The 72089-nt window shown below is 38.1% G+C and overlaps 1 protein-coding gene across 3 annotated transcripts; it reads left to right on the top strand.

Moving 5' to 3' along the window:
* Positions 1-16122: 16122 nt before the first annotated feature.
* On the top strand, positions 16123-59995 carry LOC115217937 (interferon regulatory factor 1). 3 transcript variants are annotated; one of them, XM_036501010.1, is made up of 12 exons: positions 16123-16411; positions 32615-32764; positions 34978-35160; positions 38200-38368; positions 38943-38998; positions 40475-40514; positions 43808-43888; positions 44944-45041; positions 50210-50352; positions 54217-54478; positions 56705-56786; positions 59886-59995. In XM_036501010.1, the coding sequence occupies exons 3-12, from the start codon at positions 34996-34998 to the stop codon at positions 59903-59905; spliced, it is 1116 nt and encodes a 371-aa protein (XP_036356903.1). In that variant the 5' UTR covers positions 16123-16411; positions 32615-32764; positions 34978-34995; the 3' UTR covers positions 59906-59995. The 3 variants fall into 3 exon arrangements, with proteins under 3 accessions (XP_036356903.1, XP_029643525.1, XP_029643519.1); XM_029787665.2 differs by lacking the exon at positions 32615-32764 and having other exon boundaries at positions 16123-16372; XM_029787659.2 differs by lacking the exon at positions 32615-32764 and having other exon boundaries at positions 16123-16376.
* The last annotated feature ends 12094 nt before the right edge of the window (positions 59996-72089 follow it).

Genomic DNA, 72089 nt, shown 5'->3' with positions numbered 1-72089 from the left:
TGGAGAATGTTTTAGATGTCTCTGTTTTTGGTTTGGTATAAGGTGCCTTTGTTGCATATGGATGATGTTAGAGCATTTATCTAATGGGCAATTTAAAGAAGAATGAAGAGGACATCATTGAGGAAGGGTGAGCATTGTTAGAGTTGACAATAAATAGGTCATGGTATCTACTTACACTTAACTGGATTTGCCATTGAGAGTTAAGTGTCTTGGTTAAAGTTAAAATACAATGCTAGGTTATTTAAATTATACTTGTTTAGTATTACTAATGAATTGATCTCTTTTAATAATTATATGAAATAACTGTCTATGATATACACTAGGACTGTGAGTCAAGTCAGCTACTTGATATAGTGAGGTCAGTAATACTTAACGATAGATAATCTGTCCTTTTTATACAAAACCTTGTGAATAATTTTTGAAAGCTAAGTAAATTGAGGCCATTTGAAAATAGAAAGTCTAGCCAAGCCAAAAAGGAGAACGTGGAGAAACAAGACAAACCATATTGTTTTGAGTTTAATCCCACTTCATGGAAACTAGGGTAAGAGTCTTCGGCAGTAGCACTGGACCAACCAAAGCCTTATGAATGGATTTAGTGGATGGGAAATAAAAGAAGCCTGTCTTTTTTATATGCATGTGTGTAGGAGTGTGTGGGTAGATGTGAATATGAGTTTGAGTCTCATTGTCTTGACATCAGGCAATAATTGGAAACAAGTGTCACAATCATACCGGTGTGTCAGTCATTTCCAATCTTTCATGAAAACATGTCAATCTATGAAGAATTATTACCTTGCTTGGAAACAGGTGAGAGTTGATAACAGAGAAATAGGACATTCAGCTGTAGAAAATCAACTACAATGAACTCTGCCTGACTCATGCAAGCATGAGAAAGTGGACTTCAGAGCAACTATTAGTATTCATGCTAAATATTGGAAATTCCATATGTGCCTATAAATATCTATTACATACATGGACATTGTACACTCTATATTGTCTTCAACAATGACAAACATTTTGGGATTAAGTATATAGAAATACAGGTTGCCGACAAGTCATATCCAGTGGTTTGTATTAGAAGTTTTGTTGAATTGTGTCAGGTGACTCCTTTGACTAAGTTGGTAATACTTATTGTCAGAAATTAATAATTCATGGCATGCATTTATGTAAATAGGGGTGCAACAGGTTACTTTATCATAGGAGTATAAGTCACAGAGAATGGCCAACATCAGTGTGTAGTGATGCTACTGTGTAGGGTTCAGCGCGCATGCGCAGAATGGGACTACTTCCGGGTGGCCACCGGAAGTCTTCCCCATGCGCATGTGCGGGAAACGTTCCCTCAGGTCCGCCAAACTCAAATCTTTCTCTCCGGCAAGTCAGCCCAGAGCGAACGGACGTACATTCAACAGGCTCTAACAACCTCACTGACATAGCCGCCAACGACCATCAACAAACTTCAACAAACTAACAAGAAGCTGTACATCAGAGGCTGTCCTTCTCCCATCAGACACGTACGCCATCGCAATAAATAAACGAACTGCTGTCTTTTACCTACAACCTGACTTCGTCTGTATTGTCTTATAAAATTGTATGTGACTAGATCGGATATCGACACCCTTTCAGTGAATCGATAACAGATCTTCGTTACAATTGGTGACCCCAAGTTGAAAAAAAGAACGGAACAGAAGACGCAGCGAACAGGTTTTTGCCAGATAGAGCGCTGAACATTCATTTTTTCATATTTTTTTTCTTTCAGTACGGTGAGGTGGGTACAAACAAGCTTATTCATCGCACTCAGTACACAAAAAAAGAAAAAAAAGAAAACACACACACATTCATTTTTTTTTCCTTTTCTGTATTTTGTTTTCCTTTGTACTCACACACACTTATTTTTTGCTACCCACGAGGTGCACTCACACACACAACAGTACACAAAACACAATTTTGATTTGCTTTGTCGGTTCCACATGTTCTCTCTCCATTTCTCGATCATACCTTCTGCCCCTTTCTCACAGATTCCTTCCGACAAAAGCATGGCTTCAGGTTTGCCTTCATTCACGGGGGATGCGGGGCTGTGGTTTGCCCAGGTGGAATCTCACTTTGCCGCGCATACCATTCCTCCACAACAGCAGTTACATCTGCTGTACTCAAGTTTGCCCTCCCGGCTCGCCACATCGGTCAGGGATCTCATTGTAAGTCCCCACCCTGACGCCACATATGCGTCAGTAAAGGCAGAAATCCTCCGCCGCAATACGCACTCGGAGGAAAGTCAGTTCAATGAGCTGATGGCCGACGAGCAGTTGGGGGACAGAACTCCATCCCAGTTCCTGCGCCATCTAAGGGAGCTAAGTGGCAACGCAGCGGACGCGCCGCTCTTACGAAAAATTTTTTTTTCCAGGCTGCCTGCCCATGTGCAGACAATGTTGGCCACAGCACTGGATTCTGTGTCTGTGGACCAGATTGCCACGATGGCCGACAAAGTGTTGGAGTTTTGGCGCCCATCTCCCTCGCAGGGCCTGTACGCCTGTACAGAGCCCCCTCCGACACCTCCGACGAACGATAAACTAGCCGAGAACATCGATGCGCTTACGCGGAGAATCGATGATCTGTGCCGTGCGATCGGGCGCCAATCTCGCAGTCGTAGTAGCTCTATTTCCCGTAGTCAGAGTGAGTCTGTTTCTCGTTCCGGCTGGTGCTGGTACCATTCGAAGTATGCCGAAAAGGCAGATCGGTGTACCCAGCCGTGCACTTTCAAGCCCTCGGAAAACTAAATCCGGAGGAGGTGAGCACATCACCTTCTTCCATCTCGTTTCCCAAACATCGTGCATTCTTTGTAAAAGATCTGGTGTCGAAGAAATTCTTCATGGTGGACACCGGCTCCTGTTGCAGCATCTGGCCCCTTCGTCTGGCTGCAGACAAGTCCAAGCGCTCTTCAATTGTCTTGCATGCTATTGACTCGTCTCCCATAACCACTTACGGTCAGATTTCGCTGCGCCTCGACCTCAACCTTCGTCAAGACTTTCAATGGGTTTTCGTCATCGCTGACATCCCGCATCCTATTCTCGGCGCTGATTTCCTGGATAGGTTTAATCTATTGGTGGATGTCAGGCATCAGAGGCTTCTTGATAGCACAACGTCGCTCTCTACACCGACTGGGAGTTCCACCACTGCGGTCCTTAGCCCGACATTCTTTGTTGCCACCTCTGGAGACCCTTTTCACTCTCTTTTGGTTTCATTTCCGGAGCTAGTGGACATTGCCTTTAAACCGGAAAAGCCTACCCACTCGACCCTCCATTTCATCACCACCACTGGGCCGCCTGTATTTTCACGCCCATGGCGCCTTGCGCCAGAGCGACTAAAAACGGCCAGGGCCGAGTTTGAGCACATGCTTCAACTTGGCCTTATACGCCCCTCCACCAGCCCATGGGCATCTCCCCTTCATTTGGCGCAGAAGGGCGAGTCTGATTTTCGCCCGGTTGGAGACTATCGACGCCTCAATGCCGTCACAATAGCCGACCGCTATCCGATTAGAAATCTCCAGGACTTTACGGCAAATCTCCATGGTTGTACCATTTTTTCGAAGGTCGACCTTATACGCGCGTACCACCAAATACCGGTCAACCCAGCCGATGTTCCGAAAACTGCGATCACTACCCCCTTTGGGTGTTTTGAGTTTTTATATATGAGTTTCGGTTTGCGGAATGCTACTAGCACTTTCCAGCGTTTCATTGATGAGGTTGTCCGCGGTCTTGATTTTGTGTTTGCCTATGTCGATGATATACTCATTGCGAGCGACACACGTGAAAATCATCTCCAGCACCTTTCTCAGCTTTTTCAGCGTCTTCGCGCTTATAGTATACGTATAAATCCCGACAAGTGTGTTTTCGGACGCTCTTCCCTAGGTTTTCTAGGCCATCATATTGATTCGAGTGGAATCAGCCCTCTCTCGTCAAAAGTCGATGCCATTCAACGCATCGCACCCCCCACTTCCTTGCGCCAGCTCAGGCATTATCTAGGGATGATCAATTTCTACAGACGTTTTATTCCCGGTTGTGCAGAGAAGCTACTACCTCTCACCAGGCTATTAAAGGACACTCCTAGAAAGGACAGTCAAGTCACCCTCTCTGTTGAGGCAGTGACAGCCTTTGAGTCCATTAAGAAGGAGCTGGCTTCTGTTTCTTTGCTTGCACATCCAGTTCCTGGTGCTTCTCTCTCTTTGACTGTAGACGCATCGGACACTGCGATTGGCGCTGTGTTACAACACACAGTGGATGATCATATTCGACCTCTAGCTTTCTTTTCCCATCAACTGCAACCAGCTGAACGACGATACAGCACCTTTGATCGTGAGCTCCTAGCGATCTATCTATCGGTTCGTCATTTCCAGCATCAACTAGAAGGGCGAGATTTTGTGATCTATACGGATCACAAGCCCCTTACGTTTGCCCTGTGTTAAAAAACGGACAAACTCTCACCCCGTGCTTTTTGGCACCTGAATTTTATCTCTCAATTCACTAGCAACATTCAACACATACCTGGAAAAGAGAACGCCCCTGCTGACGCTCTCTCTCGCCTTCCAGTTTGCGCCCTTTCATCTCCTGCTGCTATTGACTTAGCTGCCATCTCGCAGGAGCAGCCACCTTTGGCATCGTTAGACTTAACTTCTCCCAAGTTCTCCTGTTGCCAGTTTTCCTACCTTCCGCTTCCGTCAGCCGAAGGCACCATTCTTTGTGATACTTCCACTGGTTCTCCCAGGCCACTGGTGCCTGAGAACCATCAACGCTCAGTGTTTGAAGCACTGCACTCCTTATCACATCCTGGCATCACTGCCACCCTTAAACTAATCACTGCTCGGTTTTTCTGGCCGAATATGCGTCGCACTATTACTTCTTGGACACGCACCTGCTCCAAGTGTCAACGGTCCAAGATTCAACGGCACGTTCGTGCCCCGCTTGGACAATTTCCCCCCACGGAGGCCCGTTTTCGCCATGTCCACATCGATCTGGTTGGACCATGGCCTGTGAGTCGCGGGTTCTCTTATCTGTTAACTTGTGTCGATCGCTTCTCCCGCTGGCCAGAAGCCATTCCGATAGCAGACATTTCTGCTGAGACTGTTGCGCGAGCTTTCGTTTCAAACTGGATTTCTCGCTTCGGAGTCCGTCCCGATTGACAACTGATCGTGGACGTCAATTTGAGGCCTCACTATTTCGCGAAATGTCGCGAATTTTGGGTATGCACCATATCCACACTACAAGCTACCATCCAGCATCTAATGGATTAGTTGAGCGGTTCCATAGACAGCTCAAGGCCGCTCTTCGTGCCTCTTCAGATCCACAGTCCTGGATTGAATTTTTGCCCATTGTACTTCTCGGCTGTCGGACTGCTGTCAAGGCAGACCTGGGGTTTTCTGCTGCAGAGCTGGTGTATGGTACCACACTGGCATTGCCTGGTACGATGTTGGTGCCAGACACTTCCCAGCCCCATGATCCGGCGACCTATGTCACCAGACTGCGTGCATATTTTTCGAACCTTCCACCCATGGTTCCCAGAAAGCAATCTCCACCATCCCATCTTCCACCGGATATGAACACCTGGTCGCATGTTTTTGTTCAGGACGACTCTGTGAAGGGCCCACTTGTTTCTCCCTATAAATGACCTTTCCGTGTGCTTTCTCGCACACCAAAGGTTTTCACAATTGAGATAAATGGTCGTTCGGAGACCGTTTCCGTGGACCGTTTAAAAAAAGCACATTTTGAGACGTCTTCATCTTTTGATGACAACCTTGACACACCCACCTATGCACCTTTAACAACACCTTCACCTGCACAAACACCTTCACCTGCACAAACACCTTCACCTGCACAGACGCCTTTGCCTTCACCGGCTCCTACAACACCACTCTCGCCATCAACGGGTGCCCCGAGCACACTGTATGTTACAAAATCGGGCAGAACAGTGCATTGGCCCAAGAAACTTTCAAAGACAATCTACATTTAACCTTCTTTCAAATTTTTCTTGTTGTATGATATTATGTATCAAGTCTTCTGGGGGATCGGCAAGCCTTCTGTTTTCTGCAGCACCACCACAAATTTTCTTGTTGTCGTACTTTCGCACTCGAAGGGGAGCCTTGTAGTGATGCTACTGTGTAGGGTTCAGCGTGCATGCGCAGAATGGGACTACTTCCGGGTGGCCACCGGAAGTCTTCCCCATGCGCATGTGCGGGAAACGTTCCCTCAGGCCCGCCAAACTCAAATCTTTCTCTCCGGCAAGTCAGCCCACAGCGAACGGACGTACATTCAACAGGCTCTGACAACCTCACCGACATAGCCGCCAACGACCATCAACAAACTTCAACAAACTAACAAGAAGCTGTACATCAGAGGCTGTCCTTCTCCCATCAGACATGTACGCCATCGCAATAAATAAACGAACTGCTGTCTTTTACCTACAACCTGACTTCGTCTGTATTGTCTTATAAAATTGTATGTGACTAGATCGGATATCGACACCCTTTCAGTGAATCGATAACAGATCTTCGTTACAAGTGGCTTATTTTATAGGATTGCTTTTAATCATGTCTTCAACTGAGTTTAAATTTTGTTTTTTTAAGTGCACTAAACTTGCCTACCCATATCACTGGTCTTCCTACCACTCTTGTAACTACTATAGTGTTCTGTTGGTGTAATTAAGTGAGCGCTTAACTATGTATTTCAACATCCTTTTCTGTCCTACCAATTATCTCTTTACCTACGCATAACCACTTCCTTTAACATCCTTCCTTCACCTTCACTTTTAACACTATCCCACTCCACCCACATACTTCTCTCCATCACCTTTTCTATGCTACTAGTTACCTCATCCACTCCCTTGAGCCACTTCCTGTTGACTGACCCCTATGTACCACTGACTACTTCCACCCTTATCAGCTTGTTTCTAACTACACACATTTGCACTCTAACTATCCATCCACCCATCATCTTTCCTCTCATTCTTCTCCTATCTACTGTATTATTTTTATTCTGTTGTTCTTCATGCTTTCTGTACTTCCACTCATCACATCCTCCCAACCTTCCTTCTACCTAGTATTTATCACTCACCAGCCATCTACCCTTATTTACTATTCACTACATTCACTCCAACTTTACTCTATCTCTAACCCTCCTTCACACATCCCATATCATTGTTGTCATCGTCATCGTGACCCCGAGCTGACAAGCTGGGGAGCCGCACCTGACTCCAATTTGCTTAGGCATGGTTTCTATGGTTGGATGCCCTTCCTAATGCCAACCGCTTTACAGAGTAAGCTGGGTTCTTATATGTGACACTGCATAGGCACTTTTATGTGGTTTCACATGGGCAGTTTTACGTGATGCCACATGAACACTTTTACATGTTGTTACACAGGTACTTTTATGTGGCACTACCATGAGTGCTTTACACCACCAGAAGGATCGGTCTTAACATTTCTGTTGCAAAGTATGGGGTCTTCTTCCCATACTCTCTTGTAAATTCTACCTAACCTCTCTTCTCAATCTTTTCTCCTTACTCTCTCTTCTATACATCTATGTGTGCCTCAGTGGTACACTCTGACATCTTGTTGCCACAATCTTTATCTTTCTTTCTAGCTCCACCAAATTACTCCTACACACTCTTATACAATATAAGGTTGCTATGTATCTCCTCTTTAACAAGAAACCTCTCTTATAATTTAACCTCTCGACACTTAGCACCTACTGTCTACTATACTCTCACCTAGTCGATAGGGTTCTTTAGTCTTGTGAGTTACTTGGTAACTAGTACTGGTGCTGTGAATAAAGCACCCAGTACACACTGTAATGTGTGTGACGTTAGGAAGGATATTCAACTGTAAAAACCATGCAAAAATAGATGTTGGAGCATGATACTAGACTCTTTTGCTGATCTGCTATGTTAGGGGGACATAAACAAACCATCATTGGTCATCAATCAGTTGCAGGAAAAACACAGACACAAATGTACACACACACACACGCACACACACACACATACACACACACACACACAGATAGAAACACATATACAACAGATTTCTACAGTTTCCATCTACAAAATTCACTCACAAGGCATTGATTAGCCCAAAGCAATAGTATAAGACACTTGCCCAAGTTGAACTGAATGCGAAAGCACATGGTTGCAAAGCAAGCTTCTTACCACACAGCCACACCTGCACATAAATGTTGCAGAGGACTTCAATGGTCCTGATGGAAAACACATCACTAGATTTCATGGTGTGCATGGAGATTATGGCGTCAGTTCTAGAAACAAGGAGAGAACAAGGCAGCTGGAGTTTTGTGACACAATTCCTTATTTGCAGCACTAACTTGAGGTAATCTGCCAGCCATCTGATTACTTATCAATCTAGTGGTCATGCCATTATCCACTATTGACTACATTTTCACCTGAAACAAGGACAGGTGGATATTCAAGAATGTAAAATCCTTCTTAAGTGAAGAATGAACAACACAACATAGATTAGTGGTGACGGCAGACTTAGAGTTAGAAAGCTCCAGAGACACAAACTAATATGGAAAAGGAAGAGATGGAAGCTCAGGGATCCTTCAAACAAGATGATTAGAGATGTTCTGAATGAAGCCTTTAATGCAAAGGAGGAAGAGACAGAGACATATGACATATGACAACTGGAAGTTCTAATGAGACAATCTACTGAGGGCAACAGACCAAAACTGTGGTTGGAGTAAAGCTTCTGCCAAATCAAGGGTGACATCATGGTGGAATAGTGAGGTCAACAGGGCCATAAAAAGAAGAGATGGGTTTGGAAAGAGTGGAAAAGTTGGGGTAGCAAAGAACCATATCAGATAGCTAAAAGAGAAGCTAGGTGTTAGGTTTATCTAGCTAGGGCAGAAACAGAAAGGAAGAGGTTTGCCAATGTTTTACAGCATGAAGATCAGAGACTTGAGGTGCTAGACAGTGTGTCAGAGAGAATTGAGATGCTGTGGGAGAGAAGTCAATACAGGTGGATAATGGTATGCTTGCACTTAGTGACTCTGAAAAGGCGGGCATGGAATAGCTACTATGAAAGGCTATTAAATATGGAGAATGATTAGGAGTGACCCCAACAGAGGGACCAGCTGTCCCAGTTGATAGCAGTATGATAGATAATGCAATTAAAGATATGAAGACAGGAAAAGCTCCTAGTCCATCAGTAGTCATTGTTGAGATGCTTAAAATATTTGGTAGAGTAGGATATGGTCCAGTCACCTGTATAGTTAATCAGGTTATTCAGAAATATGTAATTCTCAGTGACTGGTGTAGCAGCATTATAGTTAGCTGCTACAAGGGTAAGGGAGATGCCTTAGGTAGAAGTAATTATAGAGGCATCAAATTGCTGAATCAGAATTAGACACTTGTTTGTCTTTGTATATGTGTTTGTCCTCCACCATTGCTTGACAACTGGTGTTGGTGTCTTTATGTCCTTGTAACCTAGTGTTTTAGCAAAAGAGGTCAATAGAATAAGTACCAGACTTAAAGAATAAAGAGGTCGATGCATTTGATTAAAATTCCTCAGGGCAGTGCCTCAGCATAACTGCAGTCTAATGACTGGAACAAGTGAAGGATAAAAGATATGTACAAAAAATATTGAAATTTACACAAACATACATGTATATAAACACAAAGGCATTCATCCACATACATAGACACACACACACACACACACATATTGTGTCAGCCAGATTTAATACTTTATTGCCAACATAATGATTAGTGTCAAGAAGTTAGGATTGGCTTGAGAAACAAAGGTCTAACTAGACAGGATAGAAAGACAACTTTCCTTCCTTGTTGTTTTGTCCCCCACTCCATGCTAGGATCTATGAACAATTATATTCTAGTCATGGTTGTTTTATTTTATCGTAAGTGCAAGGTATAAAGGACTACATTATCAGAATGAGTTCTTTTTAAAGACATTAAGATGTGATTTAAGAGTTATTTAGAGACTCCTGCTTAGACTAGATTTATTCTTTCTTGTTAATTTAAGCTTACACCATACATACATATGTATGTAAGCACAGGCATGTCTGTGTGGTAAGAAGTTTGCTTCCCATGGTTCCATGTTCAGTCCCACTGCGTGGCACCCTGGGCAAGTGTTTTCTACTTTTGCCACTGGGCAATCAAAATCTTGTGAATAGATTTGGTAGATGTAGACTAAAAGAAGCTGTTGTATATATATATATATATTCCCAGACCCCAGTTGAACCGTCCAACCCATGCTAGCATGGAAAGCAGATGCTAAATGATGATGATGATGATGATGATATATATATATATACATTGACTTCGTTCGCATGTTTTAAATACATATATACACATATATATATATATATATATATATATTGACTAGATTCTCATGTTTTAAATAGATATGACTCCTAGAACAACTACATATTAAAAATTAGTAACAATACAATACCTGTATAATTCTGAAGTCCACCTTTATCTTTATTAAGGTCTTATTTTTTTCTTATTGTGCTCTTTGACAACTGTGATTCTTAAAATGAATTTATTGTCTTTCTGTATGAAACAATCATCTAATGAATTGAAGAAATATTTTATTCCATGTCAACATCTAATCTCCTCCATTTATGAAAAATATGATTGAATTTGTCAAACTTCATTCTATTACTTAAATCATATACTTAATATACATACATACATACATATATACATACTTTCGATGAGGAGGTTTTTCCCTCTTTTTCAAAAGCTGTCATTACTTTCAAGACAGTACTTCTTGATACACCAAACATTTCAGCTGTTTACGTTACACTAGCTCCTGTAATACAAGGACCAACAATTTGGCCTCTTTGAAAGTCCTACATACATATGTACGTACATACCCCAGAAGAAAACCAAAACTTTCAGATAGGGACCGTCGGACTCTTACACGAATTTTTAGAAAGGATCACAAAAGTACAGCTCCCAAAATTACTTCAAAACTTAATGACCACCTCAAGAACCCAGTTTCCACAAAAACTGTTATCTGGGAGCTGCACAAAGCCGGATTTCATGGTGGGGCTGCAATCAGAAAACCACTATTTTCAAAAACAAAAATTGCAAAGCGTTTAGAGTGGAGTAAAAACCTACAAAATTGGTCCTTAGAGCAGTGGAAGAATGTTATTTTCTTGGACGAGTCATCCTTTACCTCATTTCTGACCACTGACCAAGTATACATGTAGAGACAGCCAAAAGAAGCATTTGACCTAAACGGCCTTCTTCCAACTGTTAAACATGGAGGAGGATCTGTGATGATCTAGGCGACTATATCTTGGAAAACTGCTGGCCCAATGGTTTCCCTTCATGGCAGAATTAATAGTCAAGACTATTTAAGCATTTTATCAGATCAAATTCATCCTATGGTTGCGGAACTGTTTCCAGAGGGAAACACACTCTTTCAGGTTGATAATGCATCAATTCACGCAGCTAAAGTTGTTACTGAATTGCACAAGGAACATTCTAGTGAAGTTGAACATCTTATCTGACTACCATAGTCCCCGGATCTCAACATTATTGAGCATTTATGGTGTATTTTAGAAAAACAAGTAAGGAGTCGATACCTTCCACATTCATCACTACAAGAACTGGAGACTGTTTTAGTTGAAGAATGGACAAAAATTCCTTTGGAAACAATTCAAACTTTGTAGGAGTCCATACCTCAAAGAATTCAAGCTGTAATTACTGCCAAAGATGGTATCATCAGCCATATCAGCGATTTTAATTTGTTTTCACTTGCCTGAATAGGTCTTCGCAAGCAAAGTTCATTGTCCAATGAATGAGGGGTACTCAGAAGTGGGCCAGTTACACCCCATGTTCAGGTGTGCTTTTAATATTCCATTGGCACGAGTGCCAATCAGGTGATACTGTCAGTGATTTTGATTTTGATTTTGATTTCATTTGCCTCAATAGGTCTTCACAAGCAAAGTTTATTGTCCAATGAATGAGGGATATTCATGAGTGGGCAGGTTACACCCACTGGCATAGACCACGGGCCATGGTCTCACTTGGCTTGTCGGGTCTTCTCAAGCACAGCATATCTCCAAAGGTCTTGGTCACTAGTCATTGCCTTGGTAAGGCCCAATATTCGAAGGTCATGCTTCACCACCTCATCCCAGGTTTTCCTGGGTCTACTTCTTCCACATATGATATATATATATATATCATCATCATCATTTAATGTCCATTTTTCGTGCTAGCATGGGTTGGACAGTTCGACTGGGATCTGGGATGCCAGGAGGCTGCACCAGGCTCCAGTCTGATCTGGCAGTGTTTCTACAGATGGATGCCCTTCCTAATACCAACCACTCTGTGAGTGTAGTGGGTGCTTTTTATGTGCCACCAGCACAGGGGCAAGAGAAGGCTGGCAACAGCCACGATTGGTTGGTGCTTTTTCCGTGCCACCAGTACGGGTATTACAACTACAATTTCCATTTGATTTTGATTTTGATGTTGATGTACTTAACTCAATAGGTCTCCTCAAGCACAGCAGGTCGCACTACAATCCAAGGTAAGCACAGCAGGCTGTCCTGCGAGCCATGAACTCACTTCATTCGTTGGGTTTTCGCAGTCACAGCATATCTCCACAGGTCTCGGTCTTTTGTTATTGCCTCTTTGAGGCCCAACGTTCGAAAGTTATGCTTGACCACCTCATCCCATTTCTTCCTGGGTCTACCTCTACCCTGGATTCCTTCAACTGTTTGGGAGAGGCACTTCTTCACACATCTCTCCTCATCCATCTGTAGTACATGACCATACCAGTGCAAACGTCTCTCCTGCATGCCACATCTGATGCTTCTTATGGCCAACATTTCTCTCAGGGCACTTACACTCTGTCATGTGTGCACACTGACATTACAATATTTGTAAACAAATGTGGAGGCTTGAAAGAGTAACTACGAGAGTCTTTATTATATAATAATAACTATATGATAATAATATATATATACTCCGATTAAAGTGACATTATCTAAACAACGAGCTTACCCAGGCTAGAATGAGCTTACCTAGGCTATTTGTTTACAAATATTAGTTAGTTTTGGATTGATCAATTTCTGGATTAGTTTAGTTGGTAAATTGATCAATCCAAAACTAAATGAATTTTTTAATGAATTTTTAGCCAGCTTACTTTCCCACTTACAACCTGTGTGTTTAGCTGCTTACAAAAATAGAGATGTAAGCAGTTGTATGTATGTAGTATAAACAATATCATAGTCTTATCAAAAGTGAAACAATATTATACTTTAAAAAAAAATTGGAAGGGTTGTACGGGAGGGGGGGGCTATGGCCCCATATATGGGTAAAGGCCTAAATTTGACCCCCCCCCCTCGAACCTTTCCTGACTAATGAAAAACCTTCATGCCAAATTTGGTGCAGATTGATCTACCCTGTACTGCTCTCTCTCTCTCCCACTTTCGGTTTCTCTCTCTTCCTTTCTCTGATTCTTGTTTCTCCCCTTCTTCCCCTTTCGCTTTTTCTCTCTTATCTTTTCTCTAATGCTTTTTCCTCCCCTTCTCTGTTTTATATTTGTGTCTCTTTCTCCTTTACTCTCTCTCTCATTGCTCACATGTGACCATTGTCCATCTTTCTTTTCCTCTCTTTTCTTTCAGTCTGTCTTACAGACCAGACATATTCTTATCTGTCTCCTCTTCTATCTTTTCTCTCTTGATCTTAGTATTTATATAAATAACCCTTCTAATTAAGTACCCCTAAGAAACTATAAATGTCATGATTGGAGTAATAATAATAACTTCTTAAACCTATAATATAACCCTTAACTTTAATTTTAAAAAATTAATTAAAAAATATTAGTGTAAAATTAGAATGTCCTATAACTTAAATATTCTTTTAGCTAATACCAGGTATCAGTCTTTTATTGATACTAGCTAAATAAGCAAATATATAATTTTTAGTCAAATATATTTTGAATTATTATACATTTTCTACAAATCTTCTCTATTGTTGTTAATAAGCTATATAATGGAAGGCAAAGTTTACAATATCGAGAGAATATCGCCTTCTCCCATTATATCTTGTTCTTCATGTAGTTCAGGCTCCAGCAGGCGAAGAAAGAAGTTTTTAAGTACAAATGCAATTTACAACCAGTTTATTTACAAGTTTCACAGAATAGGTGAAGTGTGTTGCTCTCAGCAACCATCTCAAGCTGTGTGCATTGTGTTGTATCTCTGTTAGTGCGGGCACATTGCCTCTGGAGGTACAACATGCTGACAGGCCCAGCCAGTGAAGTGGCCTCAGCAAGTGCTGCTGTGAAGGCGCGGAGAGAGAGAATATGTTTCTGCTTTGCCCTTATATACAGTTTGCCATAGCGAGCCTTGTTGTAATCTTGCGCATGGCAAATGGATGCAGGTGAGGTCTCGCTCCAGTCTCAGAGATGGCAATGGCTGCCACGAGATCTCATCCAATATGGCACTGACTGCTTGTGCCGCTACAAGGACTCCCCCTGAGTGCAGCAGTGTGAAAACAGAATAACTGGAGCAGGCACAAGAAAGAACAAAGATGGTAACTGATCGCAACCAACAAGATAAGGTACAAAAATGTGACAAGTCAAATAGAAAAATAATTGCAAGAAATATAAATTGGCATGCACAAAATTTGACAAAATGTTTAACGGTAGAGTATTGGAACTGTTCAGCAACACAAGAAAGCAATTGTCTGTCACATGAAACACAAAAGAGATTGTCAGATATAAATAGTTTTAGTGGGGTTTTTTGGCCAATGCACAGTGCGGCCAGTCCTGTGTAAAATTTGAATGAAATCAGTTGTGTAGTTCTCGAGTTTTAGGGATTCACACAAACAGACACACATTCTCATCTTTATATATATATATATATCATCATCATCATTTAATGTCCGTTTTCCATGCTAGCATGGGTTGGACGGTTCGACGGGGGTCTGGTAAGCCATGGAGGCTGCACCAGGCTCTAGTCTGGTTTGGCAGTGTTTCTACAGCTGGATGCCCTTCCTAACGCTAACCACTCCATGAGTGTAGTGGGTGATTTTTACGTGCCACCGGCTCAGGGGCCAGACGAGGCTGGCAAACGGCCACGATCGGTTGGTGCTTTTACGTGTCACCGACATGGATGCCAGTCAGGCGGCGCTGGCATCTGCCACGTTCGGACGGTGCTTTTTATGTGCCACCGGCACAGGTGTCTTAGCTACAATTTCCATTTGATTTTTATTTTGATGTTGGTATTGACGTACTTGACTCAATAGGTCTCCTCGAGAACAGTGGGTCGCTCTATGATCCAAGGTTAGCACAGCAGGCCGTCCTGTGAGCCATGAAGTCACTTCATTTGTCAGGTCTTCACAGTCACAGCATATCTCAAGGGTCTCGGTCTTCGTCATTTCCTCTTTTGAGGCGCTACGTGCCACCGGCACGGGTATCACAATTACAATGTCCATACGATTTTTATTTTGATGTTGATGAATTTGACACAATAAGTCTCCTCAAGCGCAGCAGGCCGACCTGCAAGCCATGAACTCACTTCATTTGTCGGGTCTTCGAGGTCACAGCATATCTCCAGAGGTCTCGGTCTTTCGTCATAGCCTCTGTGAGGCTCAACGTACGAAGGTCATGCTTGACCACCTCGTCCCATGTCTTCCTGGGACTACCTCTACCCCATATATATATATATATATATATATATATATATATATATATATGTATGTATGTATGTAAGTGTGTGTGTGTGTGTGTGTGTGTGTGTGTGTGTGTGTGTAGAAATACATAAATCCGGAGGAGAAACACATTCTAAGATGTAGAGCAGTTATTATAGTGGGGTAGGCCGTAAAGCTAAATAAATCCTTTATGAACGAAAACCCTAGGGTAACCTCTTAAACCGGCCTACCCCACTATAATATATATATATATATAAATATATATATATATATATATATATATATATATATATATATACACACACACACACATTCACAAAATTCTTCAGACCGGTGCTCCAGCATGGCCGCAGTCTTATGACTGAAACAACTAAAAGAATATTTTCTATTTATAGTCTATTTATAATCTGTTTTCTCCCTCTCTCTTTTATAAATAAGTATGTGGGCGTATACAAACAATATCACACAGCACACATCACAAATGACTTCATTTCATAGGAAGTAGAGTTTTCGAATTCGGGGAAAACGATGTGAAACTGAAACTGTTTCATAAATAAAACTGGTGAACAGGATTTTGTTCACTTGGTTCCTGAGCTTTCTTCGTATAATAATAGTGCGTAATAATTCGCCGATTGCGGTCAGTTTGAAGACACGTCAGCATAAAAAAAACAAAATCTTAGAAAAATTACTTGTACGTAAGTGGACTTTTTTTTTACAACTATAATTCTTAGTAAGAATATTTTATTAAATCGTAATTTTTATATTGTTGTCGTTTTAGTGTTAGTCAACCCTGATCACGAAGGCCAAGGGCACTTGTCTTATTCATAGATTTATCCAAAATTAATTATCAAACGAGATCCTTAATAGTCAAAGATTTGAATGAGATTGGCTACTATTTCCAGCAGGTCGAGCAACCACGTAGAAGCTCTCTGACTAGCTGAGATTAAAAGGATTTATTTATGTAACATTACCTACATATGTAGGCCAGTGACGTGCAACAGGCAAATTTTATAAGAATATGGATATAACTTTTCCCCCTTTTTAAACATAAGACAATCTATGATCTTTCGATTATGGGACGTATAAGTGTGAGAAGTCCTACTAAACTACATAATGTAATTAAAAGTGAATTTTATTTGGTGTTCCATAAAGTTTTCCCAGTGAATTTTGTAGGCCATATTTTCAAAAAAAAGTTTGCATTATTGATCTTGGCGATCTTCTAGTATAATGTATCTATTTTACTTTCTCTTATTTTAGCCGATATCTGTTTATTTGTTATGCTGCTATGGATAATTTTTTATATTTTTTTATGTGATCAGATTGTTAGTCATAGGGAAAATTTTAAGTTGTAGTTCATTGTTGCGTTATTGTTGTTGAATATAATTTAGACGATGTTACGACATAACATACCATTTCTACTTTATAAAAGTTATTTTTCACTTGACCAGTAGACTTTTAAGTCTAGTTTTTAATTTGCCTGACATTTTAGCATTTAGTTTGATTTCTTTGATAATTTTGTATCTGTTCAGAGGTGGATTTTCCCTGTTTTAACACATCTCTAATATAATAATCGGAATAAATTGTTATTACAATTATTAGGTTACTAATAATTACAGTAATTGGCAGGCCAGGATGACATTTTTGTTCAAGTTGTGAACTTAATTATACTCCGTACAGCATACTAAATGGTCAAGCATACACCCACCGTATTGTTTGTGAAAAGACACCAGATTATTTCCTATACATTTGTGTAGTTTGTCAGAGGTTTATAAGAAACGAAAGAGTTTTTGAGCAATGCTAAACTAATCGCGAATTGAAAATAAATATGTCCAAGTTGTGGGTGAATAATTGCTGGCAATGTCATGAAACAGTTTCATTCAGTCGTTTTCCCCCTTCTCCTCACTATCGGTTTCTTAAAGTAGGCTGATATGTTTTGGGTGGTGCCGCTTCGTGTTCAAACTCCCGAAGAAGTTTTCACTTTGTCAAAAGTAGGTGTTTTCCGTGTCAAAAAGTGAAGCCATTAAACTAATTGACAATTGTAATTTAGTATTAGCATTCAGTGTGATGTCATTGAAGTTGGATTCATGAATTATATTCTAATTAACTTGAGCAGAGTATGGCCTTAACTATTCCAACCAACAATTTACAGCAAATACAAGTAACGTAATTATTTTGCCGTCTTGATCGCATACGACATTTTCCTTCGAAGACGCTTTCACTTTTCACTCTGGAAAACACCCAAGTTTTATAAATAGCTTCACTTTCACGAGGATCTCGAGACGAAGAAATGCATCCACTCTCTTATTGCAGACAAACTGACTGCACGAGAAAAGAAAATACATATAATTATTTCTCAGCCTTGAAATTTGGCAAATTATACAAGCTTCAAACCAGCTAAATGTTATTAAAGATTGCAATTTTTGTGCCCCCTTTTCACTTTTAATCACCCACCATAAGTCAGCTATTATGTAGCTAGACTTGCATCATTCGACATAACTACACTTTAGAGATACGTACCCCGAGCTTATATTTCATAACTTTCTTAATGTTGTATATTTTTTAATGTAGAAATAAATTTTCGAATGTGTAGATTACAATTATGTTTATTGAATTTTTAAAAATTTAAATTAAAATTTTTTTCTTAATCGGAAAGAAAAAGTTCATAATTTTAAAAACCATTTTATGACTTGCTCGAAATTACTGCTCAGCATAGATGTATAAGATGAACGGGGCACGTTGCAGGATATTGTCCTGAATGATTTCGATCTGTGTTGTAGTGGGTTAGATCGTTAATGTTTTCATTAATGAATGCTTTAATAAATGAGATGCCTTCAATTAGACAGCGAATGTCATTAAATTTTTTTAGGTGCAATGAACATAAACAAGTTACTAAACAGTTAAAATGATATAGATTCATTGTTTTACTCTCTTTTACTTTTTACTTGTTTCATTCATTTGACTGTGGCCATGCTGGAGCACCGCCTTTAGTCGAGCAAATCGACCACAGGACTTATTCTTTGTAAGCCTAGTACTTATTCTAACGGTCTCTTTTGCCGAACCGCTAAGTTACGGGGACGCAAACACACCAGCATCGGTTGTCAAGCGATGTTGGGGGGACAAACACACACACATACATATATACGACGGGCTTCTTTCAGTTTCCGTCTACCAAATCCATAGTATGCTATAGTAGAAGACTGAACCCCAAACCATGTGTTTGGTAAGTAAGCAACTTACCACACAGCCACTCTTGCGCCTATGAAAAAATAAAATAAAATAAAAACCACTTTCAATTAATCGACATTTACACCTACGAAAATGTAGTCTGCAAAATTGCATTACAGATATAAATAAGAAAATTATGAAGAAACATATCAGGAGGTGTTGCCCATTGTTCTTCATCCCTTACTAAGACGGAAATATGTGATTTGAAGAAATTAACTGCAATTTCGGTTAATGCAGAAATTAAAAGAAAGTGAAAAGTCGACATTTGCTTTGAAGTGAGAGGAGAAAGATGGATGTGTGTGTGTGTGTGTGAGAGAGAGAGAGAGAGAGAGTGAGTGAAGTTGTGTTGTATTTTTTGCATGTATGTATAAGCGGCTCTCTCTCTCTCTCACGCAAACATACAAAAATGATGTATGCATACGTATTTAAGTATGTACGTGTATATCAAAGATAATGTGTGCGTGTGTGTGTGTGATAGAGAGAGAGAGAGAGAGAGAGTGAGTGCCACTTGCACATACATGCAAAAATAGCTACATGACATTTTAAGGAAATGGATATCTTTTAATGAAATTTGTGGGGAAATTTTTTCGGTGGGAGTGGGGAGAGTTTCCGAAGGTGAAACCGTATTTATGAATGTTTCTCTCACCATGATACATGGTATCTTTTTTATATCCTTTTTCTATTTACTCAAACGAAAAATAAATGAATCTAAAGATTCTTTTTCAAACTTCCATTACACTCAAGCAAAAAAATAATTTATGAATTTCTCTCTCATCAAAAGTCCTCTCCGCCCCCCCCCTCCCTTGGAAAAAATTTCCCCCACAAATTTCTTTATAGTCGTAATCTATGCTGTTTGAAAGGTATTTATTTAAAACTAGCAGTATCGCCTGGCGTTGCTCGGGTTTGTAAGGGAAATAACTATATAAGCATTTTTAGAGAGTTATAGCCAAAAAATAGCAAAAAATGCATTAAAAATGGAAAAAAATGATGGTAAATTTTTTTTTAAATCGTTGACTCATGTAGACATTTTTAGAGAGTTACTTTCCTTATATAATAGCGAAAAAAATGCATTAAAATGGAAAAAAATGATGGTAAATTTTTTTTTAAATCGTAGACGCGCGCTAATACCCAGAAGGGCCCGATATGAATCACGACTATAAGATACCCGGTTTTGGTTAAACTGCACCGCAAAATGTGGGAGTAGTTAGGAATCTAAATCGTAGGAGACAGACACACAACTCTCTTTTACTATTTTACTTGTTTCAGTCATTTTGACTGCGGCCATGCTGGAGCACCGCCTTTAGTCGAGCACATCGACCCCGGGACTTATTCTTTGTAAGCCCAGTACTTATTCTATCGGTCTCTTTTGCCGAACCGCTAAGTAACGGGGACATAAACACACCAGCATCGGTTGTCAAGCAATGCTAAGGGGACAAACACAGACACACAAACACACACATACATATATATATATACATATATACGACAGGCTTCTTTCAGTTTCCGTCTACCAAATCCACTCACAAGGCATTGGTCGGCCCGAGGCTATAGCAGAAGACACTTGCCCAAGATGCCACGCAGTGGGACTGAACCCGGAACCATGTGGTTGGTTAGCAAGCTACTTACCACACAACCACTCCTCTTGACTTTTATATATAAAAATTTCGGTATTCTTTCATTACAAATAGCATAGTTGTCAAACTCGGGAATATCAAATTCACGAACAATAATATGATCCCATATGACCGAGTTTGACAACTATGCTGTTTGTACTGAAAGAACACCAAAATTTCATTAAAAGATATCTATTTTCCTAAAAGTAATGAGGGAAAAAAGTTGGATCTTGTGAATTTTCCGAAAGTACTCTCCACACTTCCTGGTTCGTTGGCGCAAGTTCTTGTTTTCATCATCATCATCGTTTAACGCCCGTTTTCCATGCTAGCATGGGTTGGACGGTTCAACCGGGGTCTGGGATGCCAGGATGCAGCACCAGGCTCCAGTCTGATCTGGCAATGTTTCTACAGCTGGATGCCTTTCCTAACGCCAACTACTCTGAGAGTGTAGTGGATGCTTTTTACGTGCCACCAGCATGGAAACCAGTCAGGCAGTAGTTCTGATGGTGCTTTTTACGTGCCTCCGGCACAGGAACCAGTCGGGGCGAGGGGGCTGGCATCAACCACGTTCGGACGGTGCTATTTTCGTGCTACCAGCACGGGGAGCCAGTCAGGCAACGACCCACGCGTGAATGGTGCGTATTGCGTGCCACCAGCATGGGAGCCAGTCTGGTGGCATTGGCATCGATCACAACTACAGTTTCTGTTTGATTTTGATTTACATGACCCAACAGGTCTCCTCAAGCACGGCATGTCGCCCAACGATCCAAAGGTACTTTTCTAAGTGGGCTGGTTATGCGACACTGGTGCAGGCTACTTTACTTGCCGGGTCTTCTCAGTCACAGCATATCTTCAGAGGTCTCGGTCTTTCGTCATTGCCTCTGTGAGGCCCAACGTTCAAAGGTCAGACTTCACCACCTCATCCTATGTCTTCCTGAGTCTCCCTCTTCCACGAGTTCCTTCCGCCATTAGGGAATGACACTTCTTCACACAGCTCTCCTCATCCATATGCAGCACATGACCATACCAGCGCAGTCATCTCTTGCACACCACATCTGGTGCTTCTTATGTCCAACATTTCTTTCAGGACGCTTACACTTTCATATTCGTTTAATACACATTTTTTAACATCTATTACGCTTGTTATTTATTTATTTATTTTAGTGGCCGAGTGTTAAAGTAAACATTAACTGAACTTTCTATCAGTTTGGTCTCTCTCGATTAAATTACTGGACATAACAAAGGGCTACCATTTCCTTCTTCTCAAGTTATGTACTTTGTTTAAATTAGGTGTCCCCAACCACTAGGCTGTGGATTTTTTCATACCAGGCCGCACAGAAAGAAATTTTAACCTTTTATTTTTGTTTTATTGACTATCATAGTCTGCAATATAGGCATTCTTTTGATTAAAGTTGAGATCGTCTATATATGTAACTAGCAGTATCGCCCGGCGTTGCTCGGGTTTGTAAGGGAAATAACTATATAAGCATTTTTAGAGAGTTACTTCCTTTATAGATGCCAATTCGGGCTTTCTTAGCCATTTCTGTTTTGGTGTCTTCAAGCCATGAAGTCGTTGTTCTAAAAGAACGCTGGTCTCCTTGACAACGCATTACGACGTTGACTTCCTTAAACTCCCTTCCCCACAGCTTCACGAGGGAGGGAAGAAGGGGGAGAAGCAAACACAGATGCAGGTGTTTGAGCGTGGACGCCAACTCCGCCGCCATCGATACACGAAAAATTATGCATTAAAATGGAATAAAAAATGATGTAAATTATTTTAAAATCGTAGACTCATTGTAGACGCGCGCTAATAGCCAGACGGGCTCGATATTAATCACGACTATAAGATACCCGAATTTGGTTAAACTGCACCGCAAAATGTGGGAGGAGTTAGGAATCTAAATCGTAGGAGACAGACACTCACACAACTACAGTTTTATATATATAGAAATATATGTATTATAAAATGTATTAATTATATATTATATACTTTATTGTGGTTTGCTGTGTGCATGAACCCTCGGTCCATGAAAAAATTGTCTTGCATGTGTAAAAAGCAGTTGCAGCACTGCTGTAAATGATAGGACCGTAGGGTTTTGTTTTCTCTTTTTGTATCATATTCATCCCTATTTTATCTAATTATTTTAAAATCAAAACACATTAATTTATATAAAAATTTTTTGTTCGCTCATAAGATCAATAAACCACATTGTGAACCTTGTAACACATACGGTACCACATGGTGGGACCGAACGCAGAGCCATGTGGTTAGGAAGCAAATTTACTACGCACAGCCACGCCTGCACCTATATGTAATACTTATATATATAGTAATATGTGTGTGAGTGAGTGTATGCCTCTCTCTCTCTGTGTATATACATACATACATATATAGTGTAATAAATAAAATATGTGCATACATACAAACATATATGTACGTACCTACATCTACATGTATATACACATGCATATATAAATATATATACGTGAGTACAGGACACCACAACGAGACGTAGAACTCAACGAGAAACGAAAACGGAAAAGCCATTTTTTTACAACAGAAAAACAGAGACGTGGAACTGGACGAGAAACGAAAACGGGAAAAATATTTTTTTACAACAGAAAAACAAAGTACAGGACATACTACACAAGGAAAAATCCCCAATCATCAGCTGTCCTATTGGAACCCATGGGATAAGAGGTCCACCGGTGGTCGATAGACAAAGGGACACAATCCTCTTTGTCGACATCGGCGATCAATAGTGAAGGGGAGGCAACCCCCTCCTGTTGACATTATCAGGGTCCGTTTCTCCTCTATATTTCTAGAGAGGCGTTTAGCCAACAGGTTTTGGGACTTGATGACATACCATAAAACTAATCCCTTTATGGACATGAAACCTAAAGTAATCCCATAAACCTCCCTTATCTAACTTTAATATATACTGCTCTATAATTTAGAGTGTGCTTCTTTTTTCGGATTTATGTTTAAGAATGATATATATATATATTAAATGATACAGGCATGGAACACAGCCAGAATTCTGAGTTTCTCGACAGCGATTTATTTGATATTCACTTTCATTCGATGATGTATGTGTCCTAAACTTGTGTCATTTAATAAATTTTGTCCTTTATTTCCACTGACATTGAGGTAAACTTGTATTGTTGTTATACATGTGTTTTGCATATATATATATTCCTCTGTCTTTCCTTCTCTGGATTTTTCCTTCTCTTATGTTTCCGACGAAGAGCTCCGCTCGAAACGTTAAACCCTCCTTCTTTCCTTCTTTCCCGAGCGTCCAATAATACTATATTTGTTCCACATCCTCGCGTTGTTGTGTTTTTTTGTGCTTTCTTGTTTGGATTATATATATATATATATATACACAATCCTTGTTTCTCTATCTGTCTGTCGTATACTCAGATCAAGATAATTTTTAGTAGTAGTGTTAGATCACATGACAGATTAAGTCTACCACCGAAGTAGAATATGGCAGCATATGAACTTGAAATGCAAAGTGACAGGACAAATTGCATAAGGCAATTGATATGTCATTCTTTCAGTTCTGGGATCTTACCTGTTGCTGTCACAGTTGTCTACTTTTGTTTTTAATTTTGTTTCAATTGCTTTCAAATTTCGTGTACTGATTTTGTTTTGTTTGCTAATTATGAAAATGAAATTCATTTTCTCCATAAATTAATAAAAAGTCAGTAGCTTTTAAACTTAGCAAATTTTGAGTAATTTTAGCCAAACATTTTGATGCCTGTTTCCATAGTAACAAAGTTGTAGTCTGCTGTCTGAACCACCAACACCACCATGTTTATTTTCTTTTAGACTATGTAATTACTTTGCCAATAAGTCAAGCCCTAGCTCTAACCCTATCCCAACCCCTAAACCCTAATTTTAAACCTAACCCTAATGGATTTTTTTCCTTTTTAAATTATTTACATACCTGTTCGACCGTTTCACATGATTTTATTCGATTAAAACTTATTAAAACTTACAACTTTTTGTCATTGTAATGTTTTGCTTTCATTTTGTTTTGTTGTAATGTTTTTACTTTCATTTCATGATAGCTGTTGTGCAGAAAATGCTATCTTCCAAATCCTGTTTTCTAATTGGGTAAAAACGATTACAACATTTTTTATTGAATTTTTTGGGAATGAGTGTATCATAAAACTGGATTCAGCATAAAAAATTGCATCAATATACCAAATTTGAAAAGTTTCATTTAATTTCAAAATCTGTGACAGCAACAAATCTGATAACCCACCCCTCTGTATTGGTAGGTACTTTCTAACTGAACTGAAAGGATGAAAGGCAAAAGTCTAACCTTGCTGGGATTTGAACTCAAAGTGCATATAGTTGGAACAAGTACTGATAGGCATTCTGTTTGATACTTTAACAATTTTGCTATAATTCATTACCTGCAAAAGTGAATTTATTTGGTTTAGTCATTGAATCTACATATATAACATGGAGAAAAATAAGGTTTGTGTTTAGTCAAAGCATTGTTTTCTTCACACACCACCAAAAACATGGCCACAAATATTTCACTCTCAAATACAACATTAAATTGTGTGATGATAAGAAAAGGATAAAAAAGACATGAGAAACAGAAAGAGAATGGTAATAAAAGCAACAAGGATTTACTAAAGATCTCATTGAGTAGGACAGTTAATTCTGTTGTCAATGTATTAAGACTTATTGAATGCAGTTTCTTCAATCACTTGAAGTTACTTACGTCTGAGGTGGTTAAATTATTTTACAAAACCTTTCAGTTAATAAAACTGTCAATTCTGCTGTTTGTAAGATAAATATATTATATTCCACTTGAATTTTTATTGATATGCTACAGTTATGAAATAAAAAAAGAAAAAACATGACACATTCCTTATCATAAATGAAAATAATTAATTGAAAGCTTTGGTTAAAATAAGCAAAGTAGCTAGTTGTAAAATCTCAATAATAGGTGAGAGTAGTAACTATAATAAGTAAAATTAATCGCCACATCAATACTGCTGTTCAATGTTTGCATCCTTCAAAACTTCCATGCCTTCTGAGATTCGCCAACACTACACCTGATTTTCTCCCCTACATACACACACAAGCATGTATCTGACTCATGCATTGTTAGCTTTCCAGACATTTGTACATTACTGCATATACTCTGACAAGTTGTGGGTGCACCTGAGCACTGTATACAATAATTTCATTATATTATGTTACTGCTAGTTTAAATACATCAATATGGCTGTTCAATGTTACTGCTAGTTTAACCCCTTGCAATATATATTCAAGGTGCAGAATATATAACCAGCTGGTGGAAAATCTGCCCGGGGTTAAACTACTAGTAACATTGAACAGCCATATTGATGCAGCAAGTAACTTTACTTTGGTTAAAATATTTCACTGAAATGCTTCAATTATACCATGAACAAAATTATTATAAAATAAAATCCAAGTAATGTATGTAAAATTGGTCTTTATGGTTTGATAAAGAAGCACATGATACATGGCCCATGTGGCGAACAGAATGTTATTTGTCTTGCATGTTAAATGGGTATTGCAGCAAGAGTTTTCCATATGAGTTTCACAAGTGTATCCATTGTATCATCGGCAAAGTCCTACTGAAGGAATCATACTGCAACTATCATCATCATCATCATCATTTAACGTCTGCTTTCCATGCTAGCATGGGTTGAACGGTTCAACTGGGGTCTGGGAAGCCAGAAGGCTGCACCAGGCCCAGTCTGATCTGGCAGTGTTTCTACAGCTGGATGCCCTTCCTAACGCCAACCACTCCGTGAGTGTAGTGGGTGCTTTCTACGTGCCAGACGAAGCTGGCAAACGGCCACAATCAGATGGTGCTTTTTACGTGCCACCGGCACGGAGGCCAGTTGGGGTGGCGCTGGCAACGGCCACGTTCGGATGGTTCTCTTACGTGCTACCGGCACTGGTATCACAGCTACAATTTCCATTGATGTTGATCGATTTCGATTTTGATATTCACTTGAGTTGGAAATGGACAGTAAGGTGAATAATCAACATGTGGTTTCCTACAATGCTTGGTTATTTCAGAAATATGAATGTTAGGCGGCAAGCTGGCAAAAACTTTAGCATGCAGGGCGAAATGCTTAGCGGTATTTCGTCTGCTGCTATGTTCTGAGTTCAAATTCCGATGAGATCGACTTTGCCTTTCATCTTTTTGGGGTCAATTAAATAAGTACCAGTTACGTACTGGGGTCGATGTAATCGACTTAATCCGTTTGTCTGTCCTTGTTTGTCCCCTCTTGTTTGTCTGTCCTTGTTTGTCCCCCTTTGTGGGCAATAAAGAAATAAGAAATATGAATGTTAAATGTTATGCATCTGTCAAAGTTGTCAAATATCTATAGAATAACATATTCAGATGCACAGACCAGCCTACAGTCTCATTGGAAAGAAAAGAATGAAATCATCTTGATATCAGCAAGATAAGATCATTAAATATGAAAATTGAGGGTGCCTTGAATAATTTGAATCAAGTCAAAAATTGGAATTCCACATTCATTAAAATAAAAAAAAAAATCCCTCCACGAAAAGTCTTCAGATTCACAAGTCTAATCAACAACAAATAATTTTTGATCCAAACAATGCAGAAAATGCCTCTCAAGAAGTTCAATCAACTAAATTCAGCTTATTTTGATAAAAATGATCCTAAAGTGAGAAATATCTGTCATTGCAACTTCCTTGAAAATGAAACATCGCAGTCATAGAATAAGACTTGACAAAGAATGATAAGACTACCAAAAAGGAATACAAGAGATCATCGGTAGAGTATATATTGCCCATTCATCACAAGGAAAATGTTCCTATTTGACACTATTACTTCATCAGAGAGCTGGGGTTACAGAGAGCTTTGATGTTTTACGTACAGTTGAAATTATAACCTGTTAAAGTTTGTTAAGTAATGGATCTCCTTCAAAATGACAGAATGACAAATGTGCCTGAATGGGACAGCAACAATTCAGTCTGCCATACCAGCTCAGAAATTTTATTTGTTGCAATTCTTCATTTCAACTTTCTGCCTGGACTTAAAATTTAGAAGAGAAACAATGATTGAAAATGCAATGAAAGCCACAGTTAATGGCATAACAAGATGATTCAGTACAAACATTCAACAGTTCATTATGGTTTGCCAGCTGCAGACCTACAGCAACGAAATGTGTCTGTTAATCCCTCAGTTGAAAGCTATCTTGATGCTCACATTTTAAATGTTTCCAAGAACAAACAGTAGTGTTTTTGAGTCAATCAAAAGAAAAATTGACAGCAATGAAAGTGTCCTGTAGACAAAACTTTCTTGCTGAACATGCTGCTATTCTATGTTTACTAAAATGGTCAAATTGCACTTGCTACAGTTTGGTTGTATATTGCAGCTACACTATTGAAATGAAGAAATTGTCTATTCTCACTAAGTTTCTCATTCCACTAAACTCTACATCAACCTGTCATATACCTCTTCATGCTGTAACTAGTTGCCTTATGCACAATACTCAACTATTGGTGTGAGATCAATCCCTAGTGTTTAAATTCTTTAAGCACTTCAAGACATTCATGACTTCCTGCAGATGAGTGTAGGGCTCAGACACTAGAACAGTTAGGCACTCTCTCAAGTATCATCTGATATGTCAGCGAGAAAAGATGCTAATGAAGTCCAGAACTGCCTTGTTAATAGTTCAGTACCTACCAATGTTTCAAAAGCTACACATTGAAAAATATAATTTACCAACAGATTACAGTATTTCAGTGCCTCATTTCTATCGAGTGTGCTTTTCTTTGGTGGCAAGTTACTGTCTTTCTTCCACTCACTTGATCCCCTTTTGCAGTATTTGTCTCCAGTGTGGGCAACCACTTGCAACCTCCTCCCATCTCATGACATCCAGATCAAGTGACTTCATATTCCTCTTACAGATGTCCTTGAAATGAAGATGAGGTCATCCTCTTGCTCTTGTGCCCATACAAGAAGTCTTTTAGAATCCTTCCGTCTGGCATGCAATGTACATGACTGAGCTAGCACAAATAAAGTTGCTAGAGCAGAGTGAGTACGCTGGGTATCTTGGTTTGTTTGAGGACTTCTGAGTTGGTGGTATGGTTGGTCTACTTGATATCCAAGACATATCTCAAATTATGAAGGTGAAAGATGTTGAGACACTGCTCCTGTCTGGGGTTGAGGCTCCACATCTCACTGCTGTACTAAGGATGCATGCCTCATAGGCAACAATCTTGGTGTTTGCAGTCATTTTTTTTGTTTTTGTTTTCCCAGACTCTTTGTGAGCCTGGCAAATAGGGAGGATGCTTGTCCAATTCACCTGTTGATCTCAGGGTCTAAGGAGAGGTCATCAGTGATGGTAGAGTCAAGACAGGTGAACTGATGGATTACCTCCAGTTTGTAATTGTTGATGGTGGTGGGGTGCTTGACACTTTAGTCCATTACTTGGGTCTTCAGAATGATAATCAAGCTGAATTCCTGACATGTTATTGAAAGTTTGTCCACGAGGTGTTGCATTTGCTCTTCAGAGTGCACTGTCAGTGCTGCGTCATCTGCAAACAGCATTTCTCTGATGAATATCTGGTGCACCCTGGATTTTGCTTTTAGCCTTGACAGACTAAACAGTCTGATCTGGTGTGAAGGTAAACACCATCAATTGATGTCCTAAATGCATGTATCAGCATGACTGCCAAGAAGATGCCAAACATGGTGAGGGCAAGTGCACAGCCCTGCTTCACACCACTATGTATTTTAAATACCTCTGAAAAAGAGCCATCAAATTGATCAACACCTTTCATGTCTACATGAAATGATTGGACAATCCTGAGGAGTCTTGGAGGACAGGCAATCTTGGCAAGGATTTTGAACAGGCCGTTTCTACTGACTAGGTCAAAAGCCTTTGTGAGGTCAATGAAGGTGATGAAGAGTGGCTGCCTTTGCTCTCAGCACTTTTTCTGTAGCTGTTGAAGAGAGAAGATCATATCAATGGTAGAGTATTCTGATCTGAAACTACACTGAGATTTAGGTTGTACCCTCTCAGTGATTTTCTGTAGTCTGTTTAGGATCATGCAGACAAAGATCTTCCTGACAATGCTTATCAGCAAGATGCCTTGGTAACTGTTGCAGTTGCTTTTATCCCCTTTGTTCTTATATAGCATGACAATGTTACAGTCTCTCATGTCTTGTGGGACTGATCTCTCCTGCTAAAACTGACACAATAGCTTCAGGAAGTGGCTGAGTAGAACTCACCTTGCACATCTGTTGATCTCCAGTGAGATGCCAGCCAAACCTGGTACTTTTCCAATGGGCAAGCCATCAATGGCTCTGTTCAGTTCCTCAACAGTTGGCAGTGTGTCCAGCTCCTCCATGACAAGTAGGTGTTCTACAGTGTCTAGTGCACTGTCTGAAATGTTTTGAATTAATCATGCATTATCTCATAACTTTGGGATTTCAAAGATATGATTCCTTATTTTTAGAATTTCATTGTAGGGTAGGTGTGAGAGGTCAGATCTGGTCAGTTTAAACACAAAACACATAGAATATTTGGGCCAGATATGGCCAGTTTAAATACTGAAGGGTTAATAATTGATAAAATACTCATATATTTACATAGCTTTTTCTTTCTTCTGTGTTGTAATGTAATTTATGTACAATAAATAAGATAAACAGACTACAGTGAAAGCAATGTAACAAACTAACAAATCTCTTTATAAACCAACAATAAATATTCCTTGTGAACTAACCAACCAACACCTTCCAACTTCACTGCAAACTAACAGGAATTTCACTTGACTCCAAACTCTGAACTTACAAACTTACTTGGATCATTACTATTTATACTGTACTCAGACCAGTCTATTTCTCGAAAGGGAGAATTGTAACTCTAATCACAATTTTCTCCCCTTTTAAGATTTCGACTACTGTGAGAAAGTGCAATTTCTTTTCTTTTTTCTTTTCAGCACCTCTCCCTCTTTTTTTTTTTTAGCTGCTGTAACTTAATTGCTGCCCAACTTTTAAGGTAGTATTGTTTGTTGCACACAGCACCTTTTCTTAGCACTCTTGTTTTTTTAATTAATGTTTTTCATTTAGATATTACTATGTATCTTGGACCATGGGCTCTCAGTCTCTGGCCATGATTGGAATTTTACTGGTGGTATTTTGGTTGCCAACTCATAACTTGTACATGCTTTCACCAATTTCTTGGTGTTCTTGTCCATAGTCGGCCAATATACAAAGGTCCTCATTAAAGCTTTCATTCTGGACATTCCCGGGTCCCAGAGTGGAATTGTTGCAATACTCGTTTCTGTAGTGCACTTGGTACTACTACTCTCTGCACGTACATTAAGACATTGTTGCATAGTGAGAAGTTATTTGAATTTGTATTTTTATTATGCTTATTTTTCAATGTTTCTTTCATTCTTGTAATGTAACTATCCTTTATGGATTTCCTTTTTATATCATGCACTATCACTGGCAGTTTCTGGATTATATTACACACAATACTTCTTACTTCATTTTCTGACTGCAATGACACTACCACTGTCTCTTCTAGCGGTTCCACGCTCTTGGGATAGCCCGATAAACAGTCTGCATGACCAAATGGAATATACTTCATCTTAAAATTTATGTATATTTGGAATGTACTGTTGGTAGTAATTTACTAGGACAAGGAAAGCTTGTAATGTCGGTATATTCGTTGGAGGCAGCATATTCTTGATTGCATCTGCCCTTGATGGGTCAGGACATCTTCCACTCTTATCTATGATTTGAACTAGGTATTTGATTTTAGGCAAAAAAAATTCACACCTCTCTTCCCTGAGTGTGAAGTCATAATCCTTCATGTGCTTGATATGCTCATTCCACGATTTGCTTTTGATTAACATGTCATCAAGGTATGGAATAGCAAACTGACATTCTGCCAACATTGCGTCCATCACCTGTTGAAATATTGCAGGTGCTACCTTCAGTCCAAAAGTAGTCTATTATATTTATATAGACCACTGTGAATGTTGACTGTTAACAGCTTTGAGCATTTTTTTATCTACTTTGATTTGTAGACATGCATCAGACAGATCGAATTTTGAAAATATTTTCCTCTGTTTAGTTTTGTAAAAATAGCTTCTGAAGTCAGTAGTGGATAATGGTTCATTTTTAAACAGTCATTTAAACTGGTAAAAAAATTGGCACACAACCTAATTTTGTTATTTTTTTTTATACATACAATTGGAGCTGCCCATTTCACATAATCCACTTTTTCAATGATTCCATTTTTTCCCAATCTGTCCAACTCATCATCCACTTGCTTTATTGCTGCAAAAGACACTGTCCTATCAGGATTGAACACAGGTGTAATGTTATCATGCTTCAGTTTTTTTGCATAGCCCTGGTTTGTCCAAGTGCACTTGTGGAAAAATTTTTTTATATTTTCCCTTCAACTCTTCAGTTGAATTATTTTTAGAGGGACAACTATTTATGTTTTTACAATAGAGATTTATGGGGAGGTACCATAAATCAAATAATTCTAACCAATTGGTACCAAACAGATCAGTTTTATTTTTAATGACGAAGACTTTCACCTTGTATGTTTTCTCTCAAAATATAACATTAGTCCACATTTTGTATATGAAATGTAATTTGTTGCCGTCATGCTACGAGCAGATTCTGCTGTTTTTCTCAACATGGGTGTCCCTATTTTCTTCCATGTGTCCATATTTATTATTGAAATATCACTTCCAGTATCCAATTGAAGTTTAATAAGTATTCCATTTATTTTTAGGTGTACGAATTTTCTTATTTGGGAGTTGATTTTTTTTCTGCCGAGAGCACTCTAGCATTATTAACGTTTGACCTTCATAATTTTGTTTTGCAGTGTGAACTTTTGTGACTAATTCTTTTGCAACTGTAGCATTTTTGATTTTTAAATGGACAGTCTTTTCTGAAACGTATGCCCCCACATTCATAACATGGATTAGGACATGGCATTGTTTTTTGGCTGTACTTTTTCAGTCAGCATATCTGTATTTTTGAGGAATCTGTTTTCTGAATTTTTTCTACATCGTGTTTCAGGTTTACCATCCTTTGGCATTCTTCTGCCATGGACTGTAAGGTTAGATCTTGGTTTACTTGTTGCAATTTAGAAAGAATTCTTGCCCGAATTTCTGTATCTTCGCTTGCTGTAAGGCTTGTATGGAAATAAGAGACTTGAAAATCTCCGGTGTAAGTTCTTTGAGTTTAAAACTTTCACACATCCTGTTGACTGTTCCTACATATGTGATAAGATCATCATTCTCTTTTTTACTTATATTCCAACACTCCATTTGAGTATTAAATAGAGAGGCTATATCACCAAATATGTTAGACAGTGATTCTATTGTTTCTTTAAAACAAATTTCATTGGGTTTTTTGGGCAATATGAAATTACAGTAGCGTTCATGCTCTAACAGAGCTAATTTTCACAATAACAATCTCACTTTTTGTTCGTCCAACCATGATTTGCAATCTTGCTTAAAAGTCTCCTTGTACCTTCTGTAGTGCGATGCAAAAGCTATACCCTCCTCGGGGTTATAACTGAATTCATTAATCGAGTTTGAAATGCTGTCTGGCAAAAACGAACTTACCTCAGTTTTGGACTTTGAATATAACTTCAATAATTTTTGTTGTAGTTGTTGCTGTAATAGTTGCCTCTGCAACTCCTGTTGCTGCTCTTGTTGTTGCTTTTGCAACTGTACTATGGAAGCTAATAAGTCTTCCATTAGTTAATAAGTTGTATCATAAACAAATTGCTGAATAACTTATGTTGTAACATAATTTGTTATATACAATAAATAAGATAAACAGACAACAGTAAAAACAATGCAACAAACTAATAAATCCCTTTATGAACTAACAATCATTATTCCTTGTGCAACCAACTGGCATCTTCCGACTTCACTATGAACTAACATGAACTTCACTTGATTCCGAACTCTGAACTTATAAACTCACTCGGATTGTTACTATTTCTACTTTACTCGGACCAGTCTATCTCCCGCAAAGGGATGTCGTAGTTTTCCATTTGTCTTTTTTTGTTATCTTCTTTGTCTTTTATTTTATATGTTTCCCATTCTTTTTTCTTTCTCTTTTTGTTCCATTGTAATTAAACTGAAAATTAAAGTTAAGATTGGATTTAAATTTGATACTTACAAAAAAAAAAGAAAACAAACATTTTTATGGGTTATATGTTTACATTTCTGAGTTGAGTTATTCTTAATACTGATACTTTTTAGCAAAGACATTTTTAAGACTAGCAAACCGCTTTAAAAATCTAGCCGACAAATCAGTGCTAACTGAATAGATAAGGTTAACAGTGTGAAAAATTTGTCAATATTTTTATGGATACTAATGTGATGAGCTGAAAGAAGTGTTAGCAGGAGTGGCTGTGTGGTAAGTAGCTTGCTAACCAACCACATGGTTCTGGGTTCAGTCCCCCTGCATGGCATCTTGGGCAAGTGTCTTCTGCTATAGCCCCGGGCCGACCAATGCCTTGTGAGTGGATTTGGTAGACGGAAACTGAAAGAAGTCTGTCGTATATATGTATATATATATATATATATATATACAAAATGAGCTCCATTTTCTCATTTTGTATTATCAATTTACGGTAATAATTTTACCCTTGCCCACATAATACAGTAGATGAATTAATTGCATCGCAATTTTTAACATTTATGTATTAGTTTTGTTGGGTACTTCTCTAGCAGTATATTGGATATATGTTATCCCATGGAGGGTTGAATTTACAACCCCTATCTAATTTTATAAATAAATATATATATATAAATAAATATATATATATATATATATATATATATATATATATATATATATGTGTGTGTGTGTGTGGTGTGTGTGTGTGTGTGTGTGTGTGTGTGTGTTGTGTTTGTCCCCCTAGCATTGCTTGACAACCGATGCTGGTGTGTTTATGTCCCCGTCACTTAGCGGTTCGGCAAAAGAGACCGATAGAATAAGTACTGGGCTTACAAAAAATAAATCCCGGGGTCGATCTGCTCGACTAAAGGCGGTACTCCAGCATGGCTGCAGTCAAATGACTGAAACAAATAAAAGAGTAAAAGAGTATGCCAGGCAAAATGCTGAGTGGCATTTCATCCATTTTTACATTCTGAGTTCAAATTCCACCAAAACTTTGCCTTGCATCCTTTTGGGGTTGATAAAAGAAGTACCTGTTGAGCACTGGGGTTCATGTAATCAATTTACCCCCTCTCTGAAATTGTTGGCCTTGTGCTAAAATTTGAAACTAATATTTATATGGATACTTTAGTAAATTTGGATAAACATATTCCTTATTGTTTTGGAAAAATAGTGATTCAAATCTCTTGACATTTTATGAGAGAAATTAACCTACAAAAACGAATGTTTTTTTTTTTTTCCAGAGTACTAAAGAATAAAGAATGTCAAAAGGGAGGGAAAAGTTACAACCTTGGCTTGAGAAGAAACTTGACAGTGGAACTGTTCAAGGTGTAGAATGGATTAATAAAAATGTAGGAACTTTCCAAATTCTCTGGAAGCGGAATACAGCTACTCGGAGCAATGAGGATGATTTTCAAATTTTTAAGGTAATTTGTAACAAAATTTATTTTGAAAGCTTGTTTATATTAATAGTCTGATATTCAATGGAAAATTTGTACTTTGCACCTTCCCTTTAATCTTTGCATTTGAAATGAATGTACATGAACTTGTGTGTTATGAACCCAGTAGAAACAACTCAAGGCTAATCCCCTTTTAAATGATCCTGGATGCAGCAAACACCTACTTTTACATAAACTATTTACATATTTTCATTTCATACTTACATTATAGCAGCAGATACTGTTCTACAAAAGAATACATTTGACAATCTAACTGACTAATTAAGGTAGGCAAAATTGCAATTTGTATGTCTGTTGATAATTCAAAATCTGTATATACCTCCACAGAATGGAGAGGACACTCCTTGATGTATCAGTGACGTTTTAGTTTTAAATGAATGCATATACATATATATATGTAGGAATTGTTGTGTGGTTCAGCAGTTTGCTTCTGAACCACATACCACATAGTTTTAGCTTCAGTCCTACTGTTGCACCTTGGACAAGTGTCTTCTATTATAACCCTGGGCTGACCAAAGCCTTGCAAATGGAATTCATGGAAGAAAAACTGAAAAAAGCCTCTCTGTGTGTGCGCGCGCGCATGCATGTGTGTGTGTACAAATCCTTTTGCCAAGTTGTAAGAGATATTCATTCTAGTGTGTCTGGAGTGGCAAGAGTTGAATGGCAGCTATTGCTTATAGTAGATGTCTGTTTCTATTTTGTTGTTGGATTTCTTAATGAGGATGTCGAGGAATGGAAGTTGGTGGCTATATTCCATCATAAATTGAATGTTTATTTCAAGTCCATTCAGAAGTGCTTGAAATTCTTTAAGTCTCTCTATACTTTTGTGCCAAAGAAGGAAACAGTCATATAGATGTCTTTTCCAATTATTTTCTATGTACAGGGAGAATGGGAGATTGATTTCTTTGTACATACCTACCATGACTAGGTTAGCAAAGGAGGGGGCCATTTGTGTCCCCAATTACTGTTGATAACAGTTGTCATTAAATGCGAAGAAGTTATTCTCCAATGTGAGTTTTAGCTCTTCTATTACGAATTCCTTGTTGATGCTGTGTGTGAGTTCATTGGAGTAACTATCTAGTCAGAATTGGATTGCCTCTGTTCCTAGGCTCTGGGATATTGGAATAGGGGTGGACTACATCAAAGGATACTAGTAGGGTGATTTTATTTATTGTTTCAAGGAGGTGATTGAGTATATCTAGGTTGTCCCTTATGTAGCTTTTGATATGCTTGAGGAATAGTTTTAAGAGGGTGTCTAAAAAGTTACTGAGGCAGTGAGTGTCTCATGCAGGGCCTGTGATTATGGGTCTTAATTTGAGGTCATAAGGAGCAGGTACCTTGACTATTATGCCTGTGGCTCCTCTGCATACATTACTTATTTTTTCACTTTTGTGTATCTTAGGAGTACCATAGGATTGACTGGATTTACTATTGGCGTTAGTCATATAGTCGTATTCCTTGTTGGTGAGCCCTACTCTGTATAGGTTTAACATTGTTCTTATGTTAAATCATCAATTCTCTGTACCCAAACTATTCCTTCAGATTTACTACAACCCACCTACAAGGCATTGACAAAAGAATAGAGAGAGAGAGACATTTCACTTAATTTTTCTTCTCCAATTTAATTGCTTTTCTTAGTTTACACATAGTTGAAAAAGTCTAAAAGTCTAAAAGACAGAAACCAGTACTAAAATGTACTTCATGATTAAATTATTTTAGCATTTTCTACATTGTCTTATTTTCCATATATATATATATATATATATATATATATATATATATATATATATATATATATATATATATAATGATTACCAGTTCATGATTGGTGTTTTATTGATTCTAGTCTGGGGAAAGGTAAATTTAAAAAATAATGTCATATGTTTTGCTCTTATTCATGTTAGACCAAACTGATAGATTTTTTTTAATTGAAACCTTTTAAAATTTGAACTTATAGAAAGTAAAAAGGATGTCACTAAACAATGTAAAGCATTTTGGAGTAAAGAATTTGGCCAACATAACATGGCAGTCCTGGTTTAGGACGAATGTTGCTGTAATTTAGCCCCAGGGGACATTGTCTCCAACTGGCTATACAACATGATCTGTGTCCTTATATTTTCGAACAAGGGAATCTAGCACCCCCACTCAGCCTAAAACAATATTTGTGTATCGCAATTTCCGGGTTATTTCCCTTAATCAGCACAGAATAATTGTTCGGCTAGAGGTGGCGCTGCCAAATTCCTGTTTGATATATATAGTTTTCAAAGTGACAGCTTGTCACTGATCTATAAATTAGAAAATTACTATTTTTAAATCTTACAACAAGAGATATTCAGCAACTGTACTTTGGAGTAAAGATTTTTGCCAACATAACATGGCATTCCTCATTTAGGATGAATGTTGCTGTAGACGATGTTCCCTGGAGCTAAATTACAGCAACATTTGTTCTAAATCAGGACTGCTAAGTTATGTTGGCAAAAATCTTTACTCCAAAGTACTGTTGCTGAATATCTCTCATGAGATTTAAAAATTGTAATTTTCTAATTTATAGATCAGTGACTAGTTGTCACTTTGAAAACTATATATATCAAACGGGAATTTGGCAGCGCTACTTCTAGCTGAACAATTATTCTATGCTGATGAAGGGAAATAACCTGGAAATCGTGATGCACAGATATTGTTTTGGGCTGAGTGGGGGTGCTAAATTCCTTTGTTCGAAAATATAAGGACACAGATCGTGTTGTATAGACAGTTGGAGACTATGTCTCTTGGGGCTAAATTACAGCAACATTCATCCTAAACCAGGACTGCCATGTTATGTTGGTAAAAGTCTTTACTCTAAAGTACTGTTGCTGAATATCTCTTGTTGTGAGATTTAAAAATAGTTATTTTCTAATGTAAAGCATTTTGTTTGGTACTATCTTGTTCTTGTCATTGACCTGTGTACTACTGATTATTGTTTTAATACTGTTTATATCATTATAAACAAATATGTTTTCTTGACAGGACTGGGCAAAACATACAGGTCGATATGCAGAAGGTGAAACTACTAAGTATCCATATTGGAAGTCTTTGTTTCGAAATGCTCTGAATAAACAGTCAAATATAGAAGAAAAGAAAGAAGAGTATTCAAACAAAAACAATAACTGTCCCTATCGTGTTTTCCAAATAAAAGGTACTTTTTTTATATTACTGTTAACAAACTATATATATATGTGTGTGTGTGTGTGTGTGTGTGTGTGTGTGTGTAGGCATGGCTGTTTGGTTATAAAGGTTGTTTTGCAACCCTGTGGTTTTGAATTCTGTCCCATTGCATGACAAGAGTTTTCTTTACTATGGCCCTGGGCCAACTAATGCCTTGTGAATTAGTTTGGTAGATGGAAACTGTGTGGAAGCCTGTTGTGTGTGGTGTGTGTGTATGTGTTTTTTGTTTGTGTCCCAACATTATTAGGAGGGTGTAAGATGTAAAGGTAAATGGTTAATAGAGCTAGTTAATTCATTAACTATGATATATCACATATAATTGTTGACATAATTATTCTGAGTATCATTATTCAATCCATCTATAGTTGTTTCTTTCATTCCAATTCCCTGTTTTTGGTAAAATAATCATCATATTAAATTATATATATATGCTCTCTCCTCTTACAAAAATAACATTGTTGTTTATGTTACTTTCATTTATATGATTATTTAAATGGAAATGTATGTGTTTTTATTTACTTGTTTATGTTTTTCAATTTTTGTAGATTATAAGCCCTATATGCAGCCACAAGGATGTTTTCAGGATATGAATGTCAATAATGTGAGTTCTTCAAATGTTTTGATAATCTTTCTTGTATATAAAATCAAATATTGTTTTTGTTTACTTCATTTGTGATACTGACTTGCAAAATATAATTCATTAATTAATGAAGACATTTCACTTTAATACAATAATTTATTTGTACGTACCAATTCCAAAGAGATAAAAATGTAAAAGCTATCTTAGTGGGATTGGAATTCAGAAATATATGATATCAAATTAGTTATTAAATATCTATTTTCTGATTTTGTTTGGTCACTTTGTTGGTATGTAAGATGCAAAAATAAACACTAAGCATTAATGTCCTAACCTTCTTTTCACCTGTAACTTACCTGTACTCAACTACAGTTAGAAGGGAACATTTCTTCTGTATTATTCAAGGATTTCATTGAAACATTTGTGGATTATATATATATTACAATTTTCTGAAAATTTTGCTTTTTTACACAAATTTTCCACACTAGCATAAGTTAAATTGGTTTTTGTTGGAATAATTGATTTTTGCAGTCAGATAGATGCTTCCGTTACTATTAACTACTCATGATATAGGTGTGAATACTTTTTTCCTAAGTATTGTTATTATTAATAGACTTAAGTTGGATCAGAGGACAAGATATTAGACAAGTAAATTCATATTTACAGTAGGAATTTTTTGTGGTGTAGTGTGGGGTGGAGGTAGTGCAGTCAGTTTTACTTATCTGAAATCACCTAATTTGTTGGGTAGAAGCACCAGATATTTTGGAAGTGTTACCCAAGATTGGTTGGTGTTATATGCAAAAGAAAATGTACCTTCTGTCTGCATCCCATTATAAATTTTAAAGCCAAGAATTGGTTTTATGAATCCCTGTATCTTGCAGAGGCATTTAACAACTCCTTTAAAGCTTCATGTACATGCTTCCTTATTTCACATTGACCATAATTTTACACCTGAGAAAAAGATAAAAATACTCCCAAAAACTGTATATGTTTGCATTTATATGGTTGGTTACCATTCTGTACATATATACAGCAAAAAAATGTGTATGTGTAAGTATATATAAATTACAAAAACTGGCTTTTAGTATCATTATGCCTAAGCATTATCATAAAATGCTATTATTGTATATTTATATTAAATTGTAAAATTAATTCATATTTTTACATTTAATTATAACTATTCATTTGTTAAAAATGCATCATTTATGATTGGCTAGTTATAGAACAGTCAGATTCACCATTAAAGTATAGTATTGTATTTTCAAGGTCTTTTCTGAACTGAACAGAATGTTAATATCTTATTTTATAAACTTGAGTGTACATTTATTTTGTATGTTTAATCATCTATAAAACTACTGAAACTATATATACATAAAATATTTTATCACCCTGTATGGCAAGTGGAATTTGATACTGTTAAATATTCTGAAAAAAGTAAATTCCATTATTGTAGTTTATTATTCTTGTGTTGATAGTAATGCCTAAATATTATATCTGCAGAATGATATGTCCAGTTACAGTGTTCCAACTTTGCTAACTGGTAAGTTATTTTTTTTTTGTTTTTCCTAAAGTATGAATTAAATACTTTTTTTTGGGGGGGATTAAATGATTAGGTTTGGAGGAAGAGCCTGTGTATACAACCTTTGCCCTCTGAGCTTGGTGAATGTTCTTAAACAACTTTAAGGAAAATATGGGTAGAGAAGGAATTCCAAACGGATGACATTCTGGGAAAGAATGAATAGTGATAATGGTTAGTGTAGGATCTTGGATGTAGTAGACTCAATATGAGTGATAAAAGGAAGAGAGACAGATGTGCTTATATGGAACCTAGATAGCCTGTGACTGGTCAATTTCAAGAAGTAGGGCCACATTAGTATCAGTGAAAAAAAGCAGAGTGAAGAAACAACACATCTGTGGATCAAAGGTTTGAATGAAAATTCATTCACAAAAATCTACTGCTGAGTACTCAATATATTATGATGATGATGAGTAATTAATTCCTATGACTACACCTTATTCTTGGACATACCATCTAATTCAACACATTCAAATGTGAGCTAGCCAGATGGTACGTAGATGGTTGCTTGACCTGCTAGAAACAACATTTAAGTATCCCTCAAATCACACCCAGCTACCTTGGAGAAGGACACAGTGGACAATGTAATTCCTAGATATACTATATCAGAATAGCAGATGGGACAATCATGGTTTTTGATCATAGGTTTATTTAATCAGAGCTAATTTGGAGTAATCAACCACATTGCTTGTTGGTAAATTTGATAAATCCTCCAATAACAACCCCTGGATAAATCTAAAATATTTCAGGACATTTTATATATTACTATCAAGAAATGGTCACAACAAAATAATCACAGTTTCTCTTCTTCTTTGTTTCTCATTCATTATTCCTCTGTTTCTCTATTCCTCTCTCACTGGTTTGTTTTCTTCTTTATCTGACTTTCCCATCTGAAACCAGCAAGGGAACTTTTATCATTGATGATTAACTGACCAATATAGCAGCCAAAGTTCTCTTAAAACCAAGCCAAATTTTAAAATGAGGACAATATGTCGAGGTCTTAAGATAAATAAGGGCACAATAAAAACAGAATGACCATCTAAACTATTTTGAAAAAAAAAAAGGGTGAATGCTTCTGAAAAGGCACAAGTCATGTCTATTGAGATAGCCAAAATGATTGCACTACAAACGAAATCGCATACTTTAGCCAAGTCAATTATCATGCCTTCTTGTTGAAAGATGATTAAAACCATGTTAGGTAATGAAGCCGAGTAAGATATAAGCAAGATTCTGCTCTCAAATAATACAATCCATAGGAGAATTATGGATTTATCTGCTGATATAGAGGAAAATGTACAGAACTAATTTCAGAACTCAGAATTTGCTCTACCAGTTGACAAATCAACTGACATTAGTGACAAAGTACAATTACTTAGAGTTATTCGCTTTATTGATGGTAACCAAACCATAAATCAGTTCTTTTGTTGCCAAGAAATGTCACTCACTACAAGAAGTCAAGATATTTTTGACATTTTATCTGCCTACCTCGGGAAATGGAATTTATCCTGGAATTCATATGTTGGAATATGTACCAATGGGGCACCAACTATGGCTCTATTAAAGGTTTTGTATCTCTCATATAACAGCAAAATCCTAATATTATACTTACTCATTGCTTTATACATTGGGAGGTACTAGTTTCAGAAACAGTACCAGTTGAGTTAAAGCAAGTATTAAACGAAGTTGTTGAAATGGTTAATTATATTAAAAGTAGGCCGTTGAAGTGTTGCTTATTTGAACAAATTTGTGTTGATATGGATTCCCAGTACAAGCACTTACTTTTACACACAAAAGTCAGATGGCTCTCAAAAGGTAAGGTGCTATGTCACATACATGGACTTCAGAAGGAATTGCATGCATTTTTTAAAGAAGAAAAACATGACTGCTTTTTGGAAGGTCTACAATGTGAATTTTGGTTTTCCAAGCTGGAATATTTAACAGAGATATTTGCACAACTTAATAATGTCAACACAAGTATGCAAGGTAGAAATGAAAACATTCAACAGATAAGCTGGTTTCATTTAAGAAGAAAGTTGTAATTTGGCAAAATAGAGCTGAAGGTAGTAACTATGAAATGTTTCCCTTAATACATAAAAGAAATAACACCTATTGTATTTGAACATTTGACAAATCTGGAAGGAAAAATGAACTTTTTTTTCTGTCATTGAATACAGAAGAGTATGATTGGGTTTGAAATCCCTTCATGAAAATTCCATCTAATATTGGTTTGAAAATATGTGAAGAAGAGGAATTGGCATCTATACCCAGTGATCGTAGACTTAAAACTAAGTATGCTGAGTTGCCTATTGATACAGCTCTGCCAATAGCTTGGATTACTTACAACTTCTACTGTTGTAAGTGATCAACAAGCACCATCAGAACTCTTAATTCATCTGATCTCACAGGTGAAACTACTGAACTGAATGAATGCTCAAATCAGTAACTCATTTCTCTGAGTTCTCTTAACCACAATATATGCTTTCTTTCCCACACTATACAGATGCACTCTATAAACGCACATGAACGTACACATACATGCACCCACACATGCACGCACACATGCACGCACACACACACACACACATTACATTAAAGATGATGATGAACACAAAAAAGAGGAATCAGTTCTGGAGGGCAGAGTGTGCATAATTGCTTGTTACATCACTTACAGCACTCGCATCCACTACCTTTGGTTTCTTACTAGTAAACTGAATGTAACTAGATTCATCAGTTGTTTGATGGATGAAGTCAGTGGAGATTAGGATGAGATGGAAAAAGTAAGCTTGTTTAATCTGTTTGTTGGAAAAATATGGTAATAATATTAAATGAATGAAATCTAAAGTTTATACCAATTTTAAGGGATGAAATGATTTCCTTTCTTGCATAACATACAAAAGTTATTTATATAATGTAAAAGAATGTTAAAAGTATTGTAGTCTGTAGAAAATGCTGGTGTTAGAACATAATTTAGAAAACCTGCTTTTAAAGTAATTTTAGTATTAATATTACTTAATATGGAAAGTGGGCAAAATCATTGCCACGTCAAACAAAATACTTAGAGGCTTTCTTCTGGCTTTGTGTTCAGTGTTATTCAAACCCCTTTCAGGGTCAATAAAATAGGTACTAGTTGAGCACTGGGCTTGATGATATCAAGTTACTCCTTCTTTTAAAATTGCCAGCCTTGTGCCAGAATTTGAAGCCATTATCAATGTTACTTGATGGAAAACAAAAATAATATTTTCTTTTATATTTTCCAGAATTCAATGATGTAGTCGAGGAAGAGGAAGAAGAAATGGAAATATCTTTGCTGGAACCACCACCTGAAAATCACTTAACTAGTATGTTATTTAAAACAATACTAATTATAGCTTCATTCATCTGATAACACTGATTTTTTTGAAGACCTGCTACATTATTTTATTCAACATAGTCTGAATCTGCCAAATACTTTCCATAAATCCATTCAGTTTATTCTTTTCTATTTCCAATAGTTTTTTTTTATTATGTGTAATCCTATGTATACTATCAAAAGAAAACAAAAAGAAAGGAAAATACTTTTTCAAAATCTATGAAAGCCATTATCAAAGTCTATCTGAAACGAATGTATTGTTGTATAAGATGCCCAAGCAAAAAAATGTCTGCCCACTTCAACCACGTGATTACTAGGAGACTACTTTTGCATCCTTTAATATTACTTTCCAATGGAATCTAAATCTAATTTAGTATAACCATACCAAACACACTTGGTACCATGCTGCTCAACATCATATTCCTCCAATTTCATTACTCTCAAGGGCCTCCCTTTTTTGTTATCCTAGATAATAAACCAACCATCCAATCTTCAGGTATCTATTGATGAAGCAAATAAATCACTCAATGCAGGGAGCATTAGAGGAAGCTTAGGAGTAATAGATCAAATTAGGAGCAAAGGTTTAGAGATCAAAAAGACCAGCTGTTTATTGATTAATTGTACATGTGAGATTACCAGAACTATTCAATAGACTAGGCTTCCTCTTTAGAGCGAGAAAATATTTCAACTTTGATCTATTACTGACAAAGTTCAGGTATAACCCCACAAGAGAGTACCTTTCATATATCAAGTATGGTGCTTCTGTTACACATACAAACATACTAGACCGCATATAAAAAGGTCATCAAACAGATTAGTAGTCTCAAACATGCTATATTCACTAACATGTTACAAATATACTTGGAGATATGCTGTTTCTCCTCTACTATAAATGCTTTTGGCTTCCATCCCAACATGACCTGTTATTAAATCTGGATTAAAACTGACTAATATGGACTAAATTTACTAGACTTGAGAATTTTGTTGCTGTTAATGATGATTTATGTTTGCATAAATTGTATCAAAATATTTTATGCTTTATAGGTTTCACTGTGACTGTGAAAGTTGGTTCACAAACTGAGTGTCGAGAGGGAAATTTCACTTCATGTGTTATTAAAACTGGCTGTTATATGGATGGGTCTGTAAGTTGGCTGCCTTTTTCTCACTTATTTTGCAGATATATTTTTTTAACTCTGTAGCTAAGATAGTTTCTCAACACATGTAGGAGAGCGTTATTAAGAATTACTAGTGCATCATCATGACCACTACCAACAACAACACCACAACCATCTAATCGTCATAATCTAATAAACCTAAATCTAATGTCTGTTTTCCATACTGGCATGGGTTTGAGAAGAGCTGGTAATTTGGAGAGCTGCACTAGACTCCAGTCATCTGTTTTGGCTTGATTTCTACAGCTAGATGCTCTTCCTAACACCAACCACTTTACAGAATGTACTAAGTACCCTTTATGTCACTGGTATGAGTGTCTTTTATGTGTCATCAGCTTGGGTACCTTTTATGTATCACTGGCACAGGTGCCCTTTACGTATTATCAGTACTGGCCATGACCATGACTTCACTTAGCTTGACATGCCTCCTCAAGCACAGCAAATTGCCAGAAGTCTGTCTCTTGTTATCACTTTTGTGAGACTCAGCAGCCCAAAATTATTATTTCACCACCTTGTGCCACGTCTTTCTGGGTCTTCTTCTTTCACAGGCTCTCTCCACAATTAAGTAATTGGCATTTCTTTACACAGCTGTTCTCATCCATATGCATCACGTGACCATACCTGCACAGTCTTCTCTCTTGCACACTACATCTGATGCCTCTTATACCCAATTTTTCTTTTAGGACACTTAAACTCTGTCATACATGCACACTGACATTGCACATTTAGTAGAGCATGGTAGCTTTAGTTCTTCTAAGCTTTTGTCCTCCGCAGTCACAGTTCATGTTTCACTGCCGTGTAGCATGGCTGTTTGCACACAGGCATCATACAATCTGCCTTTCATTCTGAGGGAGAAGCCCTTTGTTACTTACAAAAGTAGAAGCTCTCTGAACCTTGACCAGCCCATTCTTATTCCAGCAGCTACACTCTCAGAGCATCCTCTTCCACTGCTGGTTTGGTCACCTAGTAACAGAAGCTCTCTGCTAGTTCTGAGAATCCCACCAGGCATTTGACGAAATCTATTTTCCGTACATTCCTAGTGTTCATTAAACCTCCACATGTACCACACATAGAAACTACTTTCTCTGTTAACCTTCTCCTGATACTGCTGCACCTCTTATGTGCCCATAGCTTGCACCAGGTACACCTTATGGAGTTTCTACCTACGCCTTTTCTAAATATCAAGCAGGGCCATCTCCCTGAAAGGATTTGTGATTTGTTAGATTTCCTACTGACTAGGACTTTGGTCTTTGCTAAATTAATTCTAAATATGCATTTGTATATATTTATGTGTGTGTATATATATATATAAAAGCATCCCCCCTCTCTCTTGTATATGTATATATATATATGTGTATAAGATGGATAAAGAAATTGAGTCCAGAATTGGGAAGGCTAACTCAACTTTTGGTAAGCTTTATCACAGGTTTTGAACAGCCACAACATATTGTAGAAGGTGAAAGTTGATGTATATAAGTCAGTGGTCTTGATAACTTTGCTTTATGGTGCTGAATCTTGAACTCTGTACCAAAATCACGTGAACCAGCTTGATGCTTTTCATGCACAATGCTTGCATTCTATCTCCAACATAAAAACTGAGTGACCATATTCATAACAGTGAAGTACTAGCAAAATGCAACATATCAGGTATTGAAACCATCCTCATCAAAATACAGTTTAGTTGGTCAGGTCATCTCTCACATATCAGTCATATCAGAATTCCGAAACAACTTCTCTTTGGAAGTTCATTTGGAAGGCGACTTTTGCTCTTCAAACACAAACTAAAGGACAACCTGAAGTGATGCAACATACCCTTTTCTTCCTGGGAAAACAAAACATCAGAATGCAGGACCTGGTGCCAGTCCTGCTTCTCCTCAGTTCGAAGATTTGAGCAAAGTCAACTCCAACATTGGCACCAACTTCATGCAAGCATGAAGGCATGCTGGCAAAACACTGCTCCTCTAAATGGAAACTTTACCTATCATTGTGGTTTTGTGGCATGAAGCAAAGCAGGCCTTGCTGTCCACTTAAGAAAACACATAGTAAATGATCCACAAACTTGCAAGCAAACTGAGACGTCAACTTATTCTATTTGCCTAGAAGTTTGCAAGACACCAGCAGGCTTTGAGACACATCCGTGTCCATAGAACATGATTAAAACCTTCATTTGACATTCATGATGAGAGAATCCATCATATTTGTGTGTGTGTGTGTGTGTGTGTGTATATATATATATAAAATATAAATTAGAAATAAAACCACTATTATGCAACTCAAACAGTGATAGAAATTTAGAGGAATGACCACTAAAGTGGACACCCTTTATGGTGTCCACTTTAGTGGTCATTCCTCTAAATTTTGTATGTAACACAATTTTTAATCTTCGGGTTTTTTAGATATGCTAAGCCAATAGTTTTAATTGATTAATATAAATTTCTACCCTTATTATTTAATTATATATATGTATATATATATATATATATATATATATATATATATATACATACACTGTTCTATGATAGAAAATTCAACAAAAAAAGTATGCCATCTGGCGAAAGATAAATATTATTTACTTAAAGGACACAATATATGTCTTTAAGTGCTACTAATAGTTTCAACTTTTTTAGTTCATTATGTTATGTGGGTTGTGTCTGATGAATATGTTTGAAATATTTCTCTACATATGAAACTATGAGTAGCATTTAAAGACGTGTTGTGCTTTTAAATACATAATATATCTGTCTGTCAACATACATACATATACATACAAATATATATATATATATATATATATATATATATATATATATATATGTATATCCATACACACATATATACATATATAGAATCAAGTAAAGGTAATAAACCTCATTAAGGGATCATAAATCTAATGGAAATATTGGTTAGTTACCAATCTATGGGGCTGATGACGTCATAAAAATTCTCTAACAACTACTTCTGAATCTTTTTGGAGGTATGTCAAGAAGCCAAATCCTATTCTCCTCCATATAGCTTTCCAGCAGCAACCAGGGTTTAACCACAGTCTCCAGCAGCTTGACATAGCTGTCTAAATTGAGCCTAAGGCCTTGTTCAAAGATGCGGGACAGCATGACATCACCCTCTCTGGAGACACACACAAAAACCATTACTATTTGGAGGAACTTGGTTTTCATGATAGGTGGACTTCACATGGATTGTAGGCAAGTTACCTGTTGTGCAATTGGTCTCATAGAAGTTCTTTTCATCTCAGAACAACCAGATCAAGTGATTCTCCTTGGCCTCAACTGTTAGGCTGTCAGAATTTATTCCTTGTACCCCTTGTATGAGTGGTAGCAAAGATCCTCATGCAGGGCCAACTTCATAGTGGTGATTCCAACAAACATCTCTCTCTTGTTAAAGCCTGGATTCCCTTGTTTGGATCTTCTATCGTCTTGCACTGCAGTTGTTGGATGATTACAAGCATGTGAATACAGTCAGAATGCCTGTTATGTCCCTTCCTGCTGATCACAGCTGTGCAGTCTCTTGCAGCTGTCTCTGTCACATCTTGCAGCCTCTTCAGTGTTCACAGAACATTGAGCAGCAGTTATGTTGTCAGCAACTTGATACCTGGCACCAATCACCATGATTTGCTTCCAGTCCTCCATGTCAGTTAAATTTATCTCAACTACAACTTTAATCTTTATGCTTTCCAACACTGTTAACTGTTCACTAATACATTGAACTGTTCCTGAAAAAAGACTTTAAAAATTGTCAAATTTATCCCAAACACCCTCTGTCTGTGTGTGTGTAAACACACACACATGCAAGGTGTCTGGTATAAATTTGACAATTTTTTATGTCTTCTTTTTATATTAATATATATATATATATATATATTAATATTTTATAGGCTTAAAGCTTATAAGTGATCATGCTGTATCAACTAGAGAAAATAGTCTAATATTGGGATATATAAGCCCTTGAGGGAAACAGTGGGTTTTTCATATGCATGGGACTCGAACCCACACCTCATGATAATTGTGCTACCATTACACCAATGTAATATATGTATGTGTGTGTATGTATCATCATCACCATCATCATTAAATGTCCATTATCCATGGGTTGGACTGTTTGACTGGGCTGGCATGTTAGAAGGCTGCACCAGGATCTAGTCTGATTTGGCATGGTTTTCTACAGCTTGATGCTCTTCCTAAAGCCAACCTCTCCAAGAATGTAATAGATGCTTTTACATGCCACCGGCATGGGTACCATTTATGTGACACCAGTATCTGCCATGATTGTGATTTTGCTCGGCTTGATGGGTCTTCTCAAGCTCGACACTATGTCAAAGGTCTTGGTCACTGCCCCCGTGAGGTCCAACATTAAAAAGGAGCTTGGTACTTTACCTCAATGAAGCCCATTGCTCAAAAGGAACTCAGCCACCTTGTCTCTGGAGGCCCAACATTCGAAAGGAACTTAGCCACTTTGCCTCCATGAAGCCCAGTGCTTGAAAGGAACTCAGCCACTTTGCATCCACGAGGCCTGAAATTCAAAGATTGATTTCCTTTCTTTTACATGCCAACAGCACAGGTGCACCTGGCTTGATGGCTCCTCTTAAGCAGAGCACATCACCAAAGGTCTTAGTCACTAATTATTGCTTCTGTGAGGTTCAAGGGTCATGCTTCAACACCTCATCCCATGTCTTCCTGGGTCAACCCTCCGCAGTTAGAGATCAGCACTTCTTTACATAACGGTCCTCGTCCATACACATCACATGACCATACCAGTGCAGTCGTCTCTTTTGCATACCACATCTGATTCCTCTTATGCCTAACTTTTCTCTCAAGATGCTTACACTTTACACTCCGTTGAACATGCACACTAACATTGCACATCCAGCAAAGCATACTGGCTTCATTTCTCTCAAGCCTATGCATGTCCTCGGCTGTCATAGCCCATGTTTCACTGCCATGCAGCATAGCTGTTTGCACACAGGCATCAAACCACCTGCCTTTCACTCTGAGAGAGAGGCTCTTTGTTATGTGTGTATAAATTTCATTTGTCTAAATACTGATTATATTATTTTATGCTTATCTATTTTTACTGTTGTTAAATTAAATTGTCTCTTTCTTTTTTCATTTCATTTCTCATTGAAGTTGACATCAGATAACATTCTTCGCCTTCAGCTAGATAGCCTTTCACGTCATCCACGTGGAAAAAAATTAATCGATGGCTTATCACGGGGAATTAAGATCTATATTGATAATGAAATGAATATTATTGCTGAACGAAGTTGCCAGTATGTATATCTTGTTCTTCTACATTTTCATTTTCCTTGTTCTTGTGTTTCTTCTGCATTTTCTTGATGTTTTTTCTTTAAATATTTCATGATAATGAATGAAAATTGTTTTAAGAAATTACACCCATCTACTTCCTGTCCTTTGCTTTTCTTTCTATGATATAATATATTAACAATAATTTCTAACATTGTGACAAAACAAGGCCACAACTTTTAGAAGAGGACACAGTTTATTAAATTGACTTCAGTAGTTCACTGGTATTTATTTTATCGACAGTGGATGAATAAAGGCAAAGTACCTCTCAGCAAGATTTGAATCTAAAGAGACATGATTAAGTACTATAAGATTTTTTGTCTGGTACTCTTCATACTCTACTTACCGCCCCATTACATAATGGTTTCAAATTTTGGCACAAGGCCAGCAATTTCGATGGAGGGGTAAGTCAGTTACATTGACCCTAGTGCTCAATTGGCTCTTACTTTTTTGATCCCAAAAGGATGAAAGGCAAAGTTGACCGTGACAAAATCTGAACTTAGAACATTAGGACAGACAAAACGCCTAGCATGTTAACGGTTCTGCCCACTTGCTGCCTTACTATCCTATTACATAATAAAAATAACAAGTACAAGAAATATAATATATAAAGAATAAAAAACAAATTCAGTTCTGTTACTTCACCAGTATTTAATAATTATTTTTTATTACATGCATTTGTGAACACAGATCCAACAAAATGGCTGATCACTGGCTTGTGAGGAATTTCATTGTCAAGAATAAAAGTGACAAAGGTATAATGGATGGCAAGGTTTACGATATCGGGAGAATATCTCCTTCTTCCATTATCTCTTTTGTTCTTCTTGTAGTTCAGGCTCTGGCAGGCGAAGAGAGAAGACTTCAAGTACAAATGCAATTTACAACTGGTTTATTTACAAGTTTCACAGGATAGGTGAAGTGTGCTGCTCTCAGCAACCATCGCTAGCTGTGTGCATTGTGTAGTAGCTCCATTAGTGCGGGCACATTGCCTCTGGTGGTACAACATACAGACAGGCCCAGCCAATGGAGTGCGCTCAGCAAGCGCTGCTGCTAAGAGGTGGAAAGAAGAGGTGGCAAAACAGAGGAAGAATCTCAGTCTGTTTTGCCCTTGTATACAGTTTGCCATCGTGAGCCTCGTTGTGATCTCGCGCATGGCAAATGGATGCAGATGAGGTCTCGCTCCAGTCTCAGAGATGGCAATGGCTGCCGCGAGATCTCATCCAATATGGCGCTGACTGCTTGTGCCGCCACAAGGACTCTCCCCTGAGTGCGGAAGTGCGAAAACAGAATAATTGGAGCAGGCACAAGAAAGAGCATAGATGGTAACTGATCACAACCAACAAGATATGGTACAAAAATGTGACAAGTCAAAGCAACATAGAGATTCAGCAGTCCGTCTGTAAGCTTTGTACTGTGTGTGTGTGTGTGTGTTTGTGTGTGTTTGTGTGTGGGAGACTGAGAGAGTGGGAGAGAGAGAACATTGCAAACAATGAATGAAATAAACATAAAATGAAAAAATTGTATAAATAAAAGAGCATTACTACAGATGTATATGCCTCGACTTTGTTGCCTCATAACATCCAGAAAAATGGATACTTTAGAAAAAATTTTTCTACAAATACTGCGTAGATATTGTGACTTCAGAATATTTAGGGATTTATGAGAAAGAATTTTTCTGAGGGGGTGGAGAGAGGAGTATTGAAAATTCACACGATCTGACTTTTGGCCAATTTTTTTTGCACTTCAAAACCATGGGAAGAGCATTTTTGGTAAAAAAAATAAAAAAGGAATTGTTGATATTTTCAGAGGGAAAAGTGAGTGATTTAAGGGTGATGTAATTGTTTTTTCTAGTACATCCAAAGACAACTCTCCTCCTTTCTTTATCACTCCCCCATATTTTTCAATATTTCCCCCCATAAATACATTTATCTGCTATAAAAAAGAAAATTCGAGAAATTATGAAATTGTTGCCCCCCCCCCCAATTGTGTTTGTTTAGAAATTAAAATATTGGAGAGCCTGCATTGCAAGTGACTTGATCTGAGATCGTATGCTGAAATAAAAACAATTGCAGTGTGGTAGATAATTGTAAGCCATTCAAGAACACACAAAAACCGTTAGTTTCACTTCAACAATCAAATTTCATTTATGCCAAAATATTTTCATTGCTTTGAAATCACAACCTGTTCACTGACAAAACTTCACAAAGTGATGCAGCACAAAGTTTTGTCAGTGAACAGCACACACACACACATTGCCTTTCATTTGTGTGTATGTGTATCTATGCATGTGTATTGGTATGTGTGTGTGTGTGTGTGTGTCACTTTTGAAGTCGCTTGTACAACTTGTTTGTGTATATATTGGCTTAATCATCATCATTGTTCGACCGTGGTCGAGACAATGGAATTTACCATGCTACGCCAGACTTCACGGTCCATCATGGCATTACGGAGGTCCTGTTGCTGGATGCCTGTATCCCTGGAGATTACATCAGGGTAGGAGAGTGTGCGCCCTCTGGCATTGTGAGTAGATGGCTTCCAGAGGAGGAGAGTAGAAATTACCTCTTTTTCAGCTCTACAACAATGTCCATCAAACTGGACTCACTTACCTTTCACAAGAGATGATACAGGTGGTAGTTTCCCATATGTTGGCTTAGTGGTACAGAGTGTTTGGAAACTGTAAATAAGGAACAAATTTTGAGTACTTGTCGGTGACTTTTTTTTTCTCCTCGTCTTCTAATAGTAATTACCCAACTTTCTAGGCCCTTCTCACAGCTATCCCCCGTTCAAAAATTATATGGGTATTTAAAAAAATTTTCATTCAATAAATAATGTTTTTACATTATGTATACATTAATAGAATAAATTGTCGGTTCTCCAAATAGCAAATTAAAACTTAAAAGAGAAAGTGAGAGACTTGGCAAAGGGAAATGGAATACTCCACTGAATGCAATGAATATATAAACTTGTGAAGAATTGGATGCAGTGATTGCAATGAATATTTAAATTTGTGAGAAATTGGAGTTAAAAAATTCAATAAACTTGAGAAATCAAAATTATAGGAAATTTCTTAAAACATGAATTTATAAAAATATTTTCAGATGGTCAACCCTCTAATAATTGCTTTTAGTAATTGTTACACAATTAATAAGCAGCTTTCTCCATTATAGTATACTAGCAGTATCGCCCGGCGTTGCTCGTGTTTGTAAGGGAAATAACTATATAAGCATTTTTAGAGAGTTATAGCAAAAAAATGCATTAAAAATGGAATAAAAAATGATGATAATTTTTTTTTAAATCGTTGACTCAGTGTCTTCAAGCCATGAAGTCGTTCTAAAAGAACGCTGGTCTCCTTGACAACGCTTTACGACGTTGATTTCCTTACACTCCCTTCCCCAGAGCTTCACGAGGGAGGGAAGAAGGGGGAGAAGCAAACAGGTGCAGGTGTGACCGTGGACGCCAACTCCGCTGCTATCGACACACGAAAAATTATGCATTAAAATGGAATAAAAAATGATGTTAAATTATTTTAAAAATCGTAGACTCATCGTAGACGCGCGCTAATAGCCAGACGGGCTCGATATGAATTACGACTATAAGATACCCGAATTTGGTTAAACTGCACCGCAAAATGTGGGAGGAGTTAGGAATCTAAATCGAAGGGGACAGACACTCACACAACTACAGTTTTATATATATAGATATAGATAGATGTATTCACACACACACACACACACACACACACAAAGAGTCACGCTTGTGCACACGCACATACACACCCACAGTCCCTTTTTTAAAACTGATTTTATATAACTTCTTTTTAATATTTGTAGGTGTCGTGTTTTTTATATTAGTCAAATGGAAAATCAAGAATCTAAGAATCTGGAACGAAATAAACCTGAGAAAATATTCGATTTCCGAATTTTCACTGAACTCTTAAATGGGAAATTACACGAATTAACTAAGTTTGTTCCACAGTGCGATATTTTCATGTCAGTCGGTCAACGATGTTACCAGGATTTAAATTCAGAGAATGGTATATTATTATCTATTACGGTCACAAGTCATTTAGCAGAGGAATATCTTAAACAACATGTAAGTCATTTATACATTCAATTTAGAATGTTATAACCATTTCTTCGTTTTACAGATGTTACCATGATAAAAACAAATGTGGAACAGTTTTTCGAAGTTTAGTCATGTGTTTAATATATCACAGGAAATAAGTTGTCTCCCTTACATCAGAACTCTGACGTCAATCTAAAATATTGGTGAAGTGGTGGTGTTGGCGTTTGACTGTGTCTTAACGAGCAAAACGCCCCTTCTCCCGTCCAATGGACGGTGCTGAGTTGTCGAGCATTTAAATCAAATTTTCTGAAAACAACTTGTCCGACTGTTCTCCCCTTTGAGAAACACTGATTTAACTTAAATCTGAGACACCAGCAAAAAAAGAAATAAAGATAGCATTTTTTATTCTATTCCAAAGAAAAACGATTTCCCACGGTTTTATCGATCACATTCTCACCTGGAATCGATTTTTGTAATTTTTTCAAGACTTATTCACGCCCTGATACCGTCGGTATCTACATATCAAATCTGAGCGCAATTGGGTGGAGGATGCCCGAGATCCTAGAAGTCACACACACAGACAGAACAGATTTTATATAAGAGATGTTCTGTGTTCTTTGCCTTCTGGAGCTAAGTTATTTTGTTATTTAAAAAAAATTCGTTCTGGACTTGTGTTGTACATTTGACACTTTTGTGACTCTTTAAAAAATTATTGGAAGGGCTGCAAATATCACAAAACCTTGAACCCTTTTGATGAACCCACCTAAGACCACCCATGGTTCTACGATGTTAATTCTGTTTTAAAAAGATCTAACTTAAAACCCTCTATCAAAATGTCGTTTTAATTTATATTCCAAACACCAGCTTAATAATGACAAAATTATTTTACCAAATTCTTCATTATTTTCAAACTATAGCGGTAGGCCTTGCTTACAGGATTCAACTGATTATTAAATATCAATTTAAACACCTTTTGAGCTCCATGTGTCTAACACATGTGGGCATGCCAACAAAGTCAGAAAACAGCACAGCTCCAATGACTTTCAGAAACATTTTGTTCACACTCAGAGTTGCTGAAGCATGGAACAAACTACCTGCATCAGTTGTCAGTTGCTGAGACATCGTATCTTTAAAATCCCCCATGCTTCCTGAAATTCACCAACGCTACACCTGATATCCTCCATCCATACGCATGCACACATGTATATCATGTCTCATACACCGTTTACTTTCCTAACTTTTGTACATAATTCTATGTGCTATACATGCACCTTTGATCAGTTGTAGTGCACCTGAGCGCTATACACAATGATGTCATTATTATTATTATTATTATTATTATTATTATTATTAATATTTTTATTATTATTATTATTATCATCATTATTATTATTATTATGTTTTTTCCTTCTTTCTTCAAATTTTCTTCCATTTCTCGCTGAGTGTTTTCCATACACCTAGGGCAGAGAAGGGCATTGTATGCATTCCCAGATTACACACTCAAATTCACAGATAAAATATATATTTAAAAATTAATAAATAAATAAATTCATGGATGGATGTTATTTTCACAGCGATAGTGCTCTTCTCAATACATGAGCCGTTCCAGTTAATACGATTTTTTGCACTTCCTGTAGGGATGGTAAGCCTGGAATCATTTTCAAATAAGTTTCAGTACCTTTTTTTATCATTCCTAGAGATCCTACAATCACTGGTACTGTAGTCGCTTTGAGATGCCACATTTTTATTATTATTATTATTATTATTATTATAAAATTAATTGAAACGAATGTAGTATATTTCAATAGTAATATGGCAACAAAAGGGTTAAAAAACAACTCATAAATAAAAACAAACCACTTTAAGTGCAGCTTACTATTATGCTTTTTCAAATTTGTGCATTTGCCTACATATTGTTATGTTATTTTCGTCTGGGCACATTCAAAGAAATGTAGTAGTGTGCCTTGCTTATAGGATTTAACTGATTACTAAATATCAACTTCTTTTGATCATGTACATGACCATTGTTTGATAAAGAGAAGTATACATAATTGACTAGTTGACTCACCAACATTACATTATTAATAATTATTTAATGTGAAGGAATAATTTCACAGGATTTAATCATAGAACACAGAATAACAATATTAAACTGTCAGAAGTATTTAGTTTATTACAACTTTTTCTGTTAATTCATTGCTTTCTTTGTTTCCATTTTTTAATCACAATATCCTCCTTTTATTTTTTATGCAGAATTTGAAGGCACATAATTCAATACAGATGTCAGAACCTGACTCAGTTGATAGAAAATGTTCTGAAATTATTAAAATTAAAGGTAATATAATTATGTTTCAAAACCATTTCAACATTTGCTAACATAGAAAAGGCATGTAATAAGGTGCTACTTTCCAATATGATGGTTGCTTAGAAAACTAGATGAATGGCTTGCGAGGGCCATACAACTCATGCACATTCAGCAAAGTGAGACTCAGTTAAGAGTTTAGTGACAGATTTTGCATGCAGGCAGAAGTCCATTAGGACTCAATCTCTGGCTCTAACAGAAGAGTTTAAGATTGGTTGTCCCTGTGAACTCTTATATGCTGATGATTTGGTTTTATTGGTAAATCTAAGAGATTTACAGATAAAATTCCAGATCTAGAAGCAAAATCTAGAACTGAAAAATCTTAAAGTAGACTTAGCAAAAACTAAAGTTTTATAGTACATAGGAAAACAGACAAGACCCTGCTACCAACAGGGAAATGGTCATACTTGATATGAGGAAAAGGCAAAGATAGAAATTCCATGTATTGAAATCAGTGTAAAGTAAGGATGCTTAAGATCCACACTGGAAGATCACAAGCAGATTGTCAGAGAAGAGAGCATAGTAGTGAGGTCACATATAGGCTGTGATAGGTGCACAGGAATCATTAATAGCAATAATACACATGAAATATGTCTGTGTACAAACTGTGATGCTGCTTGGTAGAGCAATGTTGGCTTTGAATGCAGAGGATTTGTGAGGATAGAACTTAGGTGAATATGCTCTGTTGGATATGTTATTTCAGTGTGTATGAACAATAGATCACAAATAACTGAGAGAAAAACTGAATATAAGAAGAATCCAATGCAGTGTGCAAGAAAGAAAACTGTTATGCATATAGAGAATAACAGCTGCATAGAAAAAGAGTTAAGTGCTCGAAGTGGTGAGAGCCTGTAGTAGAAGGAATCCCAGAAAGACATAAGATGAAATGGTGGAAACTGATTCCATCATGTTCCAGGTTGCTGAATGCCTTGAAAGAGAGGATAAGAGATTTTGACAATGAGTGACATAATGCTGGAGAAAACCCAGCCACCTGTACAAGCATGGCAAAGACTAGGATATTTAATATAACTGTCTAGGCCTTTTGTCCATTCTGGATTTTCAGAGAGTTTATTTGTTGCCCCTCCTACTGATCTTTCTATTATTTGCTTCCTTTTTTCTTATTCACAAAACAATACAACTTTGCAATGAAAAGATCTGTCCATATTCAATTTTCCCCTAACACCATCTGTATTTCTCTAACCCTCTCATCATAATATCTAATATTTGATAAGACCTCTTGATACCAAGTATATTCTCCATAAAATATTTTTGTGTACAAAGAGAGAAACTAAGTGTAGTCACATCTGTTTAAAGTTCCACACTGTTGATAGCTTTAAAACTATCATTTAACTACTTCAAATTTCTTTAACACACATTGCATTGTGCATAGCTATTTATTGGTTATTTAAAACACCACTGAAAAATGCACAGTATACAAATTAGTCTAACCTAATGTGTAGTTTGTGTTTGATATAAAGAGCAGTTTGCTATAAGTTATTTTAATGAGCTGAGGAATGAGGAGGTACTTCTTCCCAGGTGAGAGGTCAATGAACTGTGAAACATGTTTGGGCAATTTCCCTTTATTTTTCTGTGTATGAAGAGAGTAAGAAAAAATATATTAATGTGTGTTTAAAAGTTTAACAGTTAAAGGCTTTAAAACTAATTTAACTGTTTAGATTTATCATAGGCTTTCTTAAACATTGTACAAGAATATTTATATGCTAGAAGTACATTTCATTGTGTTTAAACTTGTATTTTTTTTAGAAATAATTCAATATTGATTACACTGCATAGCAAAATTTTAATTTCTTTTTTTTGTCTTTGATCGGTAAACGTTATTTCCTATTTGCTTCTCTCTAGAAATCAAAGGAAATGGTTACTATTTCCTTCAAACTTTGCTTTTGCGACCTGGACATCAATGTTTTGAAACTGACCTATTTTCCATTACATTTCAGTGCTGAGTTGCTGAAATAGAAATATCATTATAGCAAATATTCTGCTCAATACCACAGATTTACTTATCAGTTGTTTGACCTTAACCACGTGACCATGTCCCTTCGTGGCTGACAATATTTGCATCTCTGATGATGAGTAGTGGGGCAGCATCATAGCCGTGGGTTGAGGGGGATTCTATGGGATTTGAATAAACAAAAGCAAAGCTTGAAGGAAATATTAGCTATTTTTCATACTTTCTAGGGGTAAGCAAATAGGAAATAACAGTTGCTGCTCAAAGACAAAATTCATGTTACATGCTTATGAATATTATGCAATATTGAATTACAAGCTTATGAATTTTTAGTAGATTCACATAGTTGTTTGAAATGACTTAATACAGGTACTTGTTATGAAAGTAAAAAGAAGTCTATTAGAATTTGAACTTAGATTTTAAAATTATGTTTCTGATTACCATAAACTATTTAGTCTGTTTTCCTTTCATTTCTGTTGCTCTGAAACAAGTATATATGATTTTTAACATTGGTACATAACTAAAACTGTTAATGCACAGTTGATTAAATTTAACTTAAGCACTTGATTGATACTTATTTTATTTACCCAGAGCCAAGGGAAACTGTAGTCATGACTGATGCTGGTGTTACGTAACTGGCATATAAAATGCATCTTTTGAGCGTTGGTTGATGCCAGTGGCATGTGAAAAGCTCCTTTTGAGTGTTGGGCCTCACGAAGGCAATGACTGACACCTTTGGCATTATGTTGTGCTTGAGAAGAAGACCCATCAAGCCAAGTAAATCCACAGTCATGGCAGATACTGGTGTCACACAAATGGCACCTGTGCTGGTGGCACATAAAAGTACCTATTACACTCTTGGAATGGTTGGTGTTAGGAAGGGCATCCAGTCATAGAAACCATGCCAAATCAGACTGGAGTCTGGTGCAACCTTCCAGCTTGCCAGCCCTGATCAAACCGTCCAACCCATGCCAGCATGGTCAAAGGATACTAAATGATGATTATGATGACGCACTCACCTTTTAACTGTAATAATTCTGTGAAAATTAATTCACCTTCTTTTATATTTACTTTATATCTATATAACTTTTTGTATTCTTTTACAGAGGAATTTTTGTCTACCTGAGGAAGAAATTTTGAACAATAACTGAAAATATCCATTTTCAATGTTTTTCTTTCACTTTATTTGAATATAATGAATTTTCATTTTGAGACAGAATGATTTTTACAGTTCTATATTTAAGAGATGAGGAATTATGTACATTATTTATATTTGACGGATATTTGTCCTCATCTTGTTTGTTGTTAATACAACGTTTCAGCTGATATACCCTCCAGCCTTCATCAGGTGTCTTGGGGAAATTTCGAACCTGGGTTCTCATTCCTAAGGTATTTTTTGATGTTGTTGTTGTTATTATTATTATTAAGGTCACTGCCTGGAATTAAACTCGGAATCTTGGGGTTAGTAGCCTGCGCTCTTAACCACTACACCATATGCCTGTGGGTTAAGAGCACAGCTTACTAACCCCCAATATTCCGAGTTCAATTTCAGGCAGTGACCTTAATAATAATAATAATAATAATAATAATGATGATGATATCAAAAAATACCTTGGGAATGAGAACCCAGGTTGAAAATTTCCCCAAGACACCTGATGAAGGCTGGAGGGTATATCAGCCGAAACGTTATGTTAACAACAAACAAGATGGGGACAAATATCCATCAAATATAAATAGTGTAAATTTTGTAGAATAATTTTAGATGTAATAAACTTTCATTTTGAGAATATCTAGTTGTTATCTATTTCTATATTGAAATACACTTTACTTAAACTGTTGTTCTGACACTACTCCTTGTCATTATTTTACTTATCCTTTTTATCCACCACCATTACCAAGAGGTAGATTGCACTGAGAGACATATCTTCCACACTGTATAGGTTACTGGTTCTTCACATATTGCTATTGTATGAGCTGCCTGAAGCCAACATCCATATTTTGGTGGTATCTGACTGAGTGAAGTATTCATCTGGTGTTTCATATCATAAATGTGGAGGTGCGTGGCTTAGTGGTTAGGGTGTCAGTATCATGATCGTAAGATTGTGGTTTCGATTCCTGGACCGGGCGACGCGTTGTGTTCTTGAGCAAAACACTTCATTTCATGTTGCTCCAGTTCACTCAGCTGGCAAAAATGAGTAACGCTGTGATGGACTGACGTCCTGTCCAACTGGGGAACACATACACTATGGAAACCGGGCCCATGAGCCTGGCTAGGCTTTAAAAGGGCACATTTATTTTTAAAGGCGGTGCTCCAGCATGGCCACAGTCAAATGACTGAAACAAGTAAAAAAGTAAAAGAGAGAGTATATCTTTGCTATGAATATGTTCTAAGATCTGAAAATTAAAATCACATCCATCTTTTGTCTTTATCTTAAACTTGTTTCAGTCATTAGACTGCGGTTATGCTGGGGCACCCCATTGAACAATTTGTTTTAGGTGAGCGAATCAACAGCAGTATTTATTTATTTTGTTAAGCTCTGTGCTTATTTTGTCAGTCTCCTTTGCTTAACTCTGATTCGGATGTAAACACACTAACACTGGTCATCAAGCAGTGGTGGGTACACAAAAACACACACATATATGATAAACTTCTTTCAGTTTCCATCTACCAAATCCGCCCACAAGGTTTTGGTTGTTCCGAGGTTGTAGTAAAAGACACTTGCCCAAGGCACCATGCAGTGTGACTGAACCCAAAACCTTGTGGTTGGGAAGCAAAATTCTTACCACACAGCCATGCCTGTGCTTATGTTTATTATATTAAAAATAACAGGTAGTTTTGATATTCTTTTTGTTGCTGTGTAGCTCATTACAAACAACTATTTGTTAGACATATAGTGTTTTTGTACTGCTTACATTAGTGATCTGTACCTTCCCAACAAATCTGTCTACAGCATATTAGTTTAGAGGACATTAAGCATTTTGATGAAACACAAACTTTTAAACTGGATGTGTTAGCTGTTATATCAGTGATTTAAACAGATGTGGTAATTCTAGATCATAATTACAATTATTCATTGAGGATTAAATGCATGGTTATTTATCTTATGTACTCATCATTTTTTGCTTAATTTACCTTGATTGAGGGTATTAGTCGGTGATGAGATATAATGATTGTTGCGATGTTCATGCCTTTATCAAGGAGATTAGTAGAGAAAATGAAATATACAAATTAAACCATATTCACAACTTCAGTTAGCTAAATTCTTAAACAAAATTAATGTAGACATCTTCCATTCTATGAAATTCCACATTGTTAAAAATCTAGCTGTACAGTGAAATTCCCAATAGTGAACAACATATTATTACATTAATTCCTTGTTATAAACCGAGATCTGTTCTAATGGAATTTTTCAGGTAATGGTGGTGGTGGACTCAGTAATACAACCATTTATATCATGAAAATATATAATTTTTAAAAGCATACTGTATAATATATAGATAAAAGCATTTGAAGAGAAATACATAAGAGAAGAAATCCATTTACTGCAATGTCAAAGTATGGTACTTTGCTGTGTGATAAGTGGTGGTGCAAGAGAGAAGACTGATACTACCTGTTGCCCTGTAGATCCTCTTCGTTAACATCTGCTGCAAGAGTGAAGAACATATCCAAAGTTGTTTGAAATTTACAGTACATTATCTCTTTGCATAGCTCAGTATGGGAACTGAGATCATAATGAACTCCTCTTCGACATTTTATTTTACTTTTGTGATTAGGATCATAAACAGCAAATATTTATACAGCTTCCTCTATAAGTACCAGCTATTAACTCAAACTTACTTTTGTGATTAGGATCATAAACAGCGAAGATTTATACAGCTTCCTCTATAAGTACCAGCTATTAACTCAAACTTACTTTTGTGATTAGGATCATAAACAGCAAAGATTTATACAGCTTCCTCTATAAGTACCAGCTATTAACTCAAACTCTTTGCAGTTTACTGAAGTGGAGTCAGTATATTTGATATTCTCTTCTTGCACTACAGCTTTCTCTTGTTCTCTTAAATAAACTTTCTCTTTGGGATGCTACAACACAACCATGTTATCTATGACTTTTTCAAATCTCATATCATTTGCCAGTGTTCACTGTGTCTTGCTTACCATGATGTAGACATTCTTTTGCTGGAAAATCTATAAAGACTTGGAAACAGTCTGGCTGTATATTTTGCTAAGCACCTATCACAGCTGAGAATTTTACTTCATCCCATGATATGGCTATTGCATCCATAATGTTGAACTTTTTCCAGAAGTCACTATTTCTTAGTTTACCTTCTCTATCAATTGCTTTTAGGAATTGTTCCAAAAGCCTTCTGAGATATAGCCTTTGAATTTAGCTAATGCCCTATGATCTATTGGTGAGAGCAAAGAAGTATTGTTCTTAGGGATATATTCCACACTCATATGATCAGAAAAATAATTGAAATTCACTAGGTGCATTGTCTAAAAGAAACAATGTTTTGTTGAATATACTGTTTAGAACACAGTACCTTTTTACAGCAGATCCAAAAAGTTTGTGAACTAGTCTTTTATAAATCTTGTAATCATTCTTCTTATTTGAATGCCAAAATCACAAGCAGAGTAAATTTAACATAGTCCTTGTAGGTAATTGAATTTGAGGAGTGGTACATCAGCAGGAACTATAATCTCATATCGCCAGTAACATTTCCTATCACAAGAAACATCAGTCGACTTTTCTGAAACTTTCAGTCCTGACAGGATTTGAACTTGCAATGTAAAAATAGATGTAACTAAATTACTCATGATACCTTTTGTTCACCACTGCCAACATTGCCAGTCCATTACCCTCTTGAAATATAAATGTCAGTTACAGTACCTGAAGATGGTTGTAAGTACAGGTGTGTAGTGTTTGCTTCACAACCATGTTTCAAGTTCAGTACCACTGCACAGTACTTTGCTTATGATTTTTTACTACCAGATCCTTGGATTGACCAAATCTTTTTCAGGGGAATTTGGTAGATGAAAACTGGATGAATATGTCACCTGTTTTAACACTACTACTTAGCTATTGTGTGTCTTTAACAGAGCTTTCGCTAAATACATTTGGACAGGTCTCTAGGCTTGATGATAATTTCCTCCCACCATTAAGAGAGGCCATTTCACTTGGGACAGATTTATGTAAAGCTCTCCTCCCACCAAAAAAGTAATAATGAAAGAAAGAGGCTAATCCAATCTTCTTCTTCATCATTTTAATATATACTTTTTCATGCTTGCATGGGCCAGACAGTATACTGAAACAGATTATCTATAGTATGATACCTTTCTTGTCACTAACCTTTTATCTGTTTCCAAGGCAGGTATTATTTCTCTCTGGTCAAACATACTTTTGCAGAATGGAAATGAATAACTTTTATTTAAAACAATCATGCAATGTCAAGACACAAACATACACACACTCATACTCACTCACAGATACATTAAAAAAATTAAAAACCAAACCTAAATTTGAGTTTCATGTCTGTAATTATCAGGCTAAATCTAATGTTTGCAGTGGTGGGAAACTCAAGTTACGATGAACTCTCAGTTTCATTTTTAATAAAAATTTAACATATATACATTATATTAACCATATATACTTAACCTATATGCTTTGTGTATTTTCTGGTGGCTGCAATAGTGTGGTGGAGTATATACACTCTCAAAGTGGGTGTTAAAACACTTTAGAGTCATGGACAGGCAAAGTTACTCAGCTTCAATCCCATTTGGGAGTGATGGACACTAGGTGTTTTGCTATTTTTGCAGCTTCTCAACATCATGTACCTGCCAGGGTTGAAGGTAAGTCACTTAGCCAGTACATGACTTATATGCTCATGGCTTGTAAGATCACGGGCGGGCATGCTCAGAAATTGCATACCTTAGAGATAATTTACTTATGAAATAAAAGTAGTTCTAGTATAATGATATTTATTATATTATTTACTATACTAGAGCTGCTTTTATTTCATATATATATATATATATATATAGGCGCAATGGCCCAGTGGTTAGGGCAGCGGACTTGCGGTTGTAGGATCGTGGTTTCGATTCCCAGACCAGGCGTTGTGAGTGTTTATTGAGCAAAAACACCTAAAGCTCCATGAGGCTCTGGCAGGGGGTGGTGGCGATCCCTGCTGTACTCTTTCGCCACAACTTTGTCTCACTCTTTCTTCTGGTGGCCTGCTCGCTTAGCCAGTGGGGTGGCGTCATTTGAAGGCTAAAATAATGCAAAGCGCATTGTGACCATCTGATAGCCTGGTTGGTCATGGTGACGGTGACGGTGATTACGTTCTACTTGTCTAGAACCTGTCATCGTTTCTCCGAACACCCCTCCCCACTGGTGCTCCCCTATATTTCTGCACCCTCCCCCCCACATAAAAAGCACCATCCGAACGTGGCCGATGCCAGCACCGCCCCGACTGGCTTCTGTGCAGGTGGCACATAAAAAGCACCAACTGACCGTGGCCGATGCCAGACCCCTCTGGCACCTGTGCAGGTGGCACGTAAAAAGCACCCACTACACTCGCGGAGTGGTTGGCGTTACGAAGGGCATCCAGCTGTAGAAACACTGCCAGACCAGACTGGAGCCTGGGGCAGCCCCTGGCTCCCCAGACCCCGGTCGAAACCGTCCAACCCATGCTAGCGCGGAAAACGGACGTTAAACGATGATGATGATGATGATGATATATATATATATCACCGTCACCGGTGATATATGTGTATGTATGTATAGTTTAGGACCTCATGAAAACATTCAATCTTAGCATAACAATAGATACCAACCTGATGGTTGTCTATTTCCTTGATGTATCTCTGGATTTACAAAAGAATATTTACAAACCCTATAGAAAGTCCAGTGATAAACTTAGTTCTATTAATGTAGGTTCCTGCTACCCCCCATAGTATTTAAGTATTTAGTTAAGAATATAAGTAGGAGAATTTCTAGCCTCTCCTCCAATATAAACATATTTAATAATGCTGCCCTAGTGTATAACAAAGCTCTTAAAGCTAGTGGATTTAAAGAGGAAATAGCTTACACACCTGCTATTAGGCTAGAAATAAAGGAAAGAAAACATAGACACAGGAAAATTATCTGGTTCACACCCCCTTAGTCCCCCAAAGTGACCTTAAATATAGGTAAATATTTCTTGTCACTTATAGATAGACACTTTCCAATAAATCATAAATATAGGAAACTCTTTACTAGGCATAACCTAAAAATTAGTTTTAGTTGAACCCCAAATTTTCAAAACATAATTGCACACAACACAAAATCAGCTGTTCCTGCAGGGATAAAGACTTGTGCCTGCTATGACCGAGGCCATTATTTATGAGGCCACCGTAAATTCTACGAATGTTAATAACTCTGTTTCATCAGAGATATGTAGGTCTCACAGAGGGAAAATTTGAAGCAAGGTTTAACAATCACACCTTAAGCTTCAGACGAAAAACTACCAAATTATTCAGTCATATATGGTTCTTAAAAGAACAAGGTGTCAGCTATAGGATTTACTGAAAGATCTTGGCCAAGTGCAAACCTTATTTCAATGGTAGTGGCAAGTGCGGTCTTTGTGATACGGAAAGATGGCTCATCTGGAAAAGTTCTTTGACCCCGCTACATGTCTAAATTCAATAACTGAACTTTTTGGATCATGTCCACATAAGACAAAATACCTGTTACAGTTTTGCCCCCCCCCCCCCCAATCATCGATAGAATCCATATTTTTATTATCTTCCTGCACAAGCTTTCCATGTTTTAACATTTTTTTTATTGTTTTATATATATTTTTTCATTTTTTCGTTTTTAATTGTGTGAATGTGTACGTGTGTGAGTATATCATCATCATCATCATCCTCATTTAACGTCCGCTTTCCATGCCAGCATGGGTTGGACGGTTCAACTGGAGTCTGGGGAGCCCGAAGGCTGCACCAGGCCAGTCAGATCTGGCAGTGTTTCTACAGCTGGATGCCCTTCCTAAAGCCAACCACTCCGAGAGTGTAGTGGGTGATTTTATGTGCCACCGACACAGGTGCCAGACGAGGCTGGCGAACGGCCACGCTCGGATGGTGTTTTTTTTATGTGCCACCGACACAGGTGCCAGACGAGGCTGGCAGACGGCCATGCTCGGATGGTGTTTTTATGTGCCACCGACACAAGTGCCAGATGAGGCTGGCGAACGGCCACGATCGGATGGTGTTTGTTACGTGCCCGGATGGTGTTTGTTACGTGCCCACAGCACGGAGGCCAGTCGATGCGGTACTGGCTACGGCCACGTTCGGATGGTTTTCTTGTGTGCCACCGGCACTGGTACCACAAAGATACAAATTCCATTGATGTTCATCTATTTTGATTTGGTTTGATTTTCACTTGCCTCAACAGGTCTTCACAACTGTCACACACTTGCCTCAACAGGTCTTCACAAGTGTCACATACTTGCCTCAACAGGTCTTCACAAGTGTCATAAGAAGGAAGGTATGCACAGGTAGACTGACTACGTCCCAGGTAGGGGCCACGGGTTATGGCCTGACTAGTCTTGCCGGGTCTTTGGATGGTGTTTTTATGTGCCACCAACACAGGTGCCAGATGAGGCCGGCGAACGGCCACGATCAGATGGTGTTTGTTACGTGCCCACAGCACGGAGGCCAGTCGATGTGGTACTGGCTACCGCCACGTTCGGATGGTTTTCTTGTGTGCCACCGGCATTGGTACCACAAAGATACAAATTCCATTGATGTTCATCTATTTTGATTTGTTTTGATTTGATTTGATTATGATTATTATTATTATTATTATTATTATTATCACTTGCCTCAACAGGTCTTCACAAGTGTCATTTGATTTGATTAGCACTTGCCTCAACAGGTCTTCACAGTGTCATAAGAAGGAAGGTATGCACAGGTGGACTGACTACGTCCCAGGAAGGGGCCACGGGCTATGGCCTGACTAGTCTTGCCGGGTCTTCGGACAGGTGCCAGATGAGGCTGGCGAACGGCCACGATCGGATGGCGTTTGTTATGTGCCCACAGCACGGAGGCCAGTCGATGCGGTACTGGCTACAGCCACGTTCGGATGGTTTTCTTGTGTGCCACCGGCACTGGTACCACAGAGATACAGATTCCATTGATGTTCATCTATTTTGATTTGTTTTGATTTTTTGATTTGTTGATTTGTTGATTTGTTGATTTTCACTTGCCTCAACAGGTCTTCACAAGTGTCACAAGAAGGAAGGTATGCACAGGTGGACTGACTACGTCCCAGGTAGGGGCCACCACGATCGGATGGTGTTTGTTATGTGCCCACATCACAGAGGCCAGTCGATGCGGTACTGGCTACGGCCACGTTCGGATGGTTTTCTTGTGTGCCACCGGTACTGGTTCCACAAAGATACAAATTCCATTGATGTTCATCTATTTTGATTTGGTTTGATTTGATTTTCACTTGCCTCAACAGGTCTTCACAAGTGTCACACACTTGCCTCTGCCTCAACAGGTCTTCACAAAGTGTCACACACTTGCCTCTGCCTCAACAGGTCTTCACAAGTGTCACACACTTGCCTCAACAAGTGTCACACACTTGCCTCAACAGGTCTTCACAAGTGTCATAAGAAGGAAGGTATGCACAGGTGGACTGACTACGTCGCCGGGTCTTCGGATGGTGCTTTTATGTGCCACCGACACAGGTGCCAGATGAGGCTGGCGAACGGCCACGATCGGATGTGTTTGTTATGTGCCCACATCACAGAGGCCAGTCGATGCGGTACTGGCTACGGCCACGTTCGGATGGTTTTCTTGTGTGCCACCGGTACTGGTTCCACAAAGATACAAATTCCATTGATGTTCATCTATTTTGATTTGGTTTGATTTGATTTTCACTTGCCTCAACAGGTCTTCACAAGTGTCACACACTTGCCTCTGCCTCAACAGGTCTTCACAAAGTGTCACACACACTTGCCTCTGCCTCAACAGGTCTTCACAAGTGTCACACACTTGCCTCAACAAGTGTCACACACTTGCCTCAACAGGTCTTCACAGTGTCATAAGAAGGAAGGTATGCACAGGTGGACTGACTACGTCGCCGGGTCTTCGGATGGTGCTTTTATGTGCCACCGACACAGGTGCCAGATGAGGCTGGCGAACGGCCACGATCGGATGGTGTTTGTTGTGCCCACAGCACGGAGGCCAGTCGATGCGGTACTGGCTACGGCCACGTTCGGATGGTTTTCTTGTGTGCCACCGGTACTGGTACCACAAAGATACAAATTCCATTGATGTTCATCTATTTTGATTTGGTTTGATTTTCACTTGCCTCAACAGGTCTTCACAAGTGTCACACACTTGCCTCAACAGGTCTCCACAAGTGTCACACACTTGCCTCTGCCTCAACAGGTCTTCACAAAGTGTCACACACTTGCCTCAATAGGTCTTCACAAGTGTCATAAGAGGGAAGGTATGCACAGGTGGACTGACTACGTCGCCGGGTCTTCGGATGGTGTTTTTATGTGCCACCGACACAGGTGCCAGATGAGGCTGGCGAACGGCCACGATCGGATGGTGTTTGTTGTGCCCACAGCACGGAGGCCAGTCGATGCGGTACTGGCTACGGCCACGTTCGGGTGGTTTTCTTGTGTGCCACCGGCACTGGTACCACAAAGATACAATTCCATTGATGTTCATCTATTTTGATTTGTTTTGATTTGATTTTCACTTGCCTCAACAGGTCTTCATAAGTGTCACAAGAAGGAAGGTATGCACAGGTGGACTGACTACGTCCCAGGTAGGGGCCACAGGTTATGGCCTGACTAGTCTTGCCGGGTCTTCTCACGCACAGCATACTTCCATAGGTCTCGGTCTCTAGACATTTCCTTAGTGAGACCTAAAGTTCGAAGGTCGTGCTTCACCACTTCGTCCCAGGTTTTCCTGGGTCTACCTCTTCCACAGGTTCCCTCAACTGCTAGGGTGTAGCACTTTTGCACACCACTATCTTCAGCCTTTCTCGTCACATGACCATACCAGCGCAGCCGTCTCTCTTGCACACCACAACTGACGCTTCTTAGGTTCAACTTTTCTCTCAAGGAACTTACACACTGACGATTATGAACACTGACATTACACATCCATCGGAGCATACTGGCTTCATTTCTTGCGAGCTTACGCATATCCTCAGCAGTCACGGCCCATGTTTCACTACCATGTAGCATGGCTGTACGTACACATGCATCATACAGTCTGCCTTTTACTCTGAGCGAGAGGCCTTTTGTCACCAGCAGGGTAAGAGCTCTCTAAACTTTGCCCAGGCTATTCTTACTCTAGCAGTTACACTTTCAGCACACCCCCCCCCCGCTACTGACTTGGTCTCCTAGGTAGCGGAAGCTATCAACTACTTCTAGTTTGTCTCCCTGGAACGTGGCAGAAGTTGGTCTCTGCACATTTCCAGTGTTTATTGCTCCTGAGCATTTGCCACAGACAAAAACTATTTTCCTAGTTAGCCTTCCTTTGACATTGCTGCCCTCTTATGTGTCCATAGCTTACACTTGGTGCATCTTATAGAGTTTCTACCTACACCTTTTTTACAGATCGAGCAGGGCCATCTACCTGAAGGCGTTTGTGATTGATCTACCTTCCTACTTATTAGGACTTGGTTTTGGCTAGGTTGATTCTAAGGCCCTTCGATTCTAATCCTTGTTTCCACACCTGAAACTTCTCCTCCAGTTCTGATAGTGACTCAGCAATTAGAGCAAGGTCATCAGCATAGAGGAGCTCCCAGGGGCAACCTGTCTTGAATTCCTCCGTTATTGCCTGGAGGACTATGATAATTAGGAGGGGACTGAGGACTGAACCTTGGTGGACCCCAACCTCTACCCGGAATTCTTCACTGTACTCGTTGCCAACCCTCACCTTACTAGCAGCGTCTCTGTACATGGCTTGCACACTCTCTCACCAACCATTCTCTATCCCTAGTTTCTTCATTGACCACCAGATAAGGGATCGGGGACCCTGTCAAGGCTTTCTCCAAGTCAACAAAAGCCAGGTACAAGGGCTTATCTTTGGCTAGGTATTTCTCCTGCAGCTGTCTTACCAGGAATATAGCATCAGTAGTACTTTTCCCTGGCACGAACCCAAACTGCATATCATCTAAGCTAACTCTCTCTCTAATTAGTTGGGCTATAACCCTCTCCGTAACCTTCATTACCTGATCCAGCAGCTTGATGCCCCTGTAGTTATTTGTCTCTAGGGCGTCGCCTTTACCTTTGTAGCAGTTGACTATTATGCTGCTACACCAGTCATTGGGTATGACCCCCTCGTGTATCACCTGGTTAACTATACGGGTGACTAAGCTATAGCCGACACCACCAGATATTTTGAGCATCTCTGCAGTAATTCCTGATGGGCCTGGAGCTTTCCCTGTTTTCATGCTTCTAATTGCCTTATCTACTAAGGAACTGTTAACTCGGATTGCTGGTCCCTCTGTTGGGTCGGCATTCGGCAGACTCTCTTTATCCCATTCATTTTCTTCATTCAGCAACCTATCATAGTGGCATCTCCACCTCTCTCTTTGCATCCTCATTAAGCGCAAGTGAACCGTCATCCTTGCGAACACATTTCTCTCCTACCACGTCACGATTCTCTCTCACACACTGTCTTGCAACACGAAATACCTCGAGTCTTTCATCCTCACGACGCAGGACATTGGCAATTTTTCCTTATCTGCCTCCCCTCTGGCTAGATAGACCTGTCTCCTGGCTTCCCTTCTGGCAGACTGATACACTTCCCTGCTACCACCGTTCTTCCAGGCCTTCCAAGCCTGTTTCTTTTGTCTAATAGCCCTGTCAACAATATTGTTCCACCACCACGTTATTTTGGGTCTTAAGGGGACTTTGCACCAGCCACAGATCTGGTCAGCGGCTTTCAGCAGGTTGTCCCTCAGAAGCGTCCAGTTGTCTTCTACCCCATGCGTAGCTATACTCTCCCTTCCATTTCGTCTAAGGCTTCAAATAACATATCTCTAAATCTCTGTCCATTCGCAGGGTCTTTAAGCTTCCAGACCCTTCTTCTCCATGTTGGTCGTCTTCTAGTCGCCCTCTTAGTCCTGATCCTAAAGTCACTAACTACCAGTCTATGTTGTGGGGTGCATTCTTCACCTGGGAAGGTTTTGGCATTTATAAGCAGCCATTTTTCCCTTTTTCTGGCAAGGATGTAGTCGATTTGGCTAGTATGCCGGCCCGATCGGTAGGTGACCAGGTGGCTTGTCGGTTTCCTG

The sequence above is a fragment of the Octopus sinensis genome, linkage group LG1, assembly GCF_006345805.1.
Source record: "Octopus sinensis linkage group LG1, ASM634580v1, whole genome shotgun sequence".
NCBI classification, from domain to species: domain Eukaryota; kingdom Metazoa; phylum Mollusca; class Cephalopoda; order Octopoda; family Octopodidae; genus Octopus; species Octopus sinensis.
This window is presented reverse-complemented; position numbering and strand designations above follow the sequence as displayed.

What these genes read in the sequence shown, in the direction of transcription:
- LOC115217937 (XM_029787665.2), top strand. Translation starts at nt 34,996, where the DNA reads ATGTCAAAAGGGAGGGAAAAGTTACAACCTTGGCTTGAGAAGAAACTT. An exon ending in TGTTCCAACTTTGCTAACTG is followed by an intron (nt 40,515 to 43,807) that starts GTAAGTTATTTT and finishes TATATTTTCCAG; the next exon opens with AATTCAATGATGTAGTCGAG. An exon ending in AGGAATATCTTAAACAACAT is followed by an intron (nt 54,479 to 56,704) that starts GTAAGTCATTTA and finishes TTTTTTATGCAG; the next exon opens with AATTTGAAGGCACATAATTC.